The sequence below is a fragment of the Salmo salar genome, chromosome 28 (assembly GCF_965601325.2).
Source record: "Salmo salar chromosome 28, fSalSal1, whole genome shotgun sequence".
Classification (NCBI taxonomy): domain Eukaryota; kingdom Metazoa; phylum Chordata; class Actinopteri; order Salmoniformes; family Salmonidae; genus Salmo; species Salmo salar.
The window spans coordinates 7,473,476-7,543,786 of record NC_138318.1 but is presented as its reverse complement, the minus strand read 5'-3'; the positions used below and the strand labels follow the sequence as shown (position 1 = coordinate 7,543,786).

General features: G+C 43.1%; 2 protein-coding genes across 9 annotated transcripts; both read left to right on the top strand.

Moving 5' to 3' along the window:
- The first annotated feature begins 1,600 nt into the window (after nucleotides 1–1,600).
- Nucleotides 1,601–31,253, top strand: pkha1 (Pleckstrin homology domain-containing family A member 1). Of its 7 annotated transcripts, none has more exons than XM_014178875.3 (13): nucleotides 1,601–1,735; nucleotides 14,169–14,341; nucleotides 15,850–15,906; nucleotides 16,619–16,664; nucleotides 19,777–19,874; nucleotides 21,235–21,357; nucleotides 23,807–23,947; nucleotides 24,534–24,602; nucleotides 26,334–26,398; nucleotides 26,770–26,833; nucleotides 26,986–27,075; nucleotides 27,796–27,836; nucleotides 29,488–31,253. In XM_014178875.3, the coding sequence occupies exons 2-13, from the start codon at nucleotides 14,201–14,203 to the stop codon at nucleotides 29,723–29,725; spliced, it is 1,173 nt and encodes a 390-aa protein (XP_014034350.1). In that variant the 5' UTR covers nucleotides 1,601–1,735; nucleotides 14,169–14,200; the 3' UTR covers nucleotides 29,726–31,253.
- Nucleotides 31,254–42,074: 10,821 nt separating this feature from the next.
- On the top strand, nucleotides 42,075–66,514 carry htra1 (Serine protease HTRA1). Of its 2 annotated transcripts, none has more exons than XM_014178895.3 (9): nucleotides 42,075–42,716; nucleotides 52,686–52,785; nucleotides 53,760–53,964; nucleotides 63,319–63,513; nucleotides 63,721–63,753; nucleotides 64,110–64,224; nucleotides 64,701–64,758; nucleotides 64,855–64,950; nucleotides 66,014–66,507. In XM_014178895.3, the coding sequence occupies exons 1-9, from the start codon at nucleotides 42,260–42,262 to the stop codon at nucleotides 66,180–66,182; spliced, it is 1,428 nt and encodes a 475-aa protein (XP_014034370.1). In that variant the 5' UTR covers nucleotides 42,075–42,259; the 3' UTR covers nucleotides 66,183–66,507.
- Nucleotides 66,515–70,311: the final 3,797 nt, after the last annotated feature.

Sequence of the window (70,311 nt, the reverse complement as noted above, 5' to 3'; positions counted from 1 at the left end):
CAACCCCACTACCATCCAGAAGGCGAGGTCAGTACAGGTGCATCAAAGCTGGGACGAGAGACTTAAAAAGAGCTTCTATCTCAAGGCCATCAGACTGTTAGATAGTCACCACTAGCCGCCCCCCGCCCAGTACCCTGCCCTGAACTTTAGTCACTGTCACTAGGCGGCCACCACCTGGTTACTCTCTTAGAGGCTGCTGCCCTATGTACATGGTCATGGAACACAATGCTTGTGTTCCTAGCTCCAACAGTGCAGTAATATCTAACAATAATCATACATCTAAAAAGTAAACAAATGGAATTAAGAAATATTAGGACAAGTCCGTAGTATAAATATATATTTCTTAATTCCATTCGTTTAATTTTTAGATTTGTTTTGATTGTTAGCATTTCGCTACACCCACAATAACATCTGCTAAATATGTGTATGCGACCGATAACATTTGATTTGATTTGAAGTATGCATCCTTTTTACTGGGAGGCTATGTGAAATAGTTTTATTTTGGTGAGTTAGAGGGGATATAAAAGTCTTTGATAGGTTTGAATTCTGCTGGCAAAGGACCTTAGTGGCTTTTCAGAGAGCAGAATAGAATAGCACGGATCCGAAGGGAGTAGAATAGAATAGACAGAAACCAAATTAAATAGAATAGAAGGGAACATAATAGGCAAAAATATGATAGGTTTGAATGAATCTGTCTCATTATATGTTTGAAACATATGAACTAAGGTGGGGAAATTGAATATGTGGCCTCAGAAAGTTTTTATCTTTATTTTTTAAATGTAACCTTTATTTAACTAGGCAAGTCAGTTAAGAACAAATTCTTATTTACAATGACGGCCTACACCTATGGGACTCCCAAACATGACCGGTTGTGATACAGCCTGAAATAAAGGTTGGCCTGCTGCATAAAAATATGAAAACTAGCCTACTCTGACCATAAAAACTGTAAGCTCTCCTCTACACATCCCACCTGCCCACCCTCCACCCTCCACCTATTCCCAAATCGTTGGGATAGGAAGGAAATATACACCTGTGTGAAGCTAACCACAATATAGAATAAAAGTCCCCCATTGAAAGTGATTTCAAAATGATAGAAATAGTGGGAATTATGCCATATTTGGGCTAGATAATGTTAAACATTATGATCTTATATAAATTCAACAATTCAACAAAATATACAATATGAATGTTTAGTACATAGTAGGTTGACTGGTGACTTAATGTGGCTCATTTCACTCCGATTTCAAAGTCCAGCAATATGTGCTACGACACAAATATTTGTGAAAACCCTTCATAGTTGTGGTCGGTCTGTCACCGAGTAGGCTGATAACCCATTCCGTGGGTGCAACATCCATAGGTTATGCTGTACAGTGCATATAAGCATATAAGCATGCCCCAATGCAATTCTAAAGTCTAATACATCCACAGTGCGATTTTTTTAGTGTTGAATTAGTTGTCCTTGGTTGCATTTATATAACAACATTCAGACCTTGTTTAGCATTATCTATTGCAAATATGGCATGATTCCACTATTTGCATCCGTTTGAATCACTTTCAATGGGGGGGATTTTATTTTGAAGGCGAACCGCAAATTCCTCTATTGTGGCTTATCCTTATTGTGGCTAGCTTCACACAGATGAAATATACGTGGTGGGAGAGACGTGCTGAAACTCCTTTCGGTTTATCCAAAAAGATCTCTCAAGCTGCCTATAGCATTCGGAAAGAACAGAAACATGTAAGTATTCCGAAAGGTTCTTTATTGTGTTAGCATTCGATGTTAGGATACAACGTAGCTTCGCACGAACACGTAGAGCGCGAGGGACATTGCACGCACCCCGAATGTAAATATAGCCGACATAGCCAATTTTACAGTAGCCGACTTCATTCGATGTTACACTTTTTGATACTGTGTATCAGGACGTTGTTAGAATCAAAGTTACTTTATACAATGTTACTGTCGCACATGATATTTAGGCCTATGTGTTTCTCGTCATATCAGGGAAGTATTATGGTTGTGTGGAATGCTGAACTGTCCTCAATGTGTCACTGTCTGTTATTGTTGTTAAAATACAAACTGCTATGTAGCAGTAGCCTGTAAATCTATCACGTTCAAAAACAACCCGCTAAACCTGATCGACAATGGGCAATTCCACGAGAACGGAATTACGCTGAGACTTTCAGATTTGTCACTTTATGCCAAACAAAAACCATTGATTTCAAAGTTTAACAAATCATACAACTCTATGCACAAGGACTACGTTGGAGCAATTTACACATACATCTTCACAAAAACACGTTTACTTGGAGAACTGTGCAGATGCAACGTTTGGGAACAGTATTACGGTAAAATCTCCCTCGCGTTTTCCAAAAACGGTTAATTATCTGCTCAGAATTAAGATTCAAAGATGTCTGCAGAAAGAATGCGGTTTCAGCTGTGACATGACACCTTGACTTTGAGAAAATCTATTTTGGTTATTGAACTACACTGTCAGTGAAGTGGATTTACACCCAGTAACGGAATGAAATCATAGGTCCCCCTTTCAGTACTAAACATACATGATTAATTATGGATATGAACGTCATTTTATACAAGGTGATGCATCCTGAATAGGTACACAAAGGTAGAAATATGCAATATCATCCTTTGCATATATGGGTATTATTCTACACATTGGCTATTATTCTAATGAGCTCAGCCCCGAAACAAGACCAAATTTGGGTTGCTCAGTAAAAGACCAAATCTGAACCAATCATAGACGTCTATATTTCACAAGTTTGGACATCACAGTATGGCACATCACAGTAGAGTTCAGTACATTATACTGTACTCTAGTGTACTGCACTCTACTGTACTTAACTATACTCTACTTTTCTTTACTGTACTATACTGTGCTTCACTGTACTGTCCAAGAGTGCATAATCGTGAGGGATATAGAGAGCAGCTGTAGCTTCGCGAGGTAACTCGACCTGAATATGCAGTACATGATCCAAGTGATTTGATAGTTGATATTCAGCAGTCAAAAGTATGCCTTATTTACTTTGAAGAACTACAAAATAGTGATTTTTGTTAGACAGCATAGACGGCAGCTCTATAGAGATGAGATTAAAGAAATAATTGTCATCAAATGTAATATTCACAACTGAAATATTTTTGTCAAGTAATGTGAATAAAATATGGTTAATACGTGATAAGCAGTAATGGGCAGTCACTACCATCATGGGACTTTTATTCATTGTTTTATTCTGTGTCATGCATTCAACCAAAATAATCCAAACCAAAATGGGAAAAAAAAAAATATATATATATATATATATATATATATATATATATATATTAATAATCGATATATATTAATAATCGAGCCGAAACTAAACTGACCTCCAAAAAGCCAATCGCTCAGCATTACAGGGTAATCAAATTAAGATCCCACATCTGTATATGGGTCATTCTACAGAAGTGGTGAAAATTGGTGGTTAAAAAAAAGCTAATTCGCATCCCATTTTTCCCAAACTTTCAGTGCACATGTCTTCCAACATATCCCAGGTAGAAACACCTGTACAATACAGTGGCTTGTGAAAGTATTCACCCCTTTGGCATTTGTACTATTTTGTTGCCAAACAACCTGGAATTAAGAGATTTTTGGGGGGGGAGTGTTTATCGTTTGATTTACACAACATGCCAACCACTTTGAAGATACAAAATATTTTTTAAGGAGAAACAAACAATAAATAGGACAGAAAAAACAGAGAACTTGAGCGTGCATAACTATTCACCCCCCCAAAGTCAATACTTTGTAGAGCCACCTTTTGCAGCAATTACAGCTGCAAGTCTCTTGGGGTATGTCTCTATAAGCTTGGCACATCTAGCCACTGGGATTTTTGCCCATTCTTCAAGGCAAAACTGCTCCAGCTCCTTCAAGTTGGATGGGTTCTGCTGGTGTACAGCAATCTTTTAAGTCATACCACAGATTTTCAATTGGATTGAGGTCTGGGCTTTGACTAGGCCATTCCAAGACATTTCAATGTTTCCCCTCAAACCACTCGAGTGTTGCTTTAGCAGTATGCTTAGGGTCATTGTCCTGCTGGAAGGTGAACCTCCCGTCCCAGTTTCAAATCTCTGGAAGACTGAAACAGGTTTCCCTCAAGAATTTCCCTGTATTTTTAATTCCTTCAATTCTGACCAGTTTCCCAGTCCCTGCTGATGAAAAACATCCCCACAGCATTATGCTGCCACCACCATGCTTTACTTTTTTTGCATCGGGACCCAATTTGACCAGGTTGTCTGTCGCAACCCAATATTCGCATAAAAAAACAAATCGGCCAAAATGCAATCTGGAAAACTATTTTTAGTGCTATATTGACAGTAAATGTGACAATTATGACAAGGGAACAACATTCCCACCTTTTCCATTGTTTATAATTACATTTTGCCCATATTCTTGATTTAAGAATATGAATAAGCTCACTGGTTTGAGACCACAAGATCAACTAGATCTGCTAAATAGCGTTAATAGCTCTACATTGAAAATACTGGGATAAAAGAAAAATTGTTCAGGGATGAAGTTAGTTAAAAAAATATATATATATTTTTTTAACTAACTTCATCCCTTAACAATTTTTCTTGATATTTCTAAATACTTTCTACCTGGTTTTAGTCATTTCAGTTTAGACTGGAGTATTTTTTTCATGAACATTTATTTTTTAGACACCCGCTACCCACTCAAAAATCATTAAAAAATGTGGGTTGTGACTGATCAGATGAGAACTGCTGCATTACAGTACAGTACATTATAGATGTCTATGTTGTGGCCAATATTTGGGCTCTTGGGCGGTTTCAGCCCCCCTGCTGAATATGCATCTCAATAGTCTATACTTTTTCCTGTAGTGTGCACTTGTCCACAACCCACATGGTGGTTCTCTGTAGCTCAGTTGGTAGAGCACGGCGCATGCAACTTGCTGTCACAGACGCCATAATGGCACAGATACAAAGATGAGACCTATATATATTTCTATGGTGACTATTGTTTCAATTTTGACCGTTCCGGTTTGGACAATTTAAAAAAATGTATTTTGGACTTTAAAGAATCCCAATAGCTAACATATGGCTGGCTATCTTTAATTTGGACAGATGTATGTCCTAGGAAACATATATTTAAATCCCAAAACCGTAGTTTGAAAAATACATGAAGATATACCAACTTGCTTACTCATTTTCTCCAAAATGTTTGCAGACAGACTACTCACCATGTGGCCATGCTGGAGAGGGGTGCAATCCCCATCCCCTGGTGATAGGGGTGTGGCTTAAGGCACATTCATTCTACAGTATTTTTTATGTACAGTTGAAGTCGGAAGTTTCATTCAAACTCATTTTTCAACCACTCCACAAATTTCTTGTTAACAAACCTATAGTTTTGTCAAGTCTGTTAGGACATCTACTTTGTGCATGACACAAATAATTAGTAGATGATTTCACTTATAATTTACTGTATCACAATTCCAGTGGGTCAGAAGTTTATATACACTAAGTTGACTGTACCTTTAAACAGCTTGGAAAATTCCAGAAAATTATGTCATAACTTTAGAAGCTTCTGATAGGCTAATTGACATCATTTGAGTCAATTGAAGGTGTACCTGTGGATGTATTTCAAGGCCTACCTTCAAACTCAGTGCCTCTTTGCTTGACAATCAAAAGAAATCAGCCAAGACCTCAGAAAAAAAATTGTAGACCTCCACAAGTCTGGTTCATCCTTGGGAGCAATTTCCAAACGCCTGAAGGTACCATGTTCATCTGTACAAACAATAGTACGCAAGTATAAACACCATGGAACCACACAGCCGTCATACCGCTCAGGAAGGAGATACGCTCTGTCTTCTAGAGATGGACGTACTTTGGTGCGAAAAGTGCAAACCAATCCCTGAACAATAGCAAAGGACCTTGGGAAGATGCTGGAGGAAACAGGTACAAAAGTAGCTATATCCACAGTAAAACGAGTCCTATGTCGACATAACCTGAAAGGCTGCTCAGCAAGGAAGAAGCCACTGCTCCAAAACCGCCATAAAAAAGCCAGACTACAGTTTGCAAGTGCACATGGGGACAAAGATTGTACTTTTTGGAGAAATATCCTCTGGTCTGATGAAACAAAAATATAACTGTTTGGTAATAATGACCATCGTTATGATTGGAGGAAAAAGGGGGATGCTTGCAAGCCGAAGAACACCATCCCAACCGTGAAGCACGGGGGTGGCAGCATCATGTTGTGGGAGTGCTTTGCTGCAGGAGGGACAGGTGCACTTCACAAAATAGATGGCATCATGAGGAAGCAAAATTATGTGGATATATTGAAGCAACATCTCAAGACATCAGTCAGGAAGTTAAAGCTTGGGCGCAAATGGGTCTTCCAAATGGACCATGACCCCAAGCATACTTCCAAAGTTGTGGCAAAATGGCTTAAGGACAACAAAGTCAAGGTATTGGAGTGGCCATCAGAAAGCCCTGACCTCAATCCTATAGAAAATTTGTGGGCAGAACTGAAAAAGCATGTGCGAGCAAGGAGGCCTACAAACCTGACTCAGTTACACCAGCTCTGTCAGGAGGAATGGGACAAAATTCACCCAACTTATTGTGGGAAGCTTGTAGAAGGCTACCCAAAACGTTTGACCCAAGTTAAACAATTTAAAGGCAATGCTACCAAATGCTAATTGAGTGTATGTAAACTTCTGACACATTGGGAATGCGATGAAAGAAATAAAAGCTGAAATAAATCATTCTCTCTACTATTATTCTGACATTTCAGATTCTTAAAATAAAGTGGTGATTCTAACTGACCTAAAACAGGGAATTTTTACTAGAATTAAATGTCAGGAATTGTTAAACTGAGTTTAAATGTATTTGTCTAAGGTGTATGTACATTTCCGACTTCAACTGTGTTTCGGTATTGACATCAAAAGGTGGGACAGCTTTTTTTTTTAGGGCAAGGTGTTGAAAAAAGTGTAAAAAATTACAAATTAGATCAGTATCTTTCAATGTAATAGTGCTCAGTGTTTCCCCTAGGATTTTTTTTGCATAGTTGGTAAAGTTAGCGTGGGTGGGGGGTAGTGGGCGTGGCCAATGCTGCAGCCCTCCTCTCCTCAGATTGAGTTTTTTTAAAAGCTAATTTCCTGCAATTTTACACATTTTGGCATGGGACTGAGAGAACATTTTAGAGTTTTAAAGCTAGTTTCCTGCAATTCTACACATTCTGTCATGGAGCTGAGAGTACATTTGTAGTTTAAAGCTAATTTCCTGCAATTCTACACATTTTGCCAGTGCTAATGCTGTGTTCTTATGCTATCTGAGTAACTCAAACATTATAACAAAATCAATGCTATTTTTTTTAATGTTAGATTCTCCCTGAGTCTATTTTTTTGGTTGTTAGTTCTCAAAGATGATCTTATCAGTATATAGCTCCATTATCTTTTCTACATACTTTATCTGGTTTTAGTTGTTTAAGTTTACACTGAAAATGTTTTACCATCCCTATTTCTTTTTTAATCATATATTTTGGAGTGGCGGCAAAGATTTAGCAGTGGCGTCCCGCTAAATTAATTTAGGGGACACAATGATAGTAATATTAGAACAACTCAAGATGTTCTATTCAATTAAAAAAATACAAAAATAAGTAGAAGTTTGGGAGTCAGAGTTTGGGACAGCCACCTCTCAATAAAAAATAGCTCTATAAACAATACATTTGTACTACATTAATTAAAAAATGTTTCTTATTGCCTTGGATTAAATTAGAGCATATCATGATGTGAATAAATGTCCTAAGTTTGGAGACTTAACTGTTTTTTAAAAAGTCTTTCTTTGGAGTTGGGACTGCAATTTGCAGCACTTCTGTAGAATCACCCATTTAAGGAGTAGGTTGCCATTTGGTACACAGACCAAGTGTGCTGTGCTGCTATGTCTGATGGAAATAGTGATGCATACTTCAGCCGAGGCGGTACTCCCACTAATCCACTGTAACAAGGTTGAGGCTGCGCCCTTCAACCACTAGACAGCTGTTTGAATACAAGCAGGCACAAGTGGGCAATGCTGTAACATAGTCACACCACTGTTATGGTTTGGGGTTTTGTAGGGAAGTAGATGTCATACATTTGAAAGACCATCTCATCATTCTGAAGTCAAATGGGAGACATTTTAAAGTTGCTCGGCCTGAAGAAAGTGGAAAAACAAACACAAAATCATACAATGTGTGTAATCAACCATGACAAGGAGGATCTTTGTGCCTATGTGTAGCCAGCCTATATCATTCTGAAACATATTAACATATCTACTATTGTCTGGAGCTGAATGCAATGGAACCATGTCATTTGCATCCTTTTCATATAGGCCTACATAGCACACTGGCTGAGAACACCTACGCCAGAGCAATTTCAACCTTTCCAAATGTAGCAGTAGGTCTTCATATACTGTACAGCCAACTAAGCAGATGATTGTATTCAGTGAAGTGACAGGAAATGGAAATAACACATTGATGTATTACAATGTAAATGTACTTTTTTTTGTACTCAAGACATGTGAGGGCGCACTGAGATACCCGATGGGTTGGACGAAACTTTTCTCGTCAATCGTCTTCACATCATTTTGACTTTAACTGTAAACCAACCAATCCTCCAGTGTTAACGCAATGGAAAGGTCAAATGTTTTATTATCGAAATGCTGAAAGTGTGTGGGCGACGGAGAGAAACTGATGGTGCAGTTTGAGGCCATGTGGTGGCGAGTGATACGGGCGCTGGAGATGGGGGGTGTGAGCATGTGGGTCCGGGTAGGGGTGATGTTTTGTATGTTTGTATGCATCTGTATTTTTATCATTTGGATGTGTATATTTTGTATTATAAAAAATCAGTTATCAGGAAATGACACAATGTGAACCAGTGGTGTGAGCAGGTGGTTGATGTGGCCAAAACCAATAAAGGCCAATCGTCTAGAAAAAAGCTCCACATGTTTAATATAATAATATTAGCTATAATAGGTCTAACCATGTTATTACACCAATCAATTCAACACTGAAGGGAGTGAAGTGTATTTCTGGCAAAGTCAATCTCTTCTTACTTCATACCTGTGCGTTTCTCGTTTGTTTGCCCAAAAAACACACGGTGACTGTTTGAATAACTGAAAACCCCAAACCACACCTTTTTATTGCACTGTTCTATATGTCCCATATACTGTCCCCTATCAGTGATACGCGAAAGTAAGCATGTAACATAATGTAGGAGGGCGTGTGTTGATAGGTATTGGTTACAGAGCGGTTGAGTTTAGGGCCTTGTGCACTCGCAGTGGAAACAAGGACATGAGTCAAAGATGTGTGTGTGTGTGTGGCAGCTTGCATGTGTGGTCGACTATAAAAAGGTTGAATGTCAGCTTGGCCACATTCAGGTTCTCTTTTCTTCTTCTTGCTTTTTCTCTCTCTCTGTTTTCTGGTCCTAAAAATAATACCAAAAACTCAATTCCCTTGTGTGTGTGTGTGTGTGTGTGTGTGTGGCAGGAAACCATGAGATTTGGGAGGCTAGGACTAAGACACAGCTGTACACATACAAAGAGAGCGAGAGAAGGGAAAACTGCAAAGAGAGAGGGTAAGTAGGGATAAAGTCAGAGGGAGGAGACAAGCAGATGGAGAGGGAGGGAGCTATTCTGAGGTCCTGGTACTTTGGCCCCAGGAGGGCCCCTGCTCTGCTCTGTGTGTCGCTCTGGACACAGGAGGTCTGCAGCCAGGTGGCTAGGTGGTCTTGCTTTTGTTCCAGCGCATCACTGACACCTGATTTCAGCTTGTCCGCTTATTATGGTCTTCAGTTTAGATAGTTAATTGAAGTCTTCAATTGTCTTATATTTTGACAGTTAGTTTTCAGCAATGTCTTTCCACAGCTAACACAGGTAGCATACAGTGTTGGTTTTCATTTGACGGTTTCGGCTTCTTTGGAAGCTGGTGTACAAAAAAACAGGGGTGTATCTATCTTTCTCTTGCTCGCGCTCTCTCTCCACCCCCTCTCTTTCTCCCTCTCTCCTCCCCCTCTCATTATCTCTGGTTGGTATGCAAACACTGTTTATCTTCCTTGTTGTGACCCCATTAGACAGATATTTTTGTTGCATTCCAGACACACTGTAATTAGGTTGAATGACTGAAAGCACATCCAACTTGTTACACTAGGCCTACAGTACACAAGTTGGATATGAAAAGAGCACCCAGTCTAGTAACTTAGTGCGGGACCCGTCCAGGCAGAGGGCACATTCGTAATGGCACTCTATTCTCTAAAGTGCTCTACTTTTGACCAGAGCCCCTGGTCAAAAGTAGAGCACCATCTACAGAATCGGGTGGCGTTTCAAAAAGCAGCCTGAGCGTATGGCCCAGGGAATGCAGTGAATGATCCATGAACACCAGAGCTTTTAATGGATATGTGCTGTAGCATTCAGGCCCATAGCCAGAGAGCCAGTCAAGGAGCATCAGCGTGTCCCAAGTGACAATTTTGTCGCGGAAATCAGCCTTGTTTACATAGCGGGGATGAAAAGAACATCATTTTTGGCTGTAATGGTCTTCCGAATTAGAAGCGTTAGCGCATCACACTGTTCATATAGCACTGGACGCTAAACAGCTCGAATCCCGTTGTGACGCTGTGGTGGACACTTTGGCGTGACGGGCCCCATGTAATGTTTTCACGGTTTCAAATATCTGTCCACAACGCCTCAGGCGACCTGTCTTCTCAACACCCTAACCTCACGGGAATGTCTGGAGGCTGAGAATGACTGAGCTCTCCTCTTACATCTTACTGTGCGTGTCTCTGCTTCCTCACCGCATAGTCACACACGCATGCACTGAGCCGTGCATTGTTTGTACCGTCACTGCAGACTCTGTTCCTCATTTCCTTCGTTATAGCACAGCAGCAGTGTCCTGTCTGCAGGACACCGCTACTGTACAGACCTGTGTGTGTGTTAAGTTTTAATGTCACGTGCACAAGTGCAGTGAAATGGCTTTTTTGCAAGGTTTAAACCCAACAATGCAGTAATTGATATCAATGTAGTACTACAAATAACAAAAGGTAGTACAAAAACACACAAGGTATGAAAATAAGAAGAGCACGAGATAGTAAGAAAGCGTACTATATACAGGGTCAGTTTCAGTACCATATTTACAATGTGCAGGGATACTGGAGTGATAGAGGTATAGGGGTAAGGTGACTAGGCATAAGGATATATCATAAACAGAGTAGCAGCAGTGTATATGATGATTGTGTGTGTGGTGAGTCAGTATAAATGTGTGTGCATGTTATGTGTATGTGAGCAAATTATGGGTGTGGGCGTGTCAGTGTGCATGTGCGTGCGTCAACTCCGATTGTCTGTTTATCCATTTTGTTTGCTATTTATCAGTCTTATGGCTTGGGGATAGAAGCTGTTCAGGATACTGTTGGTGTCAGACTTGATGCACCGGTATGGCTTGGGTGGCTGGAATCTTTTCAGGATTTTCCTCGCCTTCCTTTCACACCACCTAATATAGAGGTCCTGGATGGCAGGGAGCTCAGCTCCAGTGATGTACTAGGCTGTCCCTCACCACCCACTGTGGTGCCATGGGATCGAGGGCGGTGCTGTTGCCATACCAAGCAGTGATGCAACCATTGAAAATGGTCTCAGTGGTGCAACTGTACAACTTTTTGAGGATTTAAGGGCCCATGCCAAACCTTTTCAACCTCCTGATGGGGAAGAGGCACTGTCACGCCTTCTTCACGACTGTGCGAGTGTGTAGTCCATTTATGTCCTTAGTGATTTGGACACCGAGGATGCCTACCATTGTTGTGTAATCAGCAAACTTGATGATGGAGTTGGAGGCGTGCGTGGCCACACAGTCGTGGGTGAACAGGGAGTACAGGAGGGGACTAAGAACACACCCCTGTGGGGCCTCAGTGTTGAGGGTCGATGTGGTGGAGGTGATGTTGCGTACCCTGGGGTCGGCCTGTCAGGAAGTCCAGGATGCAGTTGCAGAGGAAGGTGTTCAGTCTCATGGTCCTAAGCTTGGTCACGACAATGGTGTTTAACGCTGAGCTGTAGTCAATGAACAGATTTCGTCTATGAATCTATTGGGGTGGTATGCAAATTGGAGTGGGTCTAGGGTGTCTAGGGTTATGGAATTGATGTGTGTCATAACCAGCCTCTCAAAGCACTTCATGATTACATATGTGAGTACTAGAGGGTGGTAGTCATTGGCATGAAGCCTTAGAGTTCTTGGGAACAGGGATGATTGTGGTCATCTTAAATCATGTGGGGATTACAGACTGGGACAAGGAGAGGTTGGAAATGACTGTGAATTTGCCTGCCAGCTGTTCTGCGCATGCTCTGAGAACGCGCCCTGAAATACCACCCTGCGGTGTGTGTGTGTGTGTGTGTGTGTTGGGATCTCCAGGGCACCTGGCCAGGCTAAGTGTGTTAATCCCAGTGTGTTTACTCACCCAGCAGTGCTGTTCCTGTGCATCAGCCTGAACCCCTGAGCCACAGCCTTAACGCTGTGTGTTAGTTATTCCCACTGGGCCAGAGGTCACGTCACTACCTAGCAGCCCCTCTGAACACCAAATGCTCCCCCCAACGCTTCAGGCTCAACTTCAATGTTCCCCAATGCCCGTGATTGACGGGGGAGGGCGACATGGGAAACTGGCCTTGGAGAGATCCCATGGTCTGGGTGCATGCCATCCAGCCAGCTGAGCCTCACACTGGAGCGGAGCGGCCCGTTTGTAAACAGTCCCATGCCTCAGCCACGCTCACACTTCCTCCCCCTGGACAGACCCGGGGCGGCAGGAAATTTGGACCGTTGGTCTGTGTGCATGCTTGCATGGCCGGGCCTAGCTTTAAGCACCATTACCTCAACACCACATACAGGAGCTGGGGCCTCAGGCCTGGGCCCTTTGATGTCAGAAGGCTTTAGATAGTTGAAGATGCAGTCCAGGATCTTAAGCACTTACAAATTTGTAACATATTGTACAAATTTGAATGACATTTTTTTTGTTTTTAATATACTGTATATATTTTTTTTGCAGGATGTAACATATACTAAATGGATGACACAGTACATAATTGTGCACAATTTTTGGGGACGTGTTTTGGCTCGTGAGCACTACTTTCAAAACTCCTTGCTGAAATGATAGAAAATCTTTCGAGCGTCACTTTAAGCTATACTCTACCCTGACTATGGCCTCAATACAGCACGCTCACTATGGTCGTGTTCATGGGCACACTAAATGTTCAAACAGTTTGCAACTTAAAGAGCGTGTCTTATTGGACAGTTCCAGGTAGTCCATCCCTGTTTGGTCTGTCGTCTTCCGTTTGGTGCCTAATGAACACAACCCAACGGCCTCTGGTATTTGCAGTATCATTTTAAAACCGTCGAGAACATCAGCAGATGCACTTTTTGAAGCTTTGCACGGTGCGTCAGGGACTATGCAGGGGGAAGTTGTGCCGTAGTTAGTTCGACTAACCTATTGGGGAAAGTAGAAAAGGTCACTGAACGTTACCACATTAACATTTAGATGACCTGTTTTTCCTGCGCTTCGCATATAATTTATGGAAAGAAACACTTTGTTTTCAGAGAGATCATGAAGAGAGTTGGACTTGTGTTGAACTCATCAGTGTTTGGCTGTCATGGCATTTTAAAGGGGCAGTCTGGGATTCAAGGGGCTACAGGTGAGTAGGAGAGCGTAAGCAGCATAAGCCTTCCACCTCTCTCTGTAGCCAGCGTTGAAATGTTGACTTATGGCATTATAAACCCTCCCTAAGCCCCTTGTGAAATCTGCCCACTTGTATTCATATCAGGGATAAGCCGTGCCCCTCTGCTATTGGTGTGGTAGAGCGAGAGAGAGGGGAAGGGAGGGGAGTGTTGAATGTGACTGTCCCATAAAGAGTAGGAATGGTGTAGTAGCTGTGTACCGTTGACTACAGCTGTAGACTAGACCTAACTTATCGCTTCTTTGTCTGCTTAGCTGAAAGACCGAATTTTTGTATTTAAAAAAAAAAAAAATTGGACTCCTGCTTGCTCTCTCCCTCTTGTCTCTCTCCTATCGCTTTCCACTTCCTCTCTCTTTCTCTCTATCACCCCCCCAAACACGCACACTCCTCTTCCTCTCTCTCTCTCGCCTCCTCATCATCTCCTCCTTAGCAGCAGTGGAATGAGCAGGCTGAGGCGGGGAGATGCCTTACGTGGATCGGCAGAACCGGATCTGTGGCTTCCTGGACATCGAGGAGAATGAGAACAGCGGCAAGTTCCTCCGACGCTACTTCATCCTGGACACCAAGGAGGGTAGCCTGGTATGGTACATGGACAACCCACAGGTAGGACAGCAGAGGAGTACAGACGCAGACACACGTACACAGAACAGACACACGCACATACCTTGGGACGTGTAGTTCTGGACTACATGCATTTCACAGCGGAGATCATGAGTTGGGCTGTGACGCTCTCACTACCCTCAACAGTCGTCATTCTCTGTCTGTTTGCTTAACGCATGCATTTAGGCTGATGTCATTACTTGAATGGGCAGCAGCTGAAACTGACTCATGTACTTACTGTGTGCACTGTAGTAGGACAATGGCAGTCAGATGGATTGAATAGCTGCTTGTGTTTGGACTGAGCTAATCTCATAACGTGTTGGACTGGATTGATCTGTCTGGTCTGGCCAGACCTCTCTGGGCCCCATCAAGAAGAAATGTGTGTGTCGTCCGCTGGGGAGATGATGTTACATCTGGGATAACAAACCCCCCCCCACACACACACACACACCGCAACCCGTACGTCTGCCCAGCCATCCGTCGGTCCATTCGTCCGTCTACCTGTCCATCCCCCCCAGATCTCTACTCTTGTGACGTGTGGAGTAAGGCTCATGACCTGAGCTTTTTCATCTCTGAACTTCTTCTGGCATTTTACGCTCCCGTCGATATAAAGTCAAGCTGCTTTACAGTTGGAACAGTAGTGCTCTATAGCAGGGGTACTCGAGTACTATTTGAGAAGGTCCGGTCACACAAATTTCCTAGGTGGCAAAGGTCCGGGTGGATAATGTAATTTATCCGCGTAGTAACACCCACCCCCAAACTGTTCACACCCCTCTTGTTGGTGGAAGAAAATGTTGCTGTTTTATAGCTAATTTCCTGCAATTGTATGCGTTCTTCCATGTCTTGTGTGCTTGTGATACCGGGGTCGAAGCCTGTCCCGTTCTTGTCCGTATTGACCCCGTTCTGGGTCCGGATCCGGTCAGCGGTCCGCCAGTTGAGTATGGAGGCTCTATAGTATAACAGCAGTGTTACTGATTTGGACATTCCTTTACATGGCATAAAATGACAAGAGAAAGGATTCATCTTGTAAACCTGATGTAGATGCTAACCAATCAATCAAACATCGGTGTAAACAGAAAATAAACTCTCCTGAGAATGCTGCTTTGCAGGCCATTTAAATGCATGTCATCTTGTTTGGCTGGGAGTGGGAGCTCAGTGAGGAATACTTGTACAAAGACCGATTTGGTCATGCCCCCAAAAAAAGATGTAATTTATTGATGCTGCCCTGGGCTCTGAATTATTTAATTCAGTTTAGTTTCCATCTCCTTCTCCAAGACCTGCTAAGGTTTCATGCTTTATCACTGTTGAATTTCTTGGATTCTCAGACAGTTTTCAGACTCTTAAGTTCTGTTCTCAAGTTCACTCCGGTTCTATTCTCCTCCGAACCTTCTCTAGCTGTCCCTTTGATTTCCTGTTCTACCACTGTCCTATTAATGCACTTTATATCATATTGTTTTCAGGTTTGCGATCTCACAATTTCTCTCTCCTCTCTCTCTCCGTCTCATGTTTAGAACCTGCCCAAAGGAGCTGAACATGTTGGCTCCCTCAAACTCTCTTACATCTCAAAGGTCAGTCAAGTTGTCCAATTATATCTTGTCTGACAGACACAGACATGGCAAACCACAGACTTAGGTGTGAACATCCAGTGTTTCCCTTAGGTTTTTATTTATTTGGTGGTGGCAACCGTGGTGGGGGTCATAATAGCCGTGGTCAGCACATTGGCGTGGTTTAAATGGGTCCATATTTGGCGGCAGAGAGAAAAATGTGCAGGTTTTTTTTGGCTAATTTCCTATTATTCTGTACATTTTTCCATGGAGCCGAGATATATATATTTTTTCCTTTGTGAAAACAAATTTCCCGCCATTATATGCATTTTTCCATGGCTAATTCTGTGTTCTTATGCTCAAACATTATAATATAAAACCATTGGACGCCAATTGGGGCCCCTGGGGAGGTGCCCTGCGTGTCCTGTCAGTAATCCAGCCATGACAAAAATGCTCCTAAATTCATATTTATTTTTAAATTCTCCTTGACAGTCTAGCTTTTATTTATGGGGTTTTCTAGTTCTTAAAGATTATGATATAAAACAATACATAGGTAAATGATCTATTCTACATCCTTTCTGTTTAGTCATTTTAAGGTTCTGCTGAAAGTGTTTTTCTATTCCGAAAATGAATAGCAGCGATCGGGTGCCGTTGCTAAATGCGTATATGGGAAACATTAACATCTGCCCCACTTCCACTCATTCTCTTCCTCTCTTTCTATCACTCTCTCTCCTAGGTGAGTGATGCCACCAAGCTGCGACCCAAGGCGGAGTTCTGCTTCGGTAAGTCCTACAACCTCTGGATTTGACACAGTGGATCCGTGAACCAAATGTTTGCGACACTCGATGGTGGTTTTTATATGTGTATGAGTACTGTGTGTTCTGGCTAGCGCAGTGGTAAGTATTGTCTCTCAGTTTGGCGCTGGTTGGTGGCATTGTGCTGTCTGAGGGGGCTGTGAAGGAGGAAGCAGGGGCACTGGGGAGGGAGCGTTCGGGGGTTGGTAGTAGGCTTGTAGCGAGGAGGCCCCTAACCTTCAGCTATTGTTCATCAGCGTAGACCGGACAAACACACTGTAGGGGGCTTTGTCAACTCCTCTCCAGGGGATTCAAACGAGAAACCAGGGCCTCGTAACATGTGCTTTACACACACACACACACAATACTTAGGGTCTTCAGTGTCATTCTCTCAGGGCCCCTTCATACTAATTGGACTAGAATGAGTTAGTTCACTAAGGTGGATGATGTGAGGCCCCGTGCAGCTCATAGATGGTAGCCAGTAATTGCACTGTTCACCTGTCCCCTCCCTCCACAGTCTCCTTTTCCCTCTTTTCCTCCCTCCCTACGTTGCGGAGGTTTGGATGGGACAGTTTCCTATATGACGTGCTGTTGTTCAACAGGCCCTTTGTCCCTCAGCAGCCCCAGTCAGGAGTATAGCTCCCCCACACTCAATAGAAGGAAGCAGTAGGATGACCCGCCGGTAACTGCAAAGCGCTGGCTCGACCCAAGCATGTCATTGGATGAGGGGGGTGTCGGGGTCTCGCACTTTCCTGCATGACAGGATGCTGGCGTCCCAATCGGAACCCCCCCTCTCTAAATCTCTGGGCTATTTTTAGCCTAGTTATTTGCATGATCCAGATCCACTTTTGGATTCCTCCCCCAATAGTCCCATCAATCTATTCCGCCACTACACAGCTTTGTGTTGTGACTGCAGTTTCAGGACTAGCTACCTGACTGTCGAGGTTAACCTTCCTCAGCCCTGACTGAGTCTAACATATGGCCCTGCGCGTGTGCATTTGTGGGTTGGTGTGCTCTGGTGAAGCATTGTGAGGCTCATAGAAAAACGGAGAAGTTGAGTGGGATGGTGGAAGATGGATACACTGAGGGTACAAAATATTAGGAACAGCTGGTTTTTCCATGACAGACTGACCAGGTTAATTCAGGTGAATGCCATGATCCCTTATTGATGTCACTTGTTAAATCTACTTGAATCAGTGTAGCTGAAGGGAAGAAGACCGGTAAAAGAAGGATTTCTAAGCCTTGAGACATGGATTGTGTGTGTGTGCCATTCAGAGGGTGAATTGGAAGGGGTATGGTAGGTGCACCGGTGGAGAGTGTGAAGATGTGTGTAGTAATGGTGCTTAACATGCATTTTGAATGATTAACCCATCTTTGTATTTGTATTAAGCTTTGGATTGTGTATCAATTCACCCAGTCACTGCAAAGATACAGGCATCCTTCCTAACTCTGTTGCCGGAGAGGAAGGAAACTGCTCAGGGATTTCACCTCTTTAAAACAGTTAGAGTTTAGTGGCTGTGATAGGAGAACTGAGGATGGATCAACACCATTGTAGTTACTCCACAATACTAACCTAATTGACAAAGTGGAAAGAAGGAAGTCTGTACGGAGTAAAAATATTCCAAAACATGCATCCTGTTTGCAATAGAGCACTAAAGTAATACTGGAAAAAAGTTGGCAATTTTTGGGGGCAAACACAACACATCACTGTGTACCACTCTTTATATTTTCAAGCATGGTGGTGGCTGCGTCATGTTTTTATTTATTTTATTTAACTAGGCAAGTCAGTTAAGAACAAATTCTTATTTACAATGACGGCCTACGTTAAGGATATGCCCGTCATCGGCTAGGAGTAGGGAGTTTGTTAGGATAAAAATAAACTGAATAGAGCTAAGCACTGGCAAAATACTAGAGGAAAACCTGGTTGTCTGCTTTTCAACCGACACTGGGAGACAAGTTCACCTTTCAGCAGGACAATAACCTAAAACTCAACACAGTAAAATGTGGAAATAGTCAAGAAGTGTATCACTTCATTATCACTGCATTTTATAGATGGTGTCTAGTTACACTGTTTATGGAAAATAGTGTATTGTAGTATAGGGCCACTGAAATATGTATTGATTAGTGTCTCTTGAGGGTTGTTGAGGGCATCAGCAATGGTCCAATTGATAAAAGGCTGGATTTTTTTTAAATCACCAATTGCATAATTTCTATTACATTTGTTAACCAGCCACTGAACTAATGGCAACAGAATGATTAGGTAACTTGTACGGGTTAGAGAGCATCACTTTAAAATCATGATGGCCAGGGACAGAACAGATTGTAATCACCAATGTTCCTTTTTAGAGATCGTTTGTGTTTGCATGTCTTTGTGTTCAGAATATTAGTTTTATTAATTACCATCTTTAATAGTCTGTTGTATAGCAATGGCCAGCATTCTAAAGGTGTCCTCTGTCATTTGTTGAGTTATCCCAGCAAGTTCCAGATTTGGATCACTTGGGCTTGTATTATTTGTCAGTATGACAGATTTCCATAAAACAACCCCAATTATGTTTTGTAACATTATTGTTTCAATGATGAGTCAGTCTAGGTAGATCATTAGATCTGATGGCAAATATTTACCAAATTCTGTGGTTTTTAAGACAAGATCCACCCAATACAATGTTCCATTGTTTGAAATGGTCATTTTCAATGAGAATGTTTACATTCCAACTTGTCTCATCATTCCTTTATCAGCCTGCAAACATTCTATTGTGTAGACTCCCATAAACAAGATATGAAACTTAAAAAAGCGACTATTTTGGAGTGGCTATCATATTTTAATACCATCAAACTTTTGCCACCCCAGAGTGGACACATTTTTCCACTGGCCTGTGGACTAATAGAGTGCTATTTGGGATACAATAAAAGTTCTCAATAAAAGTTCTCTCTGGATTCTGAACTTGGGATCCAGTCGACTGTAAACAGCGTGATATTCTCTGAGTGTCAAGACTAGTTAGCAGGAATATATTACAGCAACACGTATGGGCCTAACTGACAGAACTGCTACTGTTCTCTTTTTGAAAACTGACCGGAAATCTGTCTATTTTTCTCTCTCAAGTCATCAATGCTGGTATGAGGAAGTTCTACCTCCAGGCCAACGATCAGCAGGATCTGGTAGAGTGGGTCAACGTGCTCAACAACGCCACCAAGATCACAGTGAGTGCCCCCCGCCCTGCTACCTGTCATAAGTAGCACTTTGTCACAGCCCCTACAGCACCACCTCCTGTAGTACAAGACTGCGCCCTTCTGAACCCCTCTGGGAAGGATCTGTTATTCACAATGAGGATGTGTTATCCCATTTCAGCTAGCATGAGTGGAAGTTTTACAGGACGAGAAGGGCGTGATGGAGGAGGATGACAGGGCAATACCACGCATGTGTCTACTGTAAAGTCAACAGGGGAGAGAAATACCTTATAAAACAGTCATTGCACACAGTGTTATGGTCTGCTGGGACCAGGAGCCCATGTCTGTCACCTAGAGGACATCCAAACCCCTCTGGATGGGGGGGGGGGGGGGGGGGGGGTCATTTCCCTGAGTGCATCACTGAGGGCCAGAGCAGCGAAAGTGGCTTACTCTGCTCCTCTCCCTCCCCTCTGACTAGCCCTCGAATACACGCATGCACACACACATACACAGGCAGGCAGGTGCACGCACGCACACACAGACCAGAGCAGGCAGGACAAAGGGGAAGGCGAGTGTCGTGAGTCACGGGCTGTCTCTACAGATTTGAGGGCTTCCGAAAATAACGCTCTCCCTTTGAAAAGGCAGTGCAGGGACAGAACAGAGCTATGTCTCACTCCAATTACTCTTAAACCACATCCATGTATGAGGAAGGGACTGGGCGTTGAGTATAGTAACGTAATAATGAACTTTTTTAATGACTTCAATACAGTTGTGCTCATCATTGAATTATATCCGGCTGCTGACAGACTACAAAACCGTCTCACTGTTACTCAACGAGCTCCCACACACAGTCTCACTGTTACTCAACGAGCTCCCACACACAGTCTCACTGTTACTCAACGAGCTCCCACACACAGTCTCACTGTTACTCAACGAGCTCCCACACACACACTCTGTCAGGCATACAAAAGGCCCTACTACACACACTCCATATATTGTGCCACACACTGCTATTAATAGACCGATGGCTGTCAATGTTTGACTGTGTGTGTGCACTGGAGTGTGAGCCCTGGCCACTAGTAGAGGGGTGGGGATGTACCCTAATGCCTGCGGGCTGCACACACACACACACACACACACACACACACACACACACACACACACACCAATCGATGACCCCAGTCACCACAGTGTAGCAGTGGCTCTCTGAAGCCCCCAGGCTAGAGTTGATGGAAAATACACTAACAAGCAGGCAGGGAGTACATCACATCACTACAGAGACTGCAGAGGGACACATCTAACAAGCTATCGGAGCATGTTGTCCACTCTGCTGGTCCTGGACTCCTGGCTGCTGATGCACTCTGGGAGTTTATGTTTATTTAACATATTCCAGGTGCCAAAGTCGGGAGATGGCCAGCCCAGTGCAGAGATGCCTCAAGAGGTGCTGGGTTCCATGAAGCAGATCTCCTATAAGACGGAGATCATAGGAGGGGTACCCATCATCACTGCCACACAGGTAAGGAAGGATCACCAGTCTAGCCCAGCACTTAACGAACCCTAACCTTGCCCACTCATATGAACATGAGTAGGGTTGCAAAAAAATTCAAGTAACTGTAATGAAGTTTTCAGGTTTTCCAGAAGTCCTGGTTAGAATATTCCTGGAATCAAGAAGGAATAATTAGAATATCCAGGAATCGTTCGACCTGGGATTTGTGGAAAAAGTGGGACATTTCTGGAATTTTGGGAGAGTTACCGAAAACTCCTGGACATATCTGACATATATTTGAAGGCCACCTGCTCTATTGTGGCTTGGAACAGTTCAGTCAAGTGTGGTTTCAGACATTTACAAGCAGTTACAGGCAAGGACATTCCGAGACTTGTCCCGAAGCCACTCCTGCGTTGTCTTGTCTGTGTGCTTAGGTTTGTTGTTCTGTTGGAAGGTGAACCTTAGCCCTAGTCTGAGGTCCTGAATGCTCTGGAGCAGGTTTTCATCAAGGATCTATCTGTGCTTTGCTCCGTTCATCTTTCCCTCCGGGTATCCCAGTCCCTGCCACTGAAAAACATTCCCACAGCATGATGCTGCCACCACTTCACCGTAGGGATGGTATTGGCCAGGTGATGAGCGGTGCCTGGTTTCCTCCAGACGTGACGCTTGCCATTCAGGCCAAAGAGTTCAATCTTGGTTTCATCAGACCAGAGAATCTTGTTTCTCATGGTCTGAGAGTCCTTTAGGTGGCTTTTGGCAAACTCCAAGCAGGCTGTCATGTGCCTTTTACAGAGGATTGGCCTCCGTCTGGCCACTCAAACAAAAAGGCCTGATTGGTGGAGTGTTCCAGAGATGGCTTTCCTTCTGGAAGGTTCTCCCATCTCCATCAGAGTGACCATTGGGTTCTTGGTCACCTCCCTGTGATCAAGGCCTTTCTCCCCCCGATTGCTCAGTTTGGCCGGGCAGCCAGCTCTAGGAAGAGTCTTGGTGGTTCCAAACTTCTTCTATTTAAGAATGATGGAGGCCACTGTGTTCTTGGGGACCTTCAATGCTGCAGAAATGTTTTGGTACCCTTCCCCAGGTCTGTGCCTCGACACAATCCTGTCTCGGCGCTCAACAGACAATCCCTTCGACCTCATTGCTTGGTTTTTGCGCTGACATGCACTGTCAACTGCGGGACCTTATACAGACAGGTGTGTGCCTTTTCTAAATCATGTCCAATCAATCGAATTTACCACAGATGGACTCAGTCAAGTTGAAGAAACATTTCAAGGGTGATCAATGGAAACAGGATGCACCTGAGCTCAATTTTGAGTCTCGCAGCAAAGCGTCTGAATAATTACTGTATGTAAATAATGTATTTCTATTTGAATGAATTTGCTAACATTTCTAAAAACCTGTTGTCATTATGGAGTATTGTGTGTAGATTGAGAATTAGTTTTTTTATTCAATCCATTTTAGAATAAGGCTGAAACGTAACAAAATGTGGAAAAAGTGAAGAGGTCTTAATACTTTCCGAATGTACTGTAAGTAGACTGTCTGTCTGAAGGTGTCCATGGATCAGGCCATCTTTTAGCTAGACAGACAGTGACAGACATTGAACATAGTGTTCCACTGTCTGAGGAGCTCACTCGCTTTTTGTTTGCTGCTGTGTATGAGCCATGAGCAGTACAAGTCATATCCTGTCTTGTGCTGGTATCTGGTGTATAGCCAGCCAATAGTAGCTGAAAGTGAAAATTCACATCCAGAAGCACAAGCTATGGCCTCTGATGTCACTTCCTGTGTGGGTGGTGGTGGTGAAGTGGGCCTCAACTTCTGCTTGACACATGCAACAGGCAGTGAATTCTCTATCATATCTCTAGTCACTGTAGACGATGTGGTGGGGGGCTTTTCCCACACACATCTGATTCTGTGTGTGCGTTGGCGTGCCAGATTGGTTTTGTGTGTGTGTGTTTTAATTAGTAATGGGAAATGCAATGAGACCAGGGTCTCATTTTCAAAGGTGCCCTGAGCACAGCAATACAACAGTACGAAAAATCTAACAAAGATTAAAAATAGATATTTTTTTAAGTGTATGTGTGTTTGTACTTCGTACACTTATAAACTCAGCAAAAAAAGAAACATCCCTTTTTCAGGATGCTGTCTTTCAAAGATAATTCATAAAAATTCAAAATAACTTCACAGATCTTCATTGTAAAGGGTTTAAACACTGTTTCCCATGCTTGGCCACACCAGATACTGACTGTTACTTTTGATTTTGACCCCCCCCCCCCTTTGTTCAGGGACACATTATTCCATTTCTGTTAGTCACATGTCTGTGGAACTTGTTCAGTTTATGTCTCATTTGTTGTATCTTATGTTCTACAAACAGTTTACACATGTTAAGTTTGCTGAAAATAAACGCAGTTGACAGTGAGATGACGCTTCTTTTTTTTTGCTGAGTTTGTGTATGTGTCCTCCCTCCTTCCCTGTGGTGCAGGAGCAGGGTGACGGGGGGCAGAATGGAGCAGACAGGGGGGGCCTGCGGAAGGCCCACAGCCAGCTGCCCTACTTCCTGGGGCGGGGGGTGCAGGACCAGGCGCTCATCAAGGCTGGATACTGTGTCAAGCAGGGAGCCCTGGTAGGTAGACCGTAGAGGAGGATGCTCTCTGGGGGGGAGGGGAGAGTGCACTGTAGCAGGCTACACTCAAAACCATGGACGCATTCATAAAGGAATGCAGTGGAAAACGTTTTGCACAGACAATGAAAAGGAGTGTTTCTTATTGGACAAGTCCAGGTAGTCGCTCACGGTTTTTGTCCGTTTTCCTCTGGATGGTACCTAATGAATACACCACGGGCTCAGAGAGATTCTCTGTCAGCTACAAGCATTTAACACTACCAGTGCTGTGTGTTTGTTGTTGCGTTAGGATGATGATGAGTTAGAAAGCAGCTGACCAGATATTTTGGACACAGCCAGGGTGCTGAGGGTGAATTATATCCCTCATTGTTGTCCTACCCTTAACCTACTGTACCTTCTCTTATCCCCTATAAATAGACCATATTAACCACAGTAATCCAGCCATTCTAAAGCAAACCGTGGTCCTATACAATATCAGAATAGCAATCAATTAGCCACGTTCTTAGCAAGTCGAAGGATTTGGAGGTGCTGGAAATGTTGACAGCCATTTTGTATATGACTTTCGAATGTTTAACTTTCTCTTGCGCAGATGAAGAACTGGAAGAGGAGATACTTCTTACTGGAGGAGAACGCGCTCAGCTACTTTAAGTCAGACCTGGTGAGTGGGAATGTCTCTCCTCTCCACCGCTGCGGCTATGAGCGAGGTGACACACACTCCACATAAAATGTCCTTGAGCCGCCCACCCGCCTGCCCCATCACACACACACACACACACACACACACACACACACACACACAATACAAAGGCGCTGTGTGACCCCGTTGGCCAGCAGTTCGTCTTTGTGTTGAGCCTGTGTTTCACAGACCCCTAGAGCCCCGGACAGACGGGGACACACACACACCAATCAGATAAGAGTTGACTCCAGCCCTGTGCATTGTTCACGGCTCCCAAAGCTCTTGGCACAGCCACTAATAAATAGGACTTCCAAATCGACAAGCCTGGTTTTGATTTCTCCTCTGAGGGCAAGGTTAGATTATTAGCGTTCACATTCTGAACTGTGGCTAAATGACTGCTAGATTGTTGATAGATCTGTTTTGTCCCACTCACATTCTGCACCTCCTCTCTCATGATCTGAGAGGTAGAGAACGAGTTCAGACAAGAGGGACACGTTGTCTGCCTCTTCCCCCTCCCTTAGGAGTGGTTGGTGTGCTGCTGCAGTGGAATTAGCTTGACTCCCATTGGCCCTAACACTGGTCCTGAGTGTGTGCTCTCTCTGTCCAGACCTCTTCATCTCTCCATCCTCTCCTACTGAAATGCCATTAGTGCCTCTATCCCAGGGCCAAAGACATGCAGAGATACGTCTCCTATAGAGATGATAATGCTGGGGTTGCGCTATTGACTGTCCCCGGGCTTGCAACGTCAACATATCCAGACAAGTGTAACCGGTCTGAAATGGCTAGCTAGTTAGCGGGGTGCGCGCTAATAGCGTTTCAATTGTTGACGTCACTCGCTCGGAGACCTTGAAGTAGTTGTTCTACTTCAAGGGCCGCGGGGTTTCTTTTTCGGAGCGATGGGTAACGATGCTTCGCGCGAGGCAGTTGTTGATGTGTGCAGAGGGTCCCTGGTTTGAGCCCAGGTTGGGGCGAGCAGAGGGACGGAAGCAAAACTGTTACACAAAGCAGACACACAACATATCCAGACAAACACACACATTGTAATCTCATAGTGTGTGTGTGGGGTTATAGGGGGACTGGGGTATTGCCTTTGGGGATTGTTGTTTCAGCACGTCGTGGAATGCGTCGTGAATTCCATTCCTGGTGCTCCACTTGTGGACAGCGTTGCCTGTCCCAGCCTGTGTGTGTGTGGATGGGTGGTTGGCAGCAGGTGGGCAGGGATCCTGTTATGTTCCTAATAATCTATAATAATGTCAGAGAGCCTATTGTCAATGATCATATGCTTAGTTCTAGAACCTTTTTAGCAGATGGGGAAAATGAGGCAAGTCCTCAGTTTAGTCCTAAAGTGGATTCATTTTTGTCCCCTAGCTTCATTCTAGGCCTGTGATAGCTGTTGTCCAGGGTGTTACGTGCTGATGCTGAGCCTCCCGTAAAAAGCAAGCGTGACGAAACGCCCTGGATCAGAGCTAGGCCTGTGAGGACAGATCATGAGTACTCCCCTTCATCCCCCTTTTACCCTCTCAGCCTGTCCTCTCTGTTCAGGGCACATCAAGGGAGAGGCTCCTCTGCTGTCATGTTACACTTTGTGTTTTGTTTATGTCATGTTGCTTGTGTTGAACTAATTATGTATTGTGATGGTGTAACATGTTCTGTGGCTATTTCCTCTCTCTCTTTTTCTTTCTTTTCTCTCTCTCTCTTTTCTCTCTCACTCAGGAGAGAGAGCCACTGCGTGTGATCCCACTGAAAGAGGTTCACAAAGTTCAGGAGTGCAAACAGAGGTCAGTGTCTTTACTCTTTAGTCACTGAGCTAGACAGATTGGCTATCGACATTGGCTGGACAAGTGCCAAGGTGATAGGGGCTGGGAGGGAAGACGTGGGCTGTGTCCCTAATGGCACCTTGTTCCCTATTTGCTGCACTGCTTTTGACCAGGGCCTACATACACTTTATAGGGAATAGCGTGCCATGTGGGACGCAGACATGGCTGCCAACTGTAGCGTCCTCACAGATGAGAAGTGTAAATGTTGGATATGGACTCACAGAATTGGCTTACTGTTGTCCTTCGATGGTGACGCGCTCTCTTACGTTCACACGTAAGAGTTACTGGGATGTTTGAATATTATTGAGAGGTTTTCATTTCTTTCTATCCAGTGACTTAATGCAGAGGGACAATCTATTTGAAGTGGTCACTAGCTCAAGGACCTTTTACATACAGGTGAGACAATTTCTTTCTCCAGTTAATGTCTGAATATATGGACTGAATTCCATTGAAGAGATAAAGTAACTGTCCATTGCCACACAGTAACCTATTCCTTCTCTCTCTCTCTCCCTCTGTTTTCTTTGTGACCCTGCTTCCTTCCTCTATAGTCGGACAGTCCAGAGGAGATGCACAGCTGGATAAAGGCCATCTCTGGAGCCATTGTGGCCCAGCGGGGGCCTGGACGCTCAGCTGCCTCTGTACGTATTCAGTCTGGGGCTGGGCCTGAGCCACTGGTCCTCCATACTGGCTCTGCCTGGGACCCACAGGGTGTCACAACTTTCAACACTTTAGTTCCAGCCCAGTATTACATGACACACCTGGTTCACTAACCAAGGGCTTGATGGTTAGTTGGATCAGGTGTGTTTGTGCTGGGCTAGAATAAAAGCCTGCACGTCATGTGGGTGCCCAGGAAGAGTATTGGAGATCTCTGCTCCGAGGGGGAGAAACTTGACTGTCTTTGCAGGAAACCATATTTTATCTAAATCCGCTGTTCCGGTTTGGCTAGAATGTCTCTAGTTAGTCTGTTTCTGGCTGTTGAAGATTAAACGTTAAGATCCGGTTTGGATGTAAACCATTCACCCACCCACCACCCCAGCTTAGAAACATAGAAACTCCTATCACAGTTGGGGGAGGGGTTCCAGGTTTTTCATTGACATACTGCAGGTGTAGCTTACACTACAGTACACAAGGCAGTGTTCTATCTCTACTCGACCTGGTCACGCTGCTAGATACCCCACCTCGAACCGTAACCGACGGTCACACCCGCACAGAATAGAAACCCCCACCTCAAAATCCAGCCACTCTCCCGTTCTCTCTCTCCTCCTTGCCTCTCTCCCTCTCTTGGCCGGAGTGTCCTCCCCCCATTTTCTCTCTCTCTCTCTCTCCTAACGAAGCTGTGCACTGCTGTGTTGTTGCAGATGCGTCAGGCCCGTCGGCTGTCCAACCCTTGTATACAGAGGTATACATTCCGCAATGGTGAATGCAGCACGTATGTGAGCCCCCGTGTCAGTCAAGCAGCTTCATTTCTGTTTTGCCAAGCAGTAGTCCTAGGTTGCGTCTGAAATGGCACACTCTTCCTTAAATAGTGCGCTACTTTTGACCAGGGGGAGCTCTGGTCAAAAGATGTGCACTATGTAGGGAATAGGGTGCCATTTCAAGACGCAGTCCTAGTCCAGTGTAGTGGAATGAAGCTTTGACTGCTTATTCCCCTCTGAAACACCCAAGCAAGCCCAGTTACTAGATAATAGATAGACTTCCATTTCATGCTTGAGTGCTGATCATTAGCCCCTCCCCCTTCTCCATCCTAACTGTTCTGGACAGTCATCCTCTAATCTGCCATTGATTGACCAGACTAACTCGCCTGGTCCACATGACCTCACTCCTCCTCCTTCCAGGGATCAGTATCGACTGGTCTGTTCTTGACTAGGCTTCTTGGAAAACTCCCTCTGGCATCATTGGTTACCTTCTTCCTCAACTGATTTGAATGCGTTTCTAACACATTTTGTGACTTCCAGGTCCGTTTTTGGCCATTTTTTTTTCCTGAGTTCCTGTTCCTTTATACAGACAATGGAGGAAAAAAATGAAAAGGGCCATCTATCTGGCCTTCATGTGCAAGCAATATTCCACATAGAAACCACTTGCGTCACTGGGTTCCAATGCACTGTAGTGCAGTAGTCTGTAGTACAGTAACCTGTAGCTCGTATCTAGGCCTAAGGCTGGTGTTGCATGTTCTCCGACCTATCCTAGAAACACGAGCTCCCACACACACACACACACACACACACACACAGCAATCCTCAAGGTTGACCATCACAGTATATCTTCATTCATTCTTTCATTCATTCATTGGCTTCAACATCTTACACTTACCAACTTTGAGACTTTTTAACATTTCCACATGTCTTTTAGACTCTCTAGTTACCGTTTTGGTTTGGGGAAAGTGTGTCTAGTAGTTTGAAGCCTTTCATGCTCTAATCCCCCAGTAATACTGTGATTCTTGTCAACATGTCGTCGTGCACCCCCACCCCTTCAACGCACACTTACGTTCTCCTAGCTCTACCCATTTATTCTGATTTCATCCCCCTGCCCTTCTTGTCTCGAATCTCACCCTGTGTGTCACTTTTTCAACTTTTTCACTCCCTTGCTGGAACTCGCCATTCCTCAACGGGTTTTTAGCTCGTCGTAACTGGTCTTCTTTTCGCTAACGTTTGACCATCTGTTTTCTTTGTTTTGTCTCTGTCGTGTTTTTCAGAGAGTCAAATGTGACAGTGAGATACTAACATTCCCCAAGTGAGCTCTACTGTACATCCACTGTCTACTGTACCACCACTCTGTGCTGCCATCCTCCTTTTTCAACTACATCTTCTGCCTCAGTCTGTCGCTGCTTCCCTCCAGCTTCCTCCACTACTCCTCTTTGCTCCTGCACCACTATAGATACTACCACTGCTTCAACTACTGCTGATGCTGTCCTACCTCCCTTTGCCACCCTGTGCCACTGCCCCTGCTACAGCACTGTGACTGACCTGACTGACTCCCCTGCATCCAGTGCTTCTGAATCTGAATGACTTTGTCCCCCTCCCAACCTCCGTTCCCTCCCCAACACTCTGCAGGAGCACAGCGACCACACCCCCTCCGCCTTCTACTGTAGCAGCAATCAGGCGGGACCCCCCGTCCCTCGCTCGCCCATCCAGGCAGAGCTCCCTTACCACCAGCCCCAGGGGGGCCCGGGCCCTGACCTGGGACAGCCAGGACTTCTTGGGCCTGCTGCCCTGGCGCGGCCACCAGGGGGCACCACCACCGCACCGCTCCCGCCTCTCTCTCCAGGAGACCCCTCGTCTGTCCAAGTGAGCGCCTCATCCCGTTACCCCACCGCCGCCCACCAGGAGGATCTGTCGCCATGGAGACGTCGCAGCAAGGTAGAGGGTGACCAACCGGAACTCTCCTCCCTCAGCTTCGAGGACTCAGACCTGCATGTCAGCCAGGTGTGAGCCTCTAACCCTGACCCCTCCTGTCAGGATTCACACTGACAGAAAGGGGACTGGACATAGTGGACAGTCATCAACAACAACAAGAGGAAAGCCAATCAAACGTGACCAATCTGAGCCAACCTGGCCCTCAGGAAGACAGGAAGTGGTCCCTGGCTGTGACCGTTGATCGTCTACTCTCCCCTGTATCCAGACCCTCTCTTAACACAAATGGCGTGACGTTTCAGGGCAAGGAGATGTCGTCAGATGTTCTATTTCAGTCTCTTTCGTTGTTGATATTTCTGTTGGGTGTTGCTCTTTCTCTCTTTTTGTTGGTATTGTATGATTCCTGAACATCCTCCCCTCTCCATTGGCTCAAGAGGTTACAAGAGGTGGACTGGGTTGGCTACTCTGCTGAGAAACTCACTAAGCATTTTTGTCATTATTTCCCACTCCACTTCCTCCTCCCAGACGTCACTTGATTTACAGTTATCAGGGTTGTTGGGACTAATATATAAAAAGGGGGCTAGATGTTATTTGTGTTCATAGTTATGTAAATGAAAAAGTTGTAACTGTTGTCAATGAGACAACCCCACTCACACACAAAAACATACACGTGTGGTGTAGATTTGTGTGTACTTTTAACATGACCGTTTAGTTTCTATCCAAAGCATGCCGTTGTTGAAGCGCATCATTAAATATGGAACCACATCCTAAAGATAACTTGGCGGATGAACTTCCCTGCAGCTTTCTTATTTCCAGCTAAGTTTTTAGAAAGAAAGTGGGTGTTATGTGTTATATTTCTGTTTTTATTCATCATTCAAATAGATACGCTTGGAGTCCTTCTGTTCATATGAAAGTTACACCTGCTGTGTTTTAGACTCTCGCGCTCTCTCTGTCACACCTCTTTTTTGCCAAATGAAGTGCTGCACCGTATTGTATGTGCCTGCCAATGTTAGCATGCATTTGAATAGAGACTTCTCCCTCAGGAGGACATAAACAGGACATGTATGTGTACAACACATCGATAGGCCTCTTGGCAGGGCCTCTCAAATGGCACTTTGTGGACACTCTTGTGGGCAGATAAGCTGCTCACTGCCCTTGATCTGTTTTATGGGTGTTCCTTTGTGGTCCTCTTTTCTACTGTGCAACTATTTTACAACTTTTCCATATGCTGTGACAGTTTGTGTGTCCGTGGGGAGGCATTCTGTGCCTCCCAGCTGTACTGTTCCTGTAACTTGTTACTGTGTTGCACACCTCTACTGTATAGCTGGTAAAGTGCCTGCATTCTCTTTATAGAGAGAACGGGGGAAAAAAACAAGATATTTTGACCCTTTTAATTGTGTACCTGATGTTCTGAATCATGTGCATTATTTATTAAGTGGAGTTTGAAAATAAATCAATGGATTCAAGATGGAGTGACTTTGATTCTTATTTGTGTTGACTCAAACCGTTGAAATATCTTTGTGTTGGATGCAGTCAAAACAGGAAATTGACACTGTCTAGTGCTGAAGGAAATAACTACAAGCCAGTGTTTTGTTCAAATATTTTTCTATTACCTACAATGTCTGCTATGTTCACTTCTTTTGTAACCCCCACCTTTTCCAGCATGTTATTGTAGATTGCATTTAGAGGTGTAACCCATTTTTACAGTGTTTTAAAAGTTGACACATCAAGGCCTGGTAAGACCATAGGAAAGGACTTGGCAATGCAGGGCTCTACTGCCATCTATGGCCAACTGAGATATTTAGTAAATGTCTCTCATTCATCTCAATTTGGTGTTCTGAACAAAGGTGAATTCCATCAGTCTGAATGATCAAGGCCACATACCCTTAAGACTGCGTCCAAAATGGAACCCTATTTCCTCTATAGTGCCCCAGAGCCCATACGGATCTGGTGAAAAGTAGTGCACAAAACCTAAACTTGGAGATGGCCAGTCCCTCACACTGACCAGTTGGCAGGAGCTGTCTGTTGTGACCGAGATGTCCCTGCTATCTCGTAGTAAACCCAGCTGGAATCCATCGTGCTCTGGGAGCAGGCCAGGCCTGACTCACGATCAGTGTTATGATGCACAGAGCCAGGTATGGGCAAACAAATCCTGCTCAAAAGCTGTTGTTTGGATGGGGAACCAATCAAGAGAGGGAGAAAGAGCAGGGGGCTCATCATTCCAACCATGTACTAATGATGCTAGGGCCTCCTTTTCTGCCTCTATTATTCTTACTATATTACACAAACATACATCCAATAAAAACACTCAAATAACAACCTGCTTAAACATACTGGAACAGGTCTCAGAGTTTGGATGTTACTGGCAGGGATTTGGTGTGGGCAAAGCTTGTTGTAGCAAATTGCATTGAGGACTCGACAAATGGAATCCCTCGCCGTTCCCGAGTTCAGGTTTGAGTAACTCTGACTTTGACTCAAACGGACATTCATAGTGCTTCATTAGACGTGCGGGTTCACACGTAATGGGCTCTTATTGAGAAGGATGTGCTTGCCAGATAGTGTAACTCTAAAGAACACAAGCAGGAGACCCACTGGGCACAGACGTCAATTCAACGTCTATTCCACGTCGGTTCAACGTAATTTCATTGAAGTGATGTGGAAACAACGTCGATTCAACCAGTGTGTGCCCAGGGGGAAACCTATCTATATTGATGACTGCAGTGAGTGAAGTTGAACAGTTGATCTCTCCTCTGATGCCACCAATGCCAGTTAAAATGAACAGTGCTGGCGGGTTGCACTTCAGGCCATCGTTTTATATGGATGATAGCGTAAACATGAATCTTCAAGCTGGCCTCTGCTCTCATCTCGAAGAACCCCCTAGCTGTCATCTGTAGTTACATAACAGGCCCAAAGTTGTTTTTGGTCACGACATGGGGAACTAGCGACCTAGTCATGCAGGTTGGACACCACAGTGTAATGATGCTATGAAGACAGCAGGTGTCTAGCCACTGATCCCAGGTCTGTCCTGCTGGCCCTTGGCTGCCAGGTCTAGTTATACGCATCAGGTCCATTCTGATTCCAGGCCTTTTCAAAATATTTAGGGCTAGTTGTACGAATCAGGTCCATCCTGTCAAATCCAGAGCCCTTGGCGGGGATTGACGATGTCAGCAATGATGGAATGGCCCCTAACAGAGGCCTCTAAGTGAGTCAAGGACAACATAAACAGCTGGATGAACTCTGTAACCACAACAACGGGGATAAACAGAGCCTGCATGGTCCGCCCCAATGCGTGTCAACGGCCGCGTCCAGCTCTAGGCTGGGTCCAGCTCATTATTTTCCTGGGGTGCTGAGGATTTCTCCACACTGGTCCCTGGGTGCTTAATGGAGATCACCCACAATGAGAGAGTGGTTGGAGGCTAACATCTGCACAGCCAGAGAACACAGCAATCCAACCCACCCTCTCTACTTCCTTCCCTCCTTCCCACCCTCCCTCCTCGATTCATCGCAGTGTGTGCGTGCGTGCGTGTGTGTGTTGTCACTAGATCACCCACTTTAGTGTTACTTAAGAGGTGCTTGATTCCAGCTGTTACAATGTGACAGAGCAAAAGTGTATCTGAATGTTAGATATGCTGCTACATCTATATACATTTGACTGGTTCTGACTGGCCAATACATTTCCTGCTTAACTAATCACTGCTTTGCATGCCTGGCTTCCAGTTTCTTCTTCCATATCTTCTATGATGTTGCCAGACACAGCTGGTAAGCAATATGACCAATCACATGATTTAAGTTAGGATAAAGACACAAACAGCACAAGGCCTACACTACCAAAACAATGTACAAAACAAAACAGTAGTTAAATTGACCTGGAATGGTAAGCTCTCCACTCTGTCACTGCATTACTGTAATTAACTTCATTTCCCCCACGTGTATTGTTTATTTCCTGTTGTAAAAAATAATAAACGCTCCCAGATGAAATGAAAGTGAACAATAAATGTTACAAGAGATTACGTAAGTTGGACATCAATGTCACTTCGGCTCACGTTTTCCAACCAACCGTCTACTCTATACACCAACACAGACCTAGAAACGTCCAAACTGCGCCGCTGAAGCATCACTGCTGCACCACCGAGGTCTCCTTGTGCAACTTTACAGTCCCTTAATCTGTTAGAAAGAGCTACACTTGCTTCGTCAGCACTTGGTAGACACTTCTAAGCTTCATAATCAATTGAATGGACCATACAGCAGCACTTCAGCACCTAATAAGAGAAATGGTAGAACTCAGCCGGATCTTTTCCCCACCAGTACGGTTCAGTACGGTTTCTGTTCCCACAGAAAGATGGCTCTCTACAGCCAACTCTGGTTAACAAACATCCCCAAAGATTGCCAATATATTTTGCCGACGGAACAATGAGGATTGGGAGACTTGTTCAGGGATTGTTCTGTAAATAACATTGTATCTTGTGGCTAATGTGGCTCTCTTTGCCTTCCAGCACCAGTGTGCTGCAGTCCACTATTACTGTACTGTTGATCTTTCTCCCACCAACTGCTGTTGGCTCTTGTTTCTCAGCCGTAATGGGGATGTACTGTAGCACTAGCAGCAGCATGAAATGCGCCAGTAACATGGAAGGTAAACAGGATATGTCCTGGACAAGGGTGGGGAACTAGATGACCTCTGGTCAAAACCCTGTTGGTTTTGCTTGTGGTGTCTGGGCTGGCAGAAATAACATTAAAAGAGCATTGCAATTCAGCCATTCTGATATTTATAGTGTCTTGTCCCCCTTTGAGCATGAACGTTCTTACTTGTCAGTATCCACAGTATTACATAAGCTACAGTAAAGTTATGTTTCTTGTGGTGGTGATGTTGAGTCAAAGGTAAATTGGATCAGAGCTGTGGTGATGGGAATGGGTTGAGACTCATTAGCTTTGTGGGTCGTGTGAAGTGTGTCTATGTGTTGATGATGGGGCTGTGAAAAGCGAGCGGGTGTGACTCGTATGTACTGGGACAGCCAGGTTCAGAAGACATGGCGGAGGGAATGGAGAGGAGTGAAGCTCTGTTTGACTCCCCTCCAGCATCACTCATAAACTGTGATGAGATGTCGAGGGTCCCATGAAACGGCCCTTACAAAAAAAAAAACACGTGTGAGTAAATCACGTGAAAAATTTCAGAATAATTTTCAGGAGTCAGATACGTGGTTTTCAGACATATGTGTGAAGTTTCATGTAATTGTTCTCTGGTTTTTACCTAATTTCCACACATTTATTTTTCACCACTTTCAGCTATATCTGGTCTCCCATCCAGTGACCAACAAGGACCATCCCTGCTTAGCTTTAGAGGTAAATCAGCAGTGGGACACAGGGTGCTATATTGCTGGTATTAATTTTTTAAAACTTGCAACTGTAAAAAAGAAGGCAAAAGAAAAGGCTAGTATAACAGCCATAGATAGGGACGTTTTATTTAATTGCGCATCCATTTACAAATAATTTGTTACACGCATTTATACATTATTTCCTTGCATTATTTTGCCTTGCTATGAATACCTAGGTGTTTGTTTTTATTTCAATATCATTCTTTTTGTTTGCAATACTAGGAATTTTGTTTTCAATTTAGTTGAAATGTTTTACCTTTATTTAAGCAGGGAGTCACCGTTGAGACCAGGGTCTCTTTCACAAGGGAGCGCTGCATATACCATTTCAAAATCAAAATGTGCTTTAAAACTAAAAAGCAGATTTACCTAGTTCGGTTGAGAACCTCAAGAGTTAACCAACCTTGTGAACGGGTTTGGTATCTCATGTTTTTTTATATTTGGAACAGGGAAGTTAGGGAAGTCTGAAGCTGGTGCAGTAGAGATTTGCAAACAGAAAGGGAATAATGAGGTGATCTACGTGACTTTAAGGAGGACCAGCCAACCTTTTGATACAGGATGCAGTGGTGAGTATTAAAACTGTCGCCTGTGATAAATCGAAGGGCGCTGTAGTAGACAACATTCAAAGGTTTAAGAGTAGCTGCAATCTGTTAAACGGTGTCAGCATAGTCCAAAACTGGCAGGAAAGTTGACTGTACAATCTGCTTCCTGCTATGAGGCAAGATCTATTTCTTAAAAAGAAGCCCGCTTTAAATCTTAGCTTTTTAACTAGCTCAGCCATATGGTTTGTTAACATTACATCTTTGTCGATCCAAGTGCCCAGATATTTATATGGGAGAACCCGGTCGATGGAAGAACCATCCAATGAATAAATATGTAGTTCATCTGATTTTTGGGGGGAGAATTAGAAAACAGCATTCTGTATATTTAGACTTGCCCGCATTAAGTACACATTTTAAACGAACCAGGGCTTTCTGTAAGGTAACAAGGTCAGATTGCAGCTCTAACATAGCCTGGTCAACAGTTGGGGCAATGGCATACATAAGTGTCATCTGCATACAGATGAATATTACAAGATAACTATTTATATAAATAGTCAAGAGAACAGGTCCCAATACCGACCCCTGCGGTACACCTTTTGTAATATCCAGGAAACTACACTTGACACCATCAGAAATCCCGGATTGTATCCTATCTGACAGATCATTCTCAAGTCACTGGCAAGAAGCCTGATCCAGGCCTATTTCAGTCAGGCTTTGAATAAAAATGTTATGGTCAACAGTGTCGAAGGCCTTGGAAAGGCCTATAAATAAGACAGCACAATGTTTTTTATGATATAGGCAATTTAACACATCTAAAACAAGTGTAGCAGCTGAAACGGTGCTAAATCCAGGTCTAAAACCAGACTGGTGCACATTTAGAATAGAATGAGAAGTTTAAAAATGATTACCTAAGAGTTGGCCAGGGATTCTAAACCTTTGAATTGGCAAGATACAGTGCATTCGAAAAGTATTCAGACCCCTTCCCTTTTTCCACATTTTGTTACGTTACAGCCTTATTTTAAACTCGATTAAATAAACAAAATTCTTATCAATCTACACACAATACCTGATAATGACAAAGCAAAAATCTTTTTCTATACATTTTTACAAATGTGTTAATAGTAAAAAAACAGAAATATCTTATATACACAAGCATTCAGACCCTCTGCTATGAGACTCGAAATTGAGCTCAGGTGCATCCTGTTTCCATTGATCATCCTTGAGATGTTTCTACAACTTGTTTGGAGTCCACCTGTGGTCAATTCGATGGATTAGACATGATTTGGAAAGGTACACACCTGTCTATATAAGGTCCCACAGTTGACAGTGCATGTCAGAGCAAAGACCAAGCAATGAGGTTGGAGGAATTGTCTGTAGAGCTCTGAGACAGGATTGTGTTGAGGCACAAATCTGGGGAAGGGTACAAAACAATTTCTGCCTCATTGAAAGTCCCCAAGAACACAATGGCCTCCATCATTCTGCTAAATGACTTAAATGTAAATGTAATGTAATCATTCTAAAATGGAAGAAGTTTGGAACCACAAAGACTCTACCTAGAGCTGGTCACTCGGCCCAAATGAGCAATTGGGGGAGAAGGGCCTTGGTCAGGGAGGTGACCAAGAACCCGATGGTCACTCTGACAGAGCTCCAGAGTTCCTCCGTGGAGATGGGAGAACCTTCCAGAAAGACAACCATCTCTGCAGCACTCCACCAATCAGGCCTTTAAGGTAGAGTGGCCAGACGGAAGCCACTCTTCAGTAAAAGGCACATGACAGTCGCTTGGAGTTGTCAAAAGATTCTCTGGTCTGATGAAACCAAGATGGAACTCTTTGTCTGAATGCCAAGCGTCACGTCTGGAGGAAACCTGGCACCATCCTTACGGTGAAGCATAGTGGTGGCAGCATCATGCTGTGGGGATGTTTTTCAGCAGCAGGGACTGGGAGACTAGTCAGGATCGAGGGAAAGATGAACGGAGCAAAGTACAGAGAGATCCTTGATGAAAACCTGCTCTAGAGTGCTCAGCACCTCAGACTGGGGTGAAGGTTCACCTTCAAACAGGACAACAACCCTAAGGACACAGCCAAGACAATGCAGGAGTGGCTTAGGACAAGTCTCTGAATGTCCATGAGTGGCCCAGCCAAAGCACGGACTTGAATCTCATCGAACATCTCTGGAGAGACCTGAAAATAGCTGTGTAGCGACGCTCCCCATCCAACCTGACAGAGCTTGTATTAAAGTAGTCAAAAGTTTAGTATTTGGTCTCATATTCCAAGCACACAATGATTACATCAAGCTTGTGACTCGACAAACTTGTTGGATGCATTTGCTGTTTGTTTTGGTTGAGTTTCAGATTATTTTGTGCCCAGTAGAAAAGAATAGTAAATAATGTATTGTGTCATTTTGGAGTCACATTTATTGTAAATAAGAATATAATGTTTCTAAACAGATCTACATTAATGTTGATACTACTATGATTACGGATAGTCCTGAATGAATCGTGAATAACGATGAGTGAGAAAGTTACAGACGCACAAATATCATAACCCCCAAAAAATGCATGTCTTGGGGGTATGATATTTGCACGTCTGTAACTTTAAAGTTGGAGCAAGTAGGTTTAGTTATCTGATGAGTTATATTTAGCTCAGTAAAAATATATTTCAGCCTTACATTTTCAGCCTATCTGAAACTGGCATCAACCAATCCAGATTTAAATCACCCAAAATTAATAATTCAGATTTAGATATAATAATAATTCAGACAGTAATTCAGACAATTTGCTTAGAGCACATATTTCTTTAATATTAATTGCACAAAGTAACTCGCCCCACTAAGGAATTGCACCATATAATAACACTATGACTCTATTAAAGGTGTTTAAAGCGGCAATCTTTAATTGAAACATTAACCAAGTGTTCTGCCCGCCAAAGTGTTCTCCCCGTTTCAGTAAAAAGCTGAGGGATGGGGCTGGAGAAATGCAACCGCTCTCAAACCCATAGACTACGCTATGGATGCAAGGACTGACCATCCATGATATCAATATTATAGTTTTAACCATGTTTTTTAATCAGTAGTTGTTTACCTTGGATGTAGCAACTACAGTATGTCGCCATTTGAAAGTGATCCAGTAGCCTGCCCCCCAAAAATGTATTCTGTCCGCTGTTCCGCGAATGTCCCGCAAAATTGTTCCCTTGTCCCGCATTTTGACTTTTTATTCCACCGATGGAAACAATTGCTACTGCAACATGTTTTAACACCATCTTTTCACATGTGAGGAGAATAACATTATTTCAACCCCATATGAGAATCTGCAATTCCACATGTGAAAGTGAGATTTTCACAGTTGGAGTTTTCTTACATTTGAAACTGCATATTTGATTTTCACTTTCACATGTGGATATTGCAAATTCACATGAAAAACTATGTGGACGTTTTTCACATATGAAACTGCAAATGTGATTTTAACGTGAATGGTTTTCACATGTGAAAATACAATTCCACGTGTAAAATTCAGATTTTCATATGTGGAATTTTCTTACATGTGAACCTACAAATTAGATTTTCACGTGATTGATTTTCATATTGGAACTTGCAATTCCACATGTGAAAGTGAGATTTTCACATGTGAATGCTTTTCACATCTGAAACTGCAAAGTCGACTTTTACATGTGATTGTTCTTAACATGCGAACTCTAAATTTATAGTGCCTTAAAAAAAGTTTTCACACCCCTTGACTTTTTCCATATTTTGTTGTGTTACAGCCTAAATTTGAATTGGATTACATTTAGATTTTGTGTCACTAATCTACACACAATACCACATAATGTCAAAGTGGAATTATGTTTTTAGATTATTTTACATTTTTATCAATACAAAATAATTAATAGCTTAAATGTCTTGAGTCAAAAAGTATTCAACCTCTTTGTTATGGCAAGCCTAAATAACATCAGGAGTAAAAATTTGCTTAACAAATCAGATAATAAGTTGCATGGACTTTTTGAATGACTACCGCACCTCTCTACCCCACACTATCTGTAAGGTCCATCAATCGAGCAGTGACTTTCAAGCACAGATTCAACCACAAAGACAAGGGAGGTTTTCCAATGCCTCACAAAGAAGGGCACCAATTCGTAGATACATTTGTTTTAAAGCAGACATTGAATATCCCTTTTAGAATGGTGAAGTTATTAATTACACTTTGGATGGTGTATCAATTACACCCAGTCACAACAAAGACACAGGCATCCTTCCTAACTCAGTTGACGGAGAGGAAGGAAACCGCTTAGGGATTTTGCCATGAGGTCAATGGTGATTTTAAACCAGTTACAGAGTTAAATGGCTGTGATAGGAGAAAACTGGGGATGGATCAACAACGTTGTAGTTACTCCAAAATACTAAACTAAATGACAAAGACTAGGGAGGTTTTTTTTATAAAAAGAAAAGGAATATAACTAAGCACAGGCAAAGTCCTAGAGGAAAACCTGGTTCAGTTTGCTTTCCAACAGACACTGAGAGACAAATCCACATTTCAGCAGGACAATAACCTAAAACACAAGGCCTATTATACACTAGGGTTACTTACTAAGACGACATTGAATGTTCCTGAATGGCCTAGTTACAGTTTTGACTTAAATTGGCTTGAAAATCTATGGCAATACCTGAAAATGGCTGTCTAGCAATTATCAACAACCAACTTGATAGAGCTTGAATAATTTGTTAAAGAATAATGGACAAATATTGTACAATTCATGTTTGCAAAGCTCTTAGAGACTTGACTTACCAAGAAATACTCACAGCTGTAATCGCTGACAAAGGTGATTCTAACATGTATTGACTCAGGGGGTTCAATATTTATCTCATCAAAATATATTAGTGTTTCAGTTTCCATTAATTGAAAAAACAAATCGAAATTTTCTTCCACTTTGAAATTACAGAGTATGTTGTGTAGATGGCAACAACAAAAAATAACAATAAAATACATTTGAATCCCACTTGGTAACACATCTAAATGTGGAAAAAGTAAAGGGGTGTGAATACTTTCTGAAGGCACTGTAATACAGTACTGTATTACACTTTGATTCAGTCAACTCTGACAATCGTTGATGCACTACTAATCTAGGCTTGATGTTCGTGGTTTTCTGTAGTGGCATCCTAGAGAAGCTAGTTATGATCATACGTCACCATTTCCTGTCACAATCTGTCAAATCCTACAAGTGGTCAACACAACTCCCAAACACTCCCAATGCTCTCACTCCCAGTGGATATGATAGAAAGGGAGAGTAGACTGTTTCTCCAGCGTAACTGCCTGGGAATTAGTGTTACATTCACTGTAGCTGTCGACACTTAGACAAACAGAGAGCGCTCTTGCTGTTCCTGTTGCCTTGTAGTTGGTCCTTAGGTCATACTAAAGGCCTCCCTCAGGTCTACTCAAACTCTACGGGTCTCTATGGCAATGAGGGAGGTAACAGTTACACATACAAACACAGTTAGTTTCACAGCGCTCGTGGAAATGACTGTTGCAAGCATCTGTCGTTTAAAATGCAATATGAGTTTAGGGTATTCGATCAATCCATTCCAAACAGCACATGGAAGTGATTACATTTGCTTTTGAGTTCCTGTAGAATGCCATGGAATGGATGAGCATTCCGGAATACTGACGTAGACATTAGGGCTCTCGGGAATAATGTGATACGCCTCTAGCATGCAGAAACCTCTGACTTAATCCTGACCCACTCCAATCTGAGAGGGGAGATAACACGGGCGGATGCCTGGCCCCTACCCAGACCGTCAACCCCAAAAACAAAGGGCTGCAACCCTGAACGTTTAAACTGAACTACGATAACCTTTGCATTCAATTCATTTAATCACTTTTCCTGCTGTAAATTCAACTTCAGAGGATTTTATACGTTTTCTTTACAACTGCTTTTGTTTCACGTAACCAGTTTGTTTAACATTGATAGTCTGGCAATGGAAAAGTCAATGATCAACAGGCATGCAGTTGCTTCTGGCATCTTTTACTTGCAGCACAACAATAATTAGGCCTTGTCCAGTGCGGTAATTGAATCTATGGTAGGCCTACTCAATTATACACAGTGGAAATTGAAGGGCTTATGCTACTACAAGAGCAAACATGTTTTGACATATTTTCTTTGCTCAGCTGAATGAAGCAATGTATCCTATAGGAACATAGAACAGTATAAGCAGTTTGAGATGAACTCGGTAACACTCTGGCATTGTGTTTGTAAGGGGGTGGGTGGAGAAGGCATGCATGCTGCACCCTCTGCACATCAGAAGAGTCCACCAATCGCCTGTCTTGTTTATATTGCCACAACGTGCCAGTTGCCTTTATAAACTCTGGAGCCTCACAGAGAGAGTTGGAGCATCTTTGTTGACTGACAGCAGTAGACCAACAAAGCTCATTTTAGTGAAAAGCGTCTGACATTTATTTGCAAATGTATGTAACGTTTATTTATGCAGATCAAACATATTTTTGTAGCAAGTCGTAAAGTTTTAAGAGTCGTTTTTTTTGGCAACTTTGTACCTTTTTAGATACTTTAATATTTAACAATGTTTTGGTGCGTCTTCTGCGCAACTTTTATTCTTGCTCCTTTAGTTTGCGAGTCAAGAGCCAAGCGATATGTCATCGGCTGTCCAGATAAATGTGACAAATTTCTATGTCCCCCGATCCCTGCGGACTGTTTGGCCGGCGACATCCTTGACCAATGCGACTGCTGTCCGGTCTGTGCGCACGGAGAAGGTGAGGTGTGCGGCGGCACGGGGAGACTAGGGGACCCGGAGTGCGGAGAGGGCATGGACTGCTCGATATCGGACGGAATTGGGGTGTCCGCCACAGTAAGGCGTCGGGGCAAAAACGGTGTGTGCGTCTGCAAAGTTGCGGACCCGGTGTGCGGCAGTGACGGGGTGTCCTACCGAAACATCTGCGAACTGAAGAGATTGAGTAACCGGGCTCTGAAGCTTCAGCAGCCACCGGTCATCTTCATACAGAGAGGAACCTGTAGCAAAGGTATGTGTCAATGTTGGAATTCAACATAATGTATCAAAATCACTGTTTGTTTTGGTAGACCCATCAGCAAGCATGTACGATATTGTGCGTAAAACCATAACGTGTAAAAGGTGTAGGCCTAAACCAAATGGAGATATTATCCAGTGAATTGCGGTAAATTATGCTCCCTAAATAATATGTTGCAAAGAAATGAAATGAAATGACTGTAAATATGAAGGTTCAAAGGGATCTGTTTTACTGTGGCGTAAGCAGTTTGGACCCAGTGGTAGAGCCAGTTTGTCAGAATGTATCACAATCACACCCAAGACATTTAACAGTAGCCTACCAGTCAAACTAGACAGAGCTTTAGTGTGTTTAAAAAAATGTCACAAGGAGATATGTGATGTTAATGATATCATGTCTAAAAAATATCTTAAATTGTTGGTTAATAATACATTTTAATGCAGTTTGATTGACATTTCAGTGGTGTGCCTTCATGGCTGTTTTGACTTATTAAGTGACTTGTACGACTCCACATGCAGATAGTTTGATCTGAGTTGGCACAAAGCTGGCTGCAAACATCAGCTCTCAGCACTTCAGGGTCAAAACCTGTTGAAATCGGACTTTCTTGGGAACTTGGTGTATGCAGTGTAAATAAATACTGGCTTTCTGCCGATGTATATAGTTGTGATGCTTGGCCTTGAGGTATATATATCGAAAACACACACACACACACACACACACACACACACACACACACACACACACACACACACACACACACACACACACACACACACACACACACACACACACACACACACACACACACACACACACACACACACAGCTGTGAACACACCATTCACACCTAGATCATTTTGTGGCAGTTCGTTTTCTGCTACAGTAGAGACTCTCTGTTATAACTTGAGCCCTATCAGATTAGACAGACTACAGAGCACAGGAAGGTGAAATCTCAGCTCATTTTAGCCCCTGTCTGAACATTTGAGTATCCAACTCCTGCTCCCCATTCTTCACTCCCTCCTCCTCCTCCCCCTCCTTTTCATCCTCTTCCTCCTCCTTCTCCTCCCTCCCCTGACTTTTGAACACAAAACTCCGTCCCAGATTCTTGTTTCCCCCCTTCAGGTCAGAGGACTGGCTTACCTTGATATGAGTTTACCTCACCACCCCAAAAATAGCTGTTTCACTCAATAACCGAGCACAAGACCGCTCAGAGCTGAGTGAGGTCTCCGGGAGTTTCAGCCAAGCCAAAGATCTGGAAGGTCTCCGAGTCACAAGCTATTACATGAGCTGCTTCCACCGGTGATGTCATAGCATCTGGTCCTCATGGAGTCAGTAGATTGTATAACTCCTACCAGATGGATCCAGATCTAGGTTAAATTCTACAGTCATAGAGCCATGTTTTGTCAACCCATTTCTTCATGAGGTGACTCGTTTCGCATATGCAGTACGTGTGACTGACAGGCATGGATACAAGATCAACGAAACACTGTAGGTAGAAAGTTCACTGGGCTGGTGACTTAATACCTTTTGAATGGAAAGAAATGTGAATGAAATCTCCTACCATAACATGTTTTGAACACAACAGATTTAGTTGGTTCAAAGCAAATTGGTTAAGTTTGTTTTATTTAATTGGTAAGCTAAGTTAACTAATACTTAGTTAATACCTCTTTATTTATTTCTCTTGATGATGCTCTGTTCTCGGTTTGAGTGACACGATGGAGATCGCTGTGACCATCAGACAGTGAAAGACCATCGCCCAGACTCTGAAGAGCTGAAGGTTGATCTGAAGGTAGTCAGAGGATCCAGACTGAAATGCATCCTGCTACCCAGTGCATTCAGTAGAGGGAGAGGGGCAGCTTCCGCATGGAAAAAACGTATAAACCAGTGATGTCAAGAGCACCATGGGAATAACAGTGGATGCTGGACTAGAATGCACATGTGCAGGCATGAACACGCTGGTCACATGAATGGGCGGGGATGGATGGGTGACTGATTGACTGATCGACCAGCGTTGTTTCAAGGACGAGGGCACTAAGTTAGCCCGGCAGAGGTTTTGATCTATTGCGAAACGTGGTAGTATTTCAATAGACCCACAGATTCTGCAAGAAATCCCTCAATCATGCTAACAGTTGGAAATGAAAAATAACTTGTTGAGGTAGATTTATTCCACACAGTTGTCTTAGACTATATCTACAGTATTAGGTCATTACAATTACCCTTCCTGCCAGCCTCTGTCTTTCTATGTTCTCACTTCACTCAGAGAGTGTGATATGAGAGGGACCCATGCGGCCAGACAGCCAGCCAAGCCAAGTGTCAGTGTCATACAGTATAACTGATGGGCATTTCAGTGGGCAAGAATAGACTAGCCATGCCCTATATTCAAGAGATCTGCTAGGAGATACTCACATCTGTAAGGGTAGTGGGATATTATTTTCTCTCGCTATGTGATACAATTTAAATTTGGTGTGTGTGTGTGTGTGTGTGTGTGTGTGTGTGTGTGTGTGTGTGTGTGTGTGTGTGTGTGTGTGTGTGTGTGTGTGTGTGTGTGTGTGTGTGTGTGTGTGTGTGTGTGTGTGTGTGTGTGTGAGTCTGTTCTCGAGCGCGTGTGTGTCCAGAGTTTTCTGATTTCTCTCGCATATCATCCACAAAATATGTTTATAATATATGGATGATAATTCCATTATGTTTAGCTCATTGGAGTCAAATTAACATGCCACAAAACGACTTCTGTATATCTATTTCCCAACCTGCCTGTGTGTCTCTGTTCAATGTAGGCTTTCAGTGCACCAAAGAGATGGCGTGACTGTTAGTGATTAAGAAAGTCCTCCATTCACAGCATATCCTTTGATCTTTTATAAAATCAGAGGTCTTTTTATGTGATTTGATTAAAGGCCGTTTTACATGGCATGCCAGAGTGCATGTCTCTATCTGCAGGTCGGGTCGAGGGAATTGTTTTTAGGTCTGTGAAACTCCTTAGACTGAGATCATATTAATGGAACTGTTAGGACCTGTTGGATGGACACCATGTTGCCAGAGGCTAATACACCACAATGCAGAGCAAGGAGAATGTCTACGCATCATCCAGCACTGTGTCTGGCTCAATCTAGTGCTATTTAGAACCTATAAGGGTTCTTTGGCTGTCCCCATAAGAGAACCCTTTGAAGAACCCTTTTTTGGTTCCATGTAGAACCATTTTGGTTCCAGGTAGAACCGTTTTGGGTTCCTTGTAGGACCCTTTCCACAGAGGGTTCTACATGGAATCCAAAATGCTTCTGCATGGAACCAAAAAGGGTTCTCCCTGGAACCAAAAAAGGATTCTCCTATGGTTACAGCCCGAAGAACCCTTTTGTAACCCTTATTTCTAAGAGTGTAGGTGTCAGTGTGACTGTCCCTGTTGTTGTGGTTGGGGGTGATTGGGAGAGCTCAGTCCAGCCCAGTTCAGCCCATCTGCAGTGCATTATGTTTAGCCTATCATAGGTTGTGTGAGACCAAACCACACCAAATAGGGTTTTTAAAAGAACTCTTTCATCAGTTTGCGAGGTGGGTTGGAAAGGTGCTATTTATTAGAAAGAGGAAATGGAGTATAGGCCTAGAGATATTCGTTAACTGGACCGACACAGATCCAATTGGAAGAGATGAATAACCAAATAAAAAGGGGTAATTGCAGATGTTTTGCACGCACTGCAGCTGTTTCCTAACCAAAGTTGCGCAAGTTAAAATAAAGTGTAATGGTTATACAAGTTCAGATTTGAGTCACTTCCTGAGTTTTATAAGCTCAGTGAGGAGATCAGAAGACTGACCATGCTGTACAATATCGAGCCTCAAAGCGGATCTTCCAATTTCCCTATTTCAGATCGATCTGGATTCTGTCACTCACACTACCCTTGTGGATGTTATCAATAGAGTTGATTATACAGTATAGTGATGATAGGAGGCCGAATGCGCTCTTAAAAACTTCTTAGTAATCCCTTCGCGTGCCAATCCCGTTAACGGGATTGATTTGACAACACCCAGTGAAATAGCAGCGCGCCAAATTCAAAAACAGAAATACTCATAATAATAATTGATGAATCATACAAGTGTTAAACATCGGTTTAAAGATGAACTTCTTGTTAATCCAGCCACAGTGTCAGATTTCAAAAAGGCTTTACGGTGAAAGCAAACCGTGCTATTATCTGAGGACAGCACCCCATCAAACAAACACATGAAAATCACATTTCAACCCGCCAGGCGCGACACAAAAGTCAGAAATAACGATATAATTCATGCCTTACCTTTGAAGATCTTCTTCTGTTGGCACTCCAATAGGTACATTAAACATCACAAATGGTCCTTTTGTTCGATAAATTCTGTCGTTATATCTCCAAAATGTCAATTTATTTGCCGCGTTTGTTTCAGAAAATACACCGGTTCCAACTCTCGCAACATGACTACAAAGTATCTAATATAGTTACCTGTAAACTTGATCCAAACATTTCAAACAACTTTCATAATCCAACTTTAGGTATTTTTAAACATAAATAATCGATAAAATGTAAGACGGAATAAACTGTGTTCAATACAGGACGAAAACAAAGTGGAGCGAGCTTTCAGGTCGTGCGCCCCAACCACAACAGTACACTAGACTTGACCCTCATTCTGAACAGCCATACTTCTTCATTACTCAAAGAAAAAACATCAACCAATTTCTAAAGACTGTTGACATCTAGTGGAAGCGATAGGAACTACAAGCAAGTGCCTTAGAAATCTAGATCCACATAGAAAACCCATTGAAAAGAGAGTGACCTAAAAAACAAAAGAATCCTGGATGGTTTGTCCTCGGGGTTTCACCTGCCAAATAAGTTCTGTTATACTCACAGACATAATTTTAACAGTTTTAGAAACTTTACAGTGTTTTCTATCCAAATCTACCAATTATATGCATATCCTTCTGGGCCTGAGTAGCAGGCAATCTACTCTGGGCACACTTTTCATCCGGACGTGAAAATAGTGCCCCTAGCCTTAAGAAGTTGTTTAACGGTTGTTTATAAATGTTTATACCACGGCATTGTTGAATACTTGTTTCTGATTGGCTTGAAAGGCATTGTAGAGCGTGCATTATTTCCCTATAACGCACAATATATTTGCATGGTATAATTCAATAGCTACAGTTCATTCTTACGTGTTCTATGTTTGAGCTGCTTTTTACTGCAAAATTCGAATTGAAAACATAATTGGTTGATTTCGATTTTCATAATGGCAAGCCAAGACTGATGGTTTGGTTAGCTAAAATAGCAAGTCTGTTTGTTTGGTTACCATGGCAACTACTGTAGCTATCTAGTAAACTTGCTACCTATTTCAGTGGATGTTGAACACATTTTTACCGGGCTCTGTGTGTTCTCTGGAAAATAATGGAAGGTCAGTCCCACTCCACTAGCGCGTCGTGGAACACACCTTCCACTTAATTCATTCTTTTCCACAGAACACATATCCCCTGTTGATTATCTCTTACGTATCGTAGAGTATACAGTATAGGGTATACAGTTGAAGTTGGAAGTTTACATACACTTAGGTTGGAGTCATTAAAACTCGTTTTTCAACCACTCCACAAATTTCTTGTTAACAAACTAGTTTGTGCATGACACAAGTAATTATTCCAACAATTGTTTACAGACAGATTATTTCACTTATAATTCACTGTATCACAATTCCAGTGGGTCAGAAGTTTACATACACTAAATTGACTGTGCCTTTAAACAGCTTGAAAAAATCCAGAAAATGATGTCATGACTTTAGAAGCTTCTGATAGGCTAATTGACATCATTTGAGTCAATTGAAGGTGTACCTGTGGATGAATTTCAAGGCCTACCTTCAAACACAGTGCCTCTTTGCTTGACATCTTGGGAAAATCTAAAGAAATCAGCCAAGACCTCAGAAAAACAATTGTAGACCTCCACAAGTCTGGTTCATACTTGGGAGCAATTTCCAAACGCCTGAAGGTACCACATTCATCTGTACAAACAATAGTATGCAAGTATAAACACCATGGGACCACGCAGCCATCATACCACTCAGGAGGAGACACGTTTCTGTCTTCTAGAGATCAACGTACTTTGGTGCGAAAAGTGCAAATCAATCCCAGAACAACAGCAAAGGACCTTGGGAAGATGCTGGAGGAAACAGGTACAAAAGTATCTATATCCACAGTAAAACGAGTCCTATATTGACATAACCTGAAAGGCCGCTCAGCAAGGAAGAAGCCACTGCTCCAAAACCGCCATAAAAAAGTCAGACTCCAGTTTGCAACTGCACATGGGGACAAAGATCGTACATTTGGAGAAATGTCCTCTGGTCTGGTGAAACTTTTTGGCCATAATGACATTCGTTATGTTTTGGAGGAAAAAGGGGGAGGCTTGCAAGCCGAAGAACACCATCCCAACCATGAAGCACGGGGTGGCAGCTTCATGTTGTGGGGGTGCTTTGCTGCAGGAGGGACTGGAGCACTTCACAAAATAGATGGCATCATGAGGTAGGAAAATTATGTGGATATATTGAAGCAACATCTCAAGACATCAGTCAGGAAGTTAAAGCTTGGTCGCAAATGGGTCTTCCAAATGGACCATGACCCCAAGCATACTTCCAAAGTTGTGGCAAAATGGCTTAAGGGCAACAAAGTCAAGGTATTGGAGCAGCCACCACAAAGCCCTGACCTCAGTCCAATAGAAAATGTGTGGGCAGAACTGAAAAAGCATCTGCGAGCAAGGAGGCCTACAAACCTGACTCAGTTACACCAGCTCTGTCAGGAGGAATGGGCCAAAATTCACCCAACTTATTGTGGGAAGCATGTGGAAGGCTACCCGAAACGTTTGACCCGAGTTAAACAATTTAAATGCAATGCTACCAAATACTAATTGAGTGTATGTAAACTTCTGACCCACTGGGAATGTGATGAAAGAAATAAAAGCTGAAATAAATAATTCTCTCTACTATTATTCTATTAAACATTTCACATTCTTAAAATAAATACATCTTCTCTCTACTGACATTTCACATTCTTAAAATAAAGTGTTGATCCTAAATGAACTAAAACAGGGAATTTTTACTGGGATTAAATGTCAGGAATTGTGAAAAACTGAGTTTAAATGTATTTGGCTAAGGTGTGTGTAAACTTCTGACTACAACTGTATATACAGTACCAGTCAAAAGTTTGGACACGCCACTCATTCAAGGGTTTTTCATTGTAGAATAATAGTGAAGACATCAAAACTATGAAATAACACATATGGAATCATGTAGTAACCAAAAAAGTGTTAAACAAATCAAAATATATTTTATATTCTAGCTTCTTTAAAGTAGCCACCCTTTGCCTTGATGCAGCTCTGCACACGCTTGGCATTCTCTCAACCAGCTTCACCTGCAATGCTTTTCCAGCAGTCTTGAAGGAGTTCCCACATATGCTGAGCACTTGTTGGCTGATTTTCCTTCACTCTGTGGTCCAACTCATCCCAAACCTTGAATTCTAAATAAATCACAGACACTGTCATCAGCAAAGCACCCCCTCACCATCAGACCTTCTCCTCCATGCTTCATGGTGGGAACCACACATGCAGAGATCCTCCGTTCACCTACTCTGCTTCTCATAAAGACACAGCAGTTGGAACAAAAATCTGAAATTTAGACTCATCTGACCAAATGACAGATTTCCACCAGTCTAATGTCCATTGCTCGTGTTTCTTGGCCCAAGCAAGTCTCTTCTTCTTATTGATGTCCTTTAGTGGTGGTTTCTTTGCAGCAATTCGACCATGAAGACCTGATTCACGCAGACTCCTCTGAACAGTTGATGTTGAGATGTGTCTGTTAATTGACCTCTGTGAAGCATTTATTTGGGCTGCAATCTGAGGTGCATTTAACTCTAATGAATTTATCCTCTGCAGCGGAGTCTGGGTCTTCCTTTCCTGTGGCGGTCCTCATGAGAGCCATTTTCATCATAGCGCTTGATGGTTTTTGCGACTGAACTCGAAGAAACTTTTTGAAATTTTCCAGATTGACTGACCTTCATGTCTTAAAGTAATGATGGACTGTCTTTTCTCATTGCTTATTTGAGCTGTTCTTGCCATAATATGGACTTGGTCTTTTACCAAATAGGGTTGTCTTCTGTATACCACCCCTACCTTGTCACAACAAAACTGATTGACTAAAATGCATTAAGAAGGAAAGAAATTCCACAAATTAACTTTTAACAAGGCACACCTGTTAATTGAAATGCATTACAGGTGACTGGCTGTGAGAATGCCAAGAGTGTGCAAAGCTGCATCAAGGCAAAGGGTGGCTACTTTAAAGAATATAGAATATAAAATATGTTTTGATATGTTTAACACTTTTTTGGTTACTACATGATTCCATATGTGTTATTTCATAGTTTAGATGTCTTCACTATTATTCCACAATGTAGAAAATAGTTAAAATAAAGAAAAACCCTTGAATGAGCAGGTGTGTCCAAACTTTTGACTGGTGCTGTATACATATATAGATTCGGGAACTATTCATGTCTTGACTTTTTCCACATTGTCTTACATTACAGCCTTATTCTAAAATTGATTAAATAGTGTATTTTCCTCATCAATTTATACACAATACCCCATAATGACAAAGCAAAAACAGGTTTTTAGAATTTCTTGCAAATTTATAAAAAAAAAAAAAATGTAAAACTGAAATGTCAAATTTCAATAAGTATTCAGACCCTTTACTCCGTACCTTGTTGAAGCACCTTTGTCAGCGATTACAGTCTCGAGACTTCTTGGGTATGATGCTGCCACCACCATGCTTCACAGTAGGGATGATGCCAGGTTTCCTGCAGATGTGACGCTTGGTATTCATGCCAAAGTGTTCAATCTTGGTTTCATCAGACCAGAGAATCTTGTTTCTCATGGTCTGAGAGTCCTTTAGGTGCCTTTTGGCAAACTCCATGCAGGCTGTCATGTGCCTTTTACTGAAGAATGGTTTTCGTCTGGCCACTCTACCATAAAGGCCTGATTGGTAGAGTGTAGCAGAGTTGGTTGTCCTTCTGGAAGGTTCTCCCATCTCCACATAGGAACTCTGGAGCTCTGTCAGATTGACCATCGGGTTCTTGGTCACCTCCCTAACCAAGGCCCTTCTCCTCTGATTGCTCAGTTTGACCGAGCGGCCAGCTCTAGGAAGAGTCTTGGTGGTTCTAAACTTCTTCCATTTAAGAATGATGGAGGCCACTGTGTTCTTGGGGATTTTCACTGCTGCAGAAATGTTTTGGTACCCTTCCCCAGATCTGTGCCTCGACACAATCCTGTCTCGGAGTTCTACGGACAATTCCTTCAACCCCATGGCTTGGTTTTTTCTCTGACATGCACTGTCAACTGTGGGACCTTCTATAGACAGGTGTGTGCCTTTCCAAATCATGTCCAATCAATTGAATTTACCACAGGTGGACTCCAATCAAGTTGGAGAAACATCTCAAGGATGATCAATGGAAATAGGATGCACTCAGGTCAATTTCGAGTCGCATAGCAAAGGGTCTGAATACTTATGTAAATAAGGTATTTCTATATATTTTTTTTATAAATGGGCAAACATTTATAAAAACCTGTTTTCGCTTTGTCATTATGGGGTGTTGTGTGTAGATTGATGAGGAAAATGATGTATTTAATACATTTTAGAATGAGGCTGTAACATAACAAAATGTGGAAACAGTTAAGAGGTCTAAATACTTTCTGAATGAAGTGTATATGTATATATAGTTTAGTGCTCAGACTTTGAACAAACATTTTATACAGATAGATACAGTGGACTGGTCCTTTCCAAGCCAAAATAATCATTTCCCCCCCAGAAATTTCAGGGCTTGTATGAGATACCCTATCATATCAGGGCTTGTGGCAACATAGTATAACCCTGAACTAATTCCCCTGTATGTATTTGATGATTTGTTAATAGTGTGTTTCTGGAATTTTTTCTCAGGCCAGGAGAATCCAGACAGTCTGCGCCACAGATATAACTTCATCGCTGATGTGGTGGAGGAGATCGCTCCCGCTGTGGTTCATATTGAACTTTACCGCAAGTAAGGACCTCCCCTCTACACACACACACACACACACACACACACACACACACACACACACACACACACACACACACACACACACACACACACACACACACACACACACACACACACACACACACACACACACACACACTGACCACAGCAGATTTACAGGTATCTGGGCCGTATTCATAAAGCGTCTCCAAGTTCGAATGCTGATCAAGGATTAGGTCCTCCGTTTCTTATTCATTATCATTTAAAAGTCACAACATATCCTAGATCAGCACTGCTATACTCTGAGACACTTTGTGAATACGGGCTCAGGTATCTGATGCTGTTTTTCCCAGTAAAACTTATGACAACAAAGTTACCAACTATTACCCTAAGCAATTATATTGAGGTGGAGGGAGTGTTAGACAAATAAATACCTATATTTAGTACTGTAGATGTCAGGTCAGATCTCCTGCCTTGCACAGCTGTGTATATAGTTGTCAGCCTGACAAAGTGGATCCTGTTGTAGCCATAAGGAGACAAATATGCTCCCCGCCCCTCCTGTTAATAAACACGTCATCAGGTAATTTGTTCAAGTGATCTTCAAGAGGAATTGCCATGAGCAAAATCCCGGTGTATGTTTGGCAGTAGTAGCATGTGGTCTCCTCATGAACATGTGGACTTACACATTTTTCAGAACAGTTCTTCTACTTGTATGTGTTTTAGGTGCAAACAGATAAATAATGCTTCCCTGTTGCCCCGTTTCCCCGTCTCACCCTCTGTCCCCCTGTCTCACCTTGTCTCCCTGTCTCACACGCTGTCTCCCTGTCTCACCCTCTGTCCCCCATCTTACCTTGTCTCTCTGTCTCACCCGCTGGCTCCCTCTCTCACCCTCTGTCCCCCTGTCTCACCTTCACTCTTTGTCTCACCCTGTGTCTCCCTGTCTCACCCTCTGTCCTCCTGTCTCACACTCTGTCTCCTGTCTGTCCTCTCCCCAGGATGGTGTTCTCTAAGCGTGAGGTGGCGGTGGCCAGCGGGTCTGGCTTCGTGGTGTCAGAGGACGGCTTGATTGTGACCAACGCCCACGTGGTGGCCAATAAGCACCGGGTGAAGGTGGAGCTGAAGAGTGGCGCCACCTTCGACGCCAAGATCACAGACGTGGACGAGAAGGCAGACATTGCCCTCATCAAGATCGACACCCCGGTATGGCCTGTTACCTCTCTCGATGCCTCTCTTCTCCAGCCATCTCTGAATTCACTGGTGCTTATTGTTATTTTTTTTACAAGCTCTTCTGTTTACATTTTACATTTACATTTCCGTCATTTAGCAGACGCTCTTATCCAGAGCGACTTACATCAACTTCGCTTTTCTCTCTCTCTTTAACTCCCTCCTTCCCTATCTAGCTCGCCATCTTGATCTCACTCGTGCACTTGCCCTCTCCCTTTCCATCTCTTTCTCTGAGATGATGCCAGAGAACAGGAATGCAATGGAGAGATTAAGAGCGGCTATTAATGGAGTAGACAAATACGTCTAACATAAGTGTCTTTTTTAGATAGTCTTTCATCTGCCAACACAGACGGGATTCATTTATTTATGGCCGACAAATTCCTGCATGAAAAAATGGTCTTCATAACATTCTTGGAGCAGGCCAGGTTTAATATATTAGCATGGCGGGATTGTTGATATAGGGCGCCTCAGCAACGAGCATTATTTATTGTAAAAACGGTGAAAAACGTTCAAGAGCAGGAGGGTCTTTTTGTGCTATGATTTAGATGTAATTTACTGTTTTTAACCTTGCTAGCACACGCTACCGCCCTCCAACACTCAAGTGTTGTTTTAGCAGTATGCTTAGGGTTATTGTCCTGCTGGAAGGTGAACCTCCGTCCCAGTCTCAAATCTCTGGAAGACTGAAACAGGTTTCCCTCAAGAATTTCCCTGTATTTAGCGCCATCCATCATTCTTTCAATTCTGACCAGTTTCCCAGTCCTTGCCGATGAAAAACATCCCCACAGCATGATGCTGCCACCACCATGCTTCACTATGGGGATGGTCTTCTCGGGGTGATGAGAGGTGTTGGGTTTGTGCCAGACATAGCGTTTTCCTTGATGGCCAAAAAGATCAATTTTAGAGTTCCTTCTTCCATTTGTTTGGGGAGTCTCCCACATGCCTTTTGGCGAATGTGTTTTTTTCTTTAAGCAATGGCTTTTTTCTGGCCACTTCCGTAAAGCCCAGCTCTGTGGAGTGTACGGCTTACAGTGGTCCTATGGACAGATACTCCAATCTCCGCTGTGGAGCTTTGCAGCTCCTTCAGGGTTATCTTTGGTCTCTTTGTTGTCTCTGATTAATGCCCTCCTTGCCTGATCCATGAGTTTTGGTGGGCGGCCCTCTCTTGGCAGGTTTGTTGTGGTGCCATATTCTTTCCATTTTTTAATAATGTATTTAATGGTGCTCCGTAGGATGTTCAAAGTTTCGAGATTTTTTTTTTTATAACCCAACCCTGATCTGTACTTCTCCACAACTTTGTCCCTGACCTGTTTGGAGAGCTCCTTGGTCTTCATGGTGCCACTTGCTTGGTGGTGCCCCTTGCTTAGTGGTGTTGCAGACTCTGGGGCCTTTCAGAATAGGTGTATATATACTGAGATCATGTGACGGATCATGTGACACTTAGATTGCACACAGGTGGACTTTATTTAATGAATCATGTGACTTCTGAAGGTAATTCGTTGCACCATGTCTTATTTAAGGGCTTCATAGCAATGGGGGTGAATACATATGCACGCACCACTTTTCCATTTTTAATTTCTTAACATTTTTTGAAACAAGTAATTTTTTTCATTTCACTTCACCAATTTTGACTATTTTGTGTATGTCCATTACATGAAATCCAAATAAAAATCAATTTAAATTACAGGTTGTAATGTAACAAAATAGGAAAAACGGCAAGGGGATGAATACTTTTGCAAGGCACTGTATATCCTGTACATGTCTCGGTCTCCGTGAACTTTAGAGGAAGCCTGAACATCAATGTTAAACGACTGATCCTCTTTAGCACAAATTATAGTCCTCCATTGCATAGCCTATTGACAATGATGAAACATGTTTTCTGGAAATGCATAAATATTTTCAGCGATGCTATCTGCACACTGTATAATTATGGCCCTTGGGACTCGGCTGAGGATGTTCACTAATCTTAATACATGACCACAGTTGGACTGAGGTTAGATAGGCAGGAGAGTGGCGCTAAGGCTGATATCAGAGGGAAAACATGTATAGTGAATAGACTGTTACGTGATAGAGTTGATAGCTGTCGTACTGTTGAAGTTTTCTATGGAGGACAGATAGGTACAGTACATAAGGTTACAGGGAACCTTGCCAAAGTTACTCATTCCTAAGGAAAGAACGAACATCAAGCAGCCTATAATAAATACTGGTTGGGGAAATGTGTCCATGTTTAAATGTCACTAAGTGAATTCCTATGGATGAGTCACTTCCAAATGCTGTGTACGGTTCTGTCAAACTACAGGAGTGCCATGGTTAATCATAGTCCACACAACAAGAGAAGCCTTTGTTTTTCTGGCTATGGCTCTCTGTTGTTGTGGTGGCTAGGTTTTTATGTGGTTCATGTGATCTTCTGCGCTGTGTCATTGGAAGACAGTTCACACAAAAACAGACCTGCGATGTAGTATCTCCCTTGTAGTCTAGTACTTCATCTTCTGCAAGACGCCTCGACCAATATTATACCCTCTTACCATCATAAAAGATGGCACTTTTTGAAAATCCTTCCGTTCTTCATGTCTGCAGGGTGTCTTTGTTCAGCAGAAATTCTAGTCTAGATTTGGTAATCGTCCAACATGGATTCTATGGGCACAAAGGGCCATTGATTCTATTCCCTCAATGCCATCAAGCTTGGATGATGGCAAAGAACTGCATCCATTAGAGTATATTGTTACCATGCTCATTAATCAAACATCTACATTAACATATAATTGTAGGGGCCCTCAACTGACCTTTTCATTTCCCCGGATCTGTACAGTACAGAACATTTCCTGGGGCCATGCATCCTGCATCCAGGAGGATAAGGTTCCTAACTGTGCTACATAACCACCATCTGGAGGGCATTACCCATCATACTGAATGAACTGCCTTGAGCTCTCTGTGCAGTAGCAGTACATGCTATACCACTGCTTCACATCTGTCAAAGGACCCTTCTACAATTTCCCTCTTAAAACCTTTCCCTCTTAAAACCTCTTAAAACCTTTACAGGATCGCTGTTAATCTAACTGCACTGTCCAATTTACAGTGGCTATTACAGTGAAAGAATACCATGCTATTGTTTGAGGAGAGTGCACAGTTATGAACATGAAAATGTATCAATAAACCAATTAGGCACATTTTGGCAGACATGATACAACATTTTTAACAGGGATGCAATGGATCATTGGATCAGTCTAAAACTTTGCACACACACTGCTAAATTGCGCCTAAACTGGAATAATGGACTATGGCCTTTCTCTTGCATTTCAAAGATGATGGAACAGATCTAATGTGTTATATTCTCCTACAATCATTTCACATTTCCACAAACTTCAAAGTGTTTGCTTTCAAATGATACCAAGAATATACATATCCTTGCTTCAGGTCCTGAGCTACAGGCAGTTAGATTTGGGTATGTCATTTTAGGCGCAAATTGAAAAAAAGGGTCTGATCCTTAAGAGGTGTGATCTTCACCTGAAATAGCCTCAAATAAACCAGATCTGTTTATATGAAGGCCATTGAGTAGTCAGATGTACTGTAAAGAGGAAGATCCTGGTGCCATGTGGTTCACAGGTGGAGGCTTATTACTGTATGCATTAATGTTAGATAATGGTTACGAAGAGCTTGTTTCCGCTGGTAAGCAAAGAGATTCTGTCCAACTCTGTGGCCAGAGTTAACCCTCTGTTACACTGATACTGTTGACAATGACAGCCTGAAATCTAACTTGAAGTTTGCGTGCGTTACGTAACGAGAGTTTTCACATCAATCATTCATTGATGTCAATGAGATATTTCACAGACATCAAGTTAAGATACGGTCTGAAGACCATGTTGAGAAACTTTGTTGAATCTTCTTGACAGAGACAGAGTCGTCTCAACAGCCCCGCACAGATGCCGGAGTATGGTGAATCAATCGAAAACATGGATAAAGTAAACAAGTTTTAGGTAAACTAAACAGCTGTTAAACCTCTACCACACAGTCGTCTCTCCATCCAGCAGATGTTGTCTTTATCCTGCTACACTTTTTCCATGTTCCATGACTAATCCAATAAGCTATAAAAAAGAATAGAGTTGCACACTCTATGTATAAACTCCCAGTAATTCTAAGGCACGGTGATGCCGAAACGTTGGTGATTTACCAAATAAATGACTGGGAGTTTACATCAAATCATTTTTTCTGGGTGTGCGCCAGCACATGTTTTCTATTCGACCATGACTAATCCAAACCACAGAGAAGAGGAGGGCCCAGCCCATCCCAGCCCATAGGCAGACTCTTCATACCTGTGGTTTTATCCACCTAGTCAATTTGTGCCAATCAAACAAGTTCAAAGAGAGAGATGGAACATTTTTTTGTTGTGACACTGGCATCAACAAAGTCATCACTCAGTCGGAGTGTCTCATCCTTGCATTCTTTCAGGGGTTCTGTCTTGTCCATCTCATGTGGAGCCCTTAACATCCATCTCTCTCCATGGCGTGCGGTAAGACTTCGAAACCAGGGTAAAGCCTGCACTCTACTTAAGAGGACATTTGTAACATATGTGTCATTCAACTGGACTGGAGTCTGTTAGACACAAGAGAGGCAAGCTCTAGTGGTGTGGAACAGAGATGAAAGACATCCCAAAACATGCCTCCGCCGGACGCTGGCATTCCCAGGCTTGTGTTTCTCTCTTGGCTCTGAATGATGCCTTTGGGGCTGTATTGCACCCTCAGGGAAATGAAGATTTCAGGAAAAAAAGATTGCCCGATTGAAAATCTCTGGGAGATTTTGTGTAGGACTGTTAAGTCCTCAGTGACATTGTCTGGAGGGATTTGCTGTATCTCTTATTAACTGGAAAGAAAAAGTGACATGGTAAGTTTGTCTAGAACGGCTAAGTCCATAGCAACAAACAGTTGAGAGCAACAAATAGAGTCAGGTCCTGAAAACGTAATCCCAGAGTCTGAGTGTTTGCATATGATTTACTGACCTTGCTCCTGATCTAGGAACAGCCAGTCACAGGCTGTTTCATCTGCCTGGACTGAAAATGGACATTCTAGTCAAAATCTGGCATTGATGAACCTTTATTGGAATGGGTTATATAAGTGTGTGAGTGTGTGTGTTTGTTTTTCCCCATTTCAGCAGCCTCAGAGAGCATTTGTCATCGGTTGAAAGTTGGTTTGAGGAAAGATCACATCAGCAGAAAGAAGGGAAATTATGAATCACTTCAGATGCTCTTCCTTGCTATGGTCGGTGCCAGAAAGGAACCAATCAAAGAAAACACACTATCAAGTACGATGGCCCCATTTCTTATTGTTTGGCCATTTTCCCATTTGGCTTTCCTCAGACAGGAGACAGCCAGACTGGCGTAAACCCCTTAGGAACCTTGTCCAGGTCAGTCACAGACGGGTCCTGTGGACTAATAGAGTTATGACAGACTTCAATCTTATTTTCAGAGGAAGCCTTCTCTCTCACCATGCATGATTGTCTCAATGTGAAGAACAGCTCCTGCCTGGGGACAGGAAGGGTTTTTACACTAGAGGAAGTGGAATAGATGTTTGCCAGACTGGAGAGCCACACAAGGAGAGAGAGAGGGGGCTGTGGGAACACTGTACACTCAGCTGTGGCCTTAGCAGATAAAAGAGTCTCTGCTGGCCCATATGCAAGCAGAGACAGAATATTGTGTAGAGTGTGCAGGTGCGTGCGTGTGTGTGTGTGTGTGTGTGTGTGTGCATGTTTGAGGGGTGTGTCTGGAGCATTGCAGGCTTCTTTCTGTGCCACCTTGTTGTGAATCCTCTCAGGCCCTTGCTAACTCCTGGATGCTGCTCAATAGCTTGTGACTTTTTATGTGGTTTGCAACAGCAAGTTTCGACATCATAAATCCACTTCTGAAGAGTTTCTTATCATTTGTCTCTGATAAAGTCTGACAATGGACTGTGTTTGCATGTGTAACGGACTTAATAACGTACCGTAAGCTCACTCCACAGCTAGCTTGAAATGTCGCAGATGGAGCCATCTAATTGTGGCCTTTTGATTGGCTCAACCTGTTGGAACATGGTCAAGGAGGGCAGTCACGTGTGTTAGCAAAGCAGAGGTCCCGAGTTCGAACCAGGTATGAACCGCAATGGCGGTGGAAGTGGTACTCGCTAAGCAAGCAATCTGACGTCCATAACATGAGCGCGTACTTGTGTATGTGAGTGCGCACAGCTAGAAGTAATTATGAGAAGGGAGGAAAAGTAAGGTCCTCCCTTTCCTGGCAGGAGAACGTAGCAGTAGCAGAATGAGTTTTCCAAAAGGATGTGTGATTGACCTTGAATACAGACTGGTACATCTGGGATAAAACAGGGTGTATACTACCTCTTTGACAGCTTTATTGTGTTGTTCATCCCAAATGGAACACAAGCTGCTTTTCAAAATGTACTTTTTGGAATGTTTGCAAACAATTTGACGATAGACAGTATTTAACATGCAGTTCTGGATTTACTGTATGTGTATAACACTCTTTGCTTTTATTGGCAATCACAGTCCTGTAGTCTATGATTTATAGTATATTATAAACTGGGTGGTTCGAGCCCTGAATGCTGATTGGCTGACAGCCGTGGAATATCAGACAGTATACCATGGGTATGACAAAACATTTATTTTTACTGCTCTAATTACGTTGGTAACCAGTTTATAATTGCAATAAGGCACCTTGGGGGTTTGTGGTACAGTATATGGCCAATATACCACAGCTAAGGGCTGTATCCAGGCAATCCGAGTTGCATCGTGCATAAGAACAGCCCTTAGCCATGGTACATTGGCCATATACTACACCCCCGAGGTGCCTTATTGCTTAATTGTGTCTTTTATATTTAATTTCAGCATTAATCAGCACTGAGCAAATCAATCTACAGTAACTCTGTGGGTGGTCTGACTTTTCAGTCCCCATTGGCTCAGGTCCAGACACATAGATACAAACACAAACACGTCCAGGCCTGACAGACCAAGCTCACACACAAACACACAAACACTTTGCCAACAGGTGCCTCGTCAATCACCTTAGCAGCAACAGACAGCAGCATTGACTAATGGCTCTCTTTCTGCAGAAGACTTCCATATCTGACACTCCCCCCGCAGCCCCCTACAGCCTAGCCATTGTCCCCTGACCCCCCTTGACCCCCCTGACAGCCTGGTCATTTCCACTGGCACACACAGACCTGTCTCTCACCATTCCACACTGGCACTGTATCAGACTCAGCAGCAAATGTAATCCCAGTCACTGAGAGTTGACCGAGGTCAACTACTAACAAGGGAGCTCAAAAACGTTAGGAAAAAATGCAAATGTGCACCAGCGATAAGTCTTGGGTCCTGTTACTCAATTTAATACTCAAGGACAGACAAGTAGTTTTCCTGCCCTGCATCCCTGCATTCGCTATATAGTGCACTACTTTTGACCAGAGCCCTATGGGCACTATAGGGAATAGGGTGTAATTTGAGACAGAACCAAAGACAGACCATGTGTAGCCTTGCTAGCAAATATTTCATAATTGCATCTCACAACCGCAGTAATTATTTTATTTTCCAAGGTAATTCCGTACAGTGCATGGAGGGTATTTTACAGGATGTTTGCGAGAGGCGTGCCTCTGCACGTCTTCACAGTTAGACTGGTGTGTGGGTGGATTGAGTTCATTGCGTTGGGTGCTTGTTGGGACTGGGGGGGGGACTGGGGGGGGGGGGGGGGGGACCAGCTGTCTCGAGCGGATGAAGGAGGATGATGGAGGAGGGTGGAGGGGGATGGAAGGGTTGGAGGGGGATGGAGGAGGGGAGACGCGTGATCTGATAATGCCTCTGTGAGCACAACACCGTGGATTGCAAAACACTTCCTGTCTGTCAGTCTGTCTCTCACTGCCTGGAGAAAACAGTGGCACTCAAAGCCATCGTCCTGACTAGACTAGAGCGATACGCACCAGATACCTTAAGACTCTGCAGATTGAAGTATATAGCGCATGGTACTGTACTATACATGAGTTGTTTGCCTCTGGAGGTAGATATAATCCTGAGATACTGTATCTTTTCAAACTTATTCTGATGCCATTAGCTTGGGAGTTCTATTGTCCTGATCTATACCTGGCTGGATCTAAAGTGTAATACTGTCATTTTGTTTCTTGTCATCTACTGATTTCATGGACTCCCTACGCTCATTTGAGGAATTACTAGGAAATGTTTAGTAAGTGGAATCTTGATCAAGTGATGGCCAGGCCACATCCGCAGTGTATCCCACAGGAAACTCAGATTCCAGCCTTGTGTATGATAATAATTCACTAAGATGGCCTGTGCTAGATGGTGTATGACTGTGTGTGTACGGTATCTTACAGTATGTGTGTAACAACAACAGAGACAAAACTGCCCAACTACAAATATACAGTAGTATTATAGTACTCTTATAGTAGTACTATAGTATTATCCCACTGTGTGTATGTAAAAGAAAATCCTAGACTCTGTAACCCAGTAAGTGTGACAGTGTGACAGATGAGTGGCAGAAAGACACATTGGCAGACATGTCACCATGTGCCAAAAGCCATTCCTCCCAGTCCCATTCCATCCACCTGACCCCCTTCCTGGAATGTGTTCGTTTATCCGACTTCCAGCCCATCTGGTAGAGTGCTTAGGGCTGTCGGCCAGGGAGCGGCCTGCTATTCCTGTGTCAGGTCTGGATGTCAGGTCTGGATTCCTGGAGCACTGAGCCCAGGGTGTCGGGGGGGGGGCAATGGTTCCTCTCCTCATATACTGTGACTGTATCCTCATCGCAACGTTCCCTGACCCCGCTGCCCTGTCCTCTCCTATTAATATCAAGGTCTGGTGTAACCTAGCCACAACCTACCATAGATCCAACCGTAGAACTCAATCCATTCTCCGGTCATTGTTGATGGATTTTGTCTATTGCAGATTGTGCCATTGAGATGGATGAAGTGGTAGTTCACTGCCTTGATATGTTTTCAGAAAGCATGCAGAGTATGCCGACGTCATGGCATATCGTAGCTTCAGGCATCACAACTTCCTTTCGATAGATTTTTGTGGAACTTTATGTTGACTCCCCATATGCATTTCAACTGGCGCTGGGCTATTTCTGTGGTACATAAACAAACAGAATGTAGCAAAGGCACTTCAGGTGTGTTTCCAAAGAGGGGTGGTCTTGTTACCGTAGATACCGTACGCGTTGTTTCTGTTCAGAACGCACAGTACATTTCTACCTGCAATATGTTTCTTTGTCCTCGTTTTTTGTAACGATCACAGGATAAATCTATGTGAACCTCTTGACTGATCTGAGTCCTGTGTCCCTTTGTTTAGATGAAACTGCCGGTGCTGCTGCTGGGTCGTTCAGCTGACCTGAGGCCTGGTGAGTTTGTTGTGGCCATCGGCAGCCCCTTCTCCCTGCAGAACACGGTCACCACAGGTATCGTCAGCACCACCCAAAGAGGAGGCAAGGAGCTTGGCCTGAGGAACTCTGATATGGAATACATCCAGACGGACGCTATCATCAACGTGAGTGACACACACACACACACACACACACACACACACACACACACACACACACACACACACACACAGCTGTGATCTATATCAGCACAGGGCATTTAGTTGTGGAACGCCCAACAGTAGCTCCTCCTTATTTTCCCCATTACACAGGAAGGAAGTGTAGATCTACCATCTGATCATCCCTTTAACCTGAATGCTGTTCCTTTTCAGTATGGGAACTCTGGCGGACCCCTGGTCAATCTGGTAAGATATCATTTGTTATTGATAGGGATTGCGTCTCTTAGAATATGTTTCATGTAAATCTATGAGACGTCTGGAGGATGTATTTGAATAAAGACGCCTCCGAAGGGGCATAGATAAGGCTCTATGAATCCATATGTAAACCTTGGCAAGCAGTTACACGTTACAGCATTTAGCGATAGCACCATTGTTTTTATTCACATAAGTAAAGACCTATGTTTCCTCAAAAGCAGCGTTTAGTAGGTTTTATTCGAAAACGTGGTATTTAATACATATCAGTGGAGCTAAATTAGCTGTTAGAGTGAAAGTGGGACTAGACTAAGAGACCAGGTGTGTGTGTGTGTTGTTTCTGTCTTCAGGACGGAGAGGTGATTGGGATCAACACACTGAAGGTGACAGCAGGAATCTCCTTCGCCATCCCCTCAGACAAGATCCGTCAGTTCTTGGCAGAGTCCCACGGCAGACAATCTAAAGGTAGGGCTGTGACGATTACGGATGTTTAGGTAACAATTCATTGTCATTTAAATTGCCAAAGGTGTTGTCATAATTGTCTTTTTTTTTGTGGAAAAAAGGTTTTGAGCTTGTAATGCGTCATACGTTAATGCACATTTGAAAATGACCTACGGCATACCTAATGAATACAACTCAGCTTTGGTGACACCCCCGTTTAAAGAAACAAATGGTTTAGACTGCTATTGGGTTATTTCTATCTACTTGAAAATAAAGTTGAAACCCCCCACTCATAAAAATGCATGTATTAAGACGATTAAGACAACTTATTTGTACTTTTACGGTTATTGTCCGTAATTGTCGGTTAGACGACTATACGAATATTGTGCTAGACCTATCTAAAGGTTCACACCCGTGGCTTTGATCAGGTACTGCTTATTACATGTTCAATGTTTATCATCTTGATAATGCTTATGTAGTATTTATCCTCTTTTCTTTAGGTAGATTATTACCAAAGAAGAAGTATATCGGTGTGAGGATGATGACTCTCACTACAACGTAAGTTTCAGCCAGCCAGGTTCATCTTGTGAATTCAATTCTTCCAAATACCTGTGGCACATTAAACACTTATCTCTCTATTTTCATTGGTCATAGGCTTGCAAAGGAGCTGAAGGAGAGAACATCAGACTTCCCTGATGTTACCTCAGGGGCATATGTCATCGAGGTCATCCCAAAAACACCAGCTGAGACGTAAGTAGTAGTTTACTGAAAACTGAACCAGAAGTCTGTGGACCGACTCAAATCAGTACAAACATGAGCCAACAGTTAAAGTCTGTGACCTTCGATTAGGACAGGAGCATTTGAGGACTCCTTTGGTAGTTGGCTAAAGGCTTCCGCATGCTTCGGTTCGGCTGGCGCTGTTTGTCCATCTTGAGATGCCGTAGTCAGAAATCTGTCATTTATTTGGACATTTTTGCAGAGGAGACCTTAGTCATTCAATTTTACATCTAAGATGTTTGGTGCAATATTTGTCAAGTGAAAAAATGTGTGTTAAAATGAGTCAACAATCGTTGAATTACAACAAACACATTTCCACTGTTGACCATTGACCGACGACAGGGTGTAGGCTTCGGCTCCCGAGCTTTGTCTTGCCTTGAGAAAATGTTTTGTGTGCACCAACACCCGAAAAAAATCGTTGCGGAAGACCAAAATGAACAAAAACATTACAAATTGTCATACTATAAGCACAAACTGTTTCGGATAGGAAGCATGCGGACGTCTGTAGTCTCTTTTAGTCTCAGAAAGGTTGCTTGGAGTTCATTGTCCTTTGGTCTTAAAAATAGACCGGCCTCATAGCACAATGAATTAGCATTTCATGACCACATAAACAGCATGATAGGGCAGTCTATCTAGGTTACTCACTCCTACAGAATGCACTGTCTTTGTATATTTTTTGTGGCCACATAAAATAATTTGTGCTGAGGCAGCAGTCTCCCACTGAAGGAAAAGAATGGCTTTCCTTTTGACTGATGGGTATTTGTGGTAACGAGGGCGCTTCGATTTTTCATAGACTATGGTCAGATTTTGTTTCTCACAGTGTCTAAAAAGAATGTTACTGCTTCTGTAAGTTCATTTAGCTTTTTTTGGAATGGGAAAACTCTTTCTTCACAGACGTAAGAGGGCCTATTTATATTCTGTGGGTTGAAACCTAATGGTATACACTTCTTAGAGAGTCTTACGTACACTACTTTATATCAGTAAAGCACGTTTTCTTTGTTGCTACATGCTCCTAACTCCTCTCTCCTCTCCACAGAGGTGGCCTGCAGGAGAGTGACGTCATAATCACCATCAACAGCCAGCGAATCACCTCGGCCAGTGATGTCAGCAGCTCTATCAAGAGGGACGACACGCTGCGAATGGTGGTCCGGCGGGGGAACGAGGACATCATGCTCACCGTCGTCCCCGAGGACATTGACCCTTGACCTCTCAGCAACCACGAGCTGGTTCTCAGTGTTTAAAACCACGGACTTAAACCGGTTGTGTGTCTGGATCCACACCCTACCATAGAACCTGTAACTACGGGTGCTCTTCGCTCTCAGTGAAACTGATTATTGTTTTATACTCTACTAACGTCCTTGCACAGAAAACCCACCTCAATCAGATAGAAAAGTGGGTGTCACAGATTACCGTAGTTTTGTAGTTGTTTTTGTTGCTGTTGATATTATGTTTTTTTTTTATTGTATTTTAATTGCATTTCTCTTGATATGTTTTGACGACAATTTCACAGAGGGAATAAAAAGATTTTGAAAAAAAAGTGGTGTTCATTACTGTTCTGAAAATCCTAACTCTGACTACATGAATGTTGACAGTTGAACTATACACATCTAGTAAAGTCACACAATAACCCAGCGTACACATCCAGCTTGGCTGCTCTACACACTGTCCGGCTGCTCCCTCTGTATGGTTTGGGAGCTGGACCGCCTGTATGCCATTGCTCAGCCAATAGGGGAGAAGAATACTGCTAAGGTCCAACCCTAGGGGATTGGATGTACAGACAGGAATTTCTAGACACAGGTCAGACATTACTAATCAATGATAATCAACTCCAGCTTCCACTCTTACAGTACCATGAGCCTTGCCTTGCCAGTTTTGCCTGAATGAGAAGCATATTGGAAATACATTTTAGACTCCTCGATGTGTTGTACTCCCATTTCATTGTTGTTGTCGCTTCAGTTTCAAGTGTCAAAGTTTACTTGACACATGCACAGAATACAACAGGTGTAAAACAGTACATTGAAATTCTTAATTGAGAGCTCTTTGTACTGACACTACATTGATAATAATAATAATATAGATAATAATAGAAAATTGAATTTAAAAAACACAAGGAGTACGATACAGGTTGAGGAATCACGAGAATGCAAGTCTATACAGGTCAGTGCCAGTATCTTATTCAACGTGGGGTAGTACTAGAATGGTTGAGGTAGGTTTATACATAAAAAAGGTCTGGTAATAGAATTTACATGTAAACAGGGCTGAAAAGTGACTGGTAGCAGGAATATATAAATACTTATGATAATATACTAATGGTAATATATACTGACATGTAAACAGGAGTAATAGTGACCAGTAGCAGGATAAATAGATACTAATGGTAATGGCAATCAATAATCAATGACCAGCAGCGTAATGATATTAATAAATCGAATCAATACTAATTTTAGCAGCAGCATAGGTGTGAGGGGGAATGTGCGTGTGGGTATGTGTGTGTGTGCATGTGAGTAAGAGTGACCGCAAAGGTGTGTGTGTCTGAGTGGGTAGAGACCTGTGCATGAGCCAGTGTGGATAGTCTGTAGGAGAGGGAAAGCAGTAGTTGTTTGCCATCTAACAGTCTTATGGCCAGAGGATAGAAGCTGTTTTGGAGTCTGTTGGTCTGAGCCTTGATACACCGGTATCGCCTGCCAGACGGAAGCATGGAGAACACACCCCTGGGCGGCCCACGTGTTGAGGGTCAGCATAGCGGAGGTGTTGTTGCCTACCTTCACCCCCTGGGGTCGGCCCGTCAAGAAGTCCAGGATCCAGTTGCGGAGGGAAGTGATCAGTCCCAGGGGTCCCGAGCTTGGTGACGAGCTCGGGGGGCATTATGGTGATGAATACTAAGCTGTAGTCGATGAACAGCATTCTCATATAGGTATTCGTCTTGTCCGGGTGGGAGAAGGCAGTGTGAAGGGAAATTGAGATTGCATTGTCTATAGATCTGTTGGGGCGGTATGCAAATAGAGTGGGTCTAGGGTGTCTGGGATGATGGAGTTGATGAGTTGATGTGACCGACCTTGCCAAAGCACTTCATGATTACAGATGTAAGTGCTACAGGGCGGTAGTCATTGTGGCAGGTAGTCTAAGAGTTCTTGGGAACAGGAGTGATGGTGGTCAGCATGAGTCGTGAGTATTACAGACTAGGACAAGGAGAGGTTGAAAATGACAGTGAAGATGCCTGCCAGTTGGTCTGCACGTGCTTTGAGAATGCACCTTGGAATACTGTCCAGCCCCGCGGCCTTGCGAGTGTTGACCAGATTAAAAGCTTTACTCACGTCGCCTCGGATAGCGAGATCACTCAGTCCTCTGGGACGGCGGGGGCTCTCATTCACTGTGTTGTTTTTGTCGAAGCATGCATAGATGTAATCAATCAATCATGGTCACATTGGCTTTCTAAACCAAATAAGTCACAGTATGATCATGTGCCTGCCCCATAAAAACCTAGTTTTACATTATCATTGCCATGTGTACATGATATGGGAAAAGAGAGCCTTATAAATCTGAAAGCTCATAAGCCTAACTCATAAATTGCTTTAGATATTGAACACCTACTCACTGCCAAAGCATAAGATCCTTTAAGATGATTCTGTAAAGCACAGGCCAGATTTACTCTACCAGGTCTGAAAACAGAAACATAACCCTGACATGAGGTTTCATAGGAATTAAAGTACTGTATCTCTCTTTGGAACTGTCACTCAAACATTTATTTTTAATTTAACCTTTGTTTAGCTAGGCAAGTCAGTTAAGAACAAATTCTTATTTACAATGACGGCCTACCCCGGCAAAACTCTAACCCAGACAATTCTGGGCCAAATATGTGCCCCCCTATGGGACTCACAATCACGGCCGGTTGTGATACAGCCTAGAATCGAACCAGGGTCTGTAGTGACACCTCTAGCACTGAGATGCAGTGCCTTAGACCGCTGCGCCACTCGGGAGACCGAAACATACAGTATCCTTTCTATTCTCACAGGTTTTTCAGCCATTACTTTATAGGGCCATGAGTTTTTTCTGACCACAAAGCCTGACCAGGAAAAACTCCTGACTCCCTAGTCATTATGACAGACAGTGTCGTTCTACAGGTTTTAAATTAGAAGTTTAAAGGAACTATCTGGGATTTGAAAAAACAACAACGCGGTCACCATAAACCCCTTTAAACCTCTCTGAGGGCATGTCAAGGCACTTTAAAGATGACACACCGGACTTAATCAACTGTCTCTGAGGGTGATCACCTCACCAGGTTTAAGAGCAGGAAGGAGAATATTTGACCACCATCTGGCTTTATTACATGACCCAAGGCAGGGGAGGGAAAACACACACAGCTTGTAAATATGTGACCACAGCTGTGGATTCAGCTGCACTGTGTGTGTGTGTGTGTGTGTGTGTGTGTGTGTGTGTGTGTGTGTGTGTGTGTGTGTGTGTGTGTGTGTGTGTGTGTGTGTGTGTGTGTGTGTGTGTGTGTGTGTGTGTGTGTGTGTGTGTGTGTGTGTGTGTGTGTGTGTGTGTGTGTGTGTGTGTGTGTGTGTGTGTGTGTGTGTGCGCGCGCACGCATGAAATATATACCTCAGGTCATTATGGGGACAAGCAGGACTTGGGCCGTTACCACGTGCAGCAAAACAAAGACAGAATTAGGTCATCTCTTAAACCATGGTCATCTCTTACATTTGATTAAGGTCACCTCCTCCCATATACCCTCACAGTGACCTGCTAGGTTGCGACATTAAGTACTACATTAATATGAATTAACCACAGTATGAGGTGATTTATATACAGGGTAGGGTCCATGACATAATACTCTACAGAGTGTCCGTTCCATTGTATGTTCTTTGGGCTCAGCTGAACCAGGGAACCTAGATAGTGTGCACTGTTTTTGGCCAGGGCCCATAGGGATATGGGTGCCATTTAGGAACGTAACCACAGTGTGACTTATCAGTTACATAGACCTCACCGATGAAATGTTTGGTCAATGTACTGTAAATGATAGCTCAAGGTTTCTGGAAAAACAGTAAATGTCCCATCAGTCAAACTAAGTGATCTGCTGTTAATGTAGTTTCCATGCGTTAGTGATTACCTAGACTACATATAGTGGAGGCCCTGAGAGGCTACAGTTACAGTGTGGATGAATGCTAAGGATATGATGAATGTGTATTAATCATTTGAGTTTAATTTATCGGATGAGTCATACGCAGGTTAAATATCAGTCGGCTGGGGCCAAATGAGAATACTGCTGTGCTAGCTAACATGCCAACATGCCAACATGCAGACAGTATGATATATCTCAAGGATGTCGATTTG

Excerpts from the sequence above, each read along its gene's own strand:
- htra1 (XM_014178895.3), top strand. The coding sequence starts at position 42,260 with ATGTTTTGGTGCGTCTTCTGCGCAACTTTTATTCTTGCTCCTTTAGTT. Across the intron at positions 42,717-52,685 it reads GAGAGGAACCTGTAGCAAAG|GCCAGGAGAATCCAGACAGT; the intron begins GTATGTGTCAAT and ends ATTTTTTCTCAG. Across the intron at positions 53,965-63,318 it reads TCATCAAGATCGACACCCCG|ATGAAACTGCCGGTGCTGCT; the intron begins GTATGGCCTGTT and ends CCCTTTGTTTAG.
- pkha1 (XM_014178871.3), top strand. The coding sequence starts at position 14,201 with ATGCCTTACGTGGATCGGCAGAACCGGATCTGTGGCTTCCTGGACATC. Across the intron at positions 21,358-23,806 it reads CCATCATCACTGCCACACAG|GAGCAGGGTGACGGGGGGCA; the intron begins GTAAGGAAGGAT and ends CCTGTGGTGCAG. Across the intron at positions 27,076-29,487 it reads CTGGACGCTCAGCTGCCTCT|GAGCACAGCGACCACACCCC; the intron begins GTACGTATTCAG and ends AACACTCTGCAG.